Consider the following 71400-nt stretch of genomic DNA (forward strand, 5'->3'; position numbering starts at 1 on the left):
CTGTCATCAGAGGAGGAGGTGATCCTGCCTCCAGCATCACAAGTTTCCTATGTCAGTAGTAGGTGGAAAGAGGATCTAGCGCAGCAGAACATTCGTAGGTGGCTTTAAAAACCTGATAGACCCTCCATGGTTAAAACCTGGCAGGGCTTCATGGTTGGTGCTGGGCACAGAAACCTGATCAAAGGCAAAACAAGTCCTAAATGTCTATATTGCAAAACGAAGTCAAAAAGATGCAAGATGTTATTTTAAACCTGGTTTGGCAGATGAGAAGCTGAGTCCAAACAGAGCAGAGCAACACCTACTCCTTAGTGCTGAAAGCATTGATGTTCATCCATTCATACCTGAAGGGGTTTGAACTCCTCACTGCCTCGGGAAAGGAGATCTTATCCTGTCCTTTCACCTCCTCTAGGGAGCAGAGAGGTGTATATTCCTCAAGTGACTCAGCTCTGGGGTGGGATCATGGGTTCTGGAAGCCACCTCCCCTCCAGCCACAGACCTAGCCACTCTACAGTGATTTCCTCCTCCAGCTGGGAGTGATGCCTGCGTCCTCAATGAAGGCTCTTCCAGCAACAGGAACACAGATTTTGAAGCAAAGATGACTTGTTTGAATGGTTTCCTTTTTTATTCAGGAGTAAAGCCTCTGAGGGATTCAGTCTGAGCTCCGTTCCCCACCTCTTCCTTTACTTCCATGAAATAACTCATGTGACAAAGCCACCAGTTCCCCCTGTAGCATGCTGCAGATGGCTCAGCACGGGCTGTTGGATTGATTTGGATGCTTAAGATTGCTTTGCCGTGGATCAGTTCACACTAGGGCCAAACCACCTCTCCCAGTTCCAGATTCAGACAAAACTGACCCATTCACCAACCCAATTTGTCACCCAACTAGTGTGCCCAATTCACTTACAACTGGCAAAAATACACATCACAAAGCGCTTTCAAACCAGTGCTTTTTAATCCATAAAAGGTGAGAGTCCATGTACAAGTTAAAAAACGACGACAAAAACAAAAACCCCTTAACTGGCGTTAAGAAAAATATCCAACTTGCACAAAATGCAACCCCTCCAGCAACGCCGACAGAAGGGTTGGGTGATGCGGGAGGAACCGCGATGCCCACGCTCCTTATAAATAAATACATCTCTAGCTCCAAGACATTTAGGTGTTCAGGATGCGTTAAGGGCAAGGCAGCCATTTTCTGCATATCTCACCACTCCCGCGCCGAGCAGCTGGCAAGATTATGCAGAAAATCTGACTGCAGCAGATGGCCTCGTGGTGGCAGCCAGACCCATAATCCTGTCTGACAAGGTCTAGGTCTCGCATCGCGCAAACGGAGAGGATTCTCAAGAAGGAAGGCAGAGCTGGAAGCTCTCCCTCCAGTTCTCCTCAAATAAAATTAGAGCTGAAAGCTTGGCACATGGGCACGGGGCCGCAGAGGGGAAATGGAGGTCAAATCCTGGGGGATGCCACTGCAGCGATGTCTCTCTGCCAACCCGCTCTTGGTTTCCACGAATCTCCCGCTACGAATTTATCACGACTTAAAAAGTACAAAAATACAATTGCATCTCTGAAGGGTATTTTATACCTACCAAGATCATCCAAGCACTCAGGACCAGACAGCTCTTTAGCTTTCAGAAAACTAATGCATGAGGCAGAAATGAGATTGAAAAAATTTTGCCAATATATCTATGTGAATTCCGAGTCTCCCTGCATTTCCAGTACAATTACCAAGATGCATGTATCCATCAGGCCAGCTCTGGTACGAATGCTGACAGCACAGTGTTAGGGTATTAGCAACGTGTGCAAGATCCAATACTAGCACAAATTTAGTAGTTTAATAATCTGGAGGAGCTATCTTCCTGGAATTTTAATCTCATACCAAGTAAGAAACAAGGCTCTTAGCTATTAATCTACTCACATATTTAGGGCAATCCACCTCTACTGATTAAAAAAATGAGACAACAAATGCACGTTAAGTCTTTCCCTTTTCTTCCCAAGAAGCAGGTTGTACAGCCAGGCTGTTTGCTGGGCAAGCCTGAGTTCCCATTAAAAAAAAAAAAAAAAAAAAAAAACCTGCACAAGTGCCCCAATTCAGCACAGCACTAACTCATGTTCTTATTTCTATTTGAGCTGGCCTAGATGCGACCAACCCTACGCTATTTGCAAAACTCAAGGGAATGTGTAGCCCAAACTCTGCCCTTCTGCTGATTATCTGATGGAAGACCTGATACATTGCCAGCTGATGATAAGGACATGGTTAATGCCATCCTAGATTGCTGGGATGCCCCTAAGTTGTATCACAGCAGGGATTGAATCATGGAATTGTTTGAGTTGAAAGGGACCTTTAAAGGTCATCTAGTCCAGCTCCCCTGCAAAGAATAGGGATATCTACAGCTCGACCAGATTGCTCAGAGCCCTGCTCAGCCTGACCCATACCTGCAGCTCAGTGCTGCCTAACAAGAGGCAGGTCTGAGCTGGACCCCAAAACATACACAGTGCACATCACTGGTGCCTGAGCAAAACCCTCTCCCAAAAATAGAGGAGTCAAACATCACCTCCATTTGCCCTGAAGGGTTTTGTTAACATGGGGCTTGCAAAACTGAAACCCTCTCCGTCTTCTGAACAACTTGGCTCCACTGGCAGTGAGTGGTACGGCAATGGTGCTGCCTTCTACCTTGCACAGAAAGCCTGAGAGATGCTAGAGAAGGTTATAGCTTTTGCTTTAATGGCTGGGTTTGGTTTGGCTGCTCCTCGTGCTGAGCGTAAGACACAAACCAGTCTCTGCTTTATCTTGAAGCACAGTTTCCCCCGACCCCTTAAGAGCAAAAAAAAAAAAATAAATCAGTGTTTCCCCATAGAGTTTAACACAGGGGGAGGAGTCCAGCAATCAGCAGCAACAGTGGCTGTGCATTCCTCACCTCTTTGGAGAGGATTTGACCAGCAGTGCATCCCCAAGGAGGGGGTGTCCCAACATCCTCTGGACCGGGGATGCTCCATGCGGCCACGACACCAGCACAGCCCATAGAAGCAATCAGAGCTCCTGAGGATCAATAGGCAACCAGCCCCAGAGCTCACGGGACACAACCTAGCCTCAGTACATGGCCTCGTTGTCTCCCACAGAAGTGAAAGGGATGCTGTAAGTGCTGTTCTTGCTCCGCTTGCTCTTCTTGTTCCAGACAAGCAGTGTGCTGGCACTTTTGCTGTTCATCAGGCTCTTCCGGCTGTTCTCCTTGTTGCTTTTCAGCAGCCCGCTGCCAGAGGACATTGCTGCTGCTTTCTTCTCCGCCTGTTTGGGGAGCAGAGATGAGTAAAGGCAGGGCAGCACTGAGCTGGGGGTATAAACACAATGCTTGGGTCTCAGCCCTGCCCCAGGGCACTGGGAAACCTCTGTGTGCTGCAGAGCAGCTTGGTTTTCTTGAGGTTAAGAGCAAAATGGAGAAGTTTTCCATCTTTGCAAGCTGCTACCTGCTTTGTATTTGCCAAGCTGGCTGCAAACCAGTGTGCTGCACACTGGAGACAAAGCCGAGCCTTAAGCAGATCATAGCCCACTTCACTCCCCAAAGCTTCAGCTTCCCATCTGAGGCTCAGAATGTGACTTACAGCTTTTGGCCCCTCCGAGCCCTGCAGGGTTATCACTCCAATCTCCACGCCCTCTTCCCCAGTGCTCTTCAGCAGCTGGACCACCTCGGCATGCTTGGACCACCTGCAATCCTTGCCATTCACCAAGATGATGTAGTCACCCTCCTTCAATCCAGCTTCCTGCAGGTGAAAAGAAAAGAATCACCCATTTTCGATCAAAGATAATGCAGCATGAGGCCTGACTGCTTTCCTCCCCATCCAGCAGATCCCAATTTTGCAGAAACACAGGGTGTGGGAAGGGTAGGGTATGGCCTGCAGTATGAAATACTCAAAGCCATCATACTAATGATTTTTTACAGCTGCTTTGCAGCTCACAAACGTGGTGATGGCTACACTCAGTATCCACCATGCCGTGAACTCTGAAGCTCTCCAATAAGAACATACCCAGCTTCAACTTAGGTTAAATGCTATAGGTCTACAAAATAAAAAAAAAATAATGCCTGCAAGCTTTGACCCTTAGGAAAACAGAGCAAGCTTAGCAAGGTTCTATGCACTCATTCCATGTGTCAGGAATCAATAAAGCACTAGAAGTGCTTAAAGCAAAGCATGTGCCGCTCTGCAGCTGTGGGACATTACAGACAGGAGTAACCCAGAGCAAGGACATGCTAGCCTAGATACAATAGAGGTTTAGTAACTTATCCACATGGGAACACCCACATTTTGGTGTCTATCTGGAGTGCAATCCCACCCCAGATCAGTGCAACGAGTGTTGGTAGCACAGGGTACACACTGTGTTTTGAATCTGCTTTAAAAAGCTTTCCATCTCCCTCAAAGGGGTGAAATCCTGCTGCTAAGGAGCCTGTTATTAAGGAGATTCTAGGATCTGGGTGGCACAGAGGATGCAGCACAGTGATGGGGGGGGGGGGGGAGGTCCACCCAATCATCCCACCAGGATGCTTCAAGAAAGGTTCTGCCAGAAAACATCCTGATCCACTGCAAAGCTCACACGGTGAGTCTGCACAGCACTGATTTGTGTTTGACATCACGTTCCATCCCACGTCACATCCCTCAGTGGGGGGATCCCCCCACCTCAAGCACCCCCTGTGATGACAGCAGAGCTTAGAGTACTCACAGCAGCACAGCCTCCAGGGATGACACCAGCAATGAGGACTGGGGAATCTCCTCGCAGTGTGAACCCAAAGCCATTCTCTCCTCTCATAAGATGGACTCTCCGCATTGGGTACCACTTGTTTTTGGCCGAGAAAACTGAGAGGGGCCCCTGGGATAAGGCAGAAATGAGAAAAGCACCTTTCAATGCAAGAGCAACTCAAAGGGAACATACAACTTTTGACGGAAAAGAGGCAGAACAAGATAGCCTGTCCTTTGCACTTCTTTGATAATGCAGTTATGAGCCTGCCCAGGGCTTTACCATGCCTGCATATCCAAAAAACCAGGACATTTATGGCCAATAAAGCTAGAGGAGCTAAAGTATCTTACAAGTGCCTTTGTGAGCAGCAGTCCAGACTAGTGCATGTTGGAAAGGACCTCAGTCCTCCTTTCCTATTCTCTTATAAGCAGCCTAGGTCACAGTTCTATGACATCCTCCCTGCAAGGCAGGAGAAGGTCTCATCAAGGTCAGGGAGTTGGCATCGTTTCAGACACTGAAATCCTCGAAGAAATGAAACAGAAAGCTTCGATGCAAAGCTGGCTCCTTAACTCCCCACTTCTGGAACTAAAGGGAGGGATGAGACGGAAGATGTCTTCACCTTAGCATTGCTCTGGGAAACAGAGCCAGACTGGAGTGGTCAACTGTAGGGCACAAGGCATTGGGATGGGTCACACTTTCAGGGTCAGACCACTCCAAAAATCCTTCCTGTTCTCCCAGAAGCAGGATTTACCTGCCTGCCTTCCACTCAGGTTGCCCGAAGGCAGAAGTGCTGGTTATATCCCAATCAACTCATCCTCTCCTCAAGGTGCTACGTAGGCTTCAGATGCCTGGGGGACAGGGACAGTGCAGTCACTGCAGCCTCCAAGGCAGCCCCAAAGCTCAGCCCTTCCCCCCAGGACCCTATTAGCCCACCACGGCAGAAACAAAGGACCTGCTGGGATTTTCTTATGGGTCCCTAGCTCGTCAACATCATGTATGTAGAATAGAGCAGTGTTGCCCCTAGGGATAACACTACCCTCAACTTGCTCTGCTCCCCTAAATAGCCCAAGACCCACTCAAAACACCCATGCCTGCTTCCCCATGCATCGGAGGAGCTTCACAATAAAATTCAGGGTGGATTTTGGAATCTGGCTCAACCCATTCAGCTCTTGTGGGGATGGACCCATGCTCTCCCATCCTTTCTCCTGCCTAGATCCTTTCTACAAGGAATTGACTTGTCCTTCTCAGAGAGCAGCTGCGCCAGGAAGAAGGAAAGCAGGAAAACAGAGCATGCAGGGGAGGAGGTGACATTTGCTCCCGTGGGGCCACCCCACCTCAGAGCTATACATACCAGCCTGTGGAAGAGATCTGTCACCTTCACCTGAGAGAAGCTGGGTGACTTGATCTCCGGCTTCTGGTGCGTTTTGGCTAACGGAAGGGGGAGAAAAGCACATTCACCAGGTCAGGAAAGAGCCAAAGTGGCAGCTGCCACCTCTGCATCCTGCTGCCCACATAGCAAAGGTGCAACCCACAAAAACCCACAGGACACTGAAAACCACTTACGGTGAATATCCGGGGCATCTCCAGTTTCAAAAAAATCCTCCTCGTGGTCAATTTCTGAGTATTTGCTCAGCGAGCGTTTGTGGGCAAAAGAGAGGACCTCCTGGAGGATGTCCATCTTCCGTAGGATCTTGCACAAGCCGTGGATCCTCATGGCTTCCTCGTGCTTCATGATGGCTTTCTTTAGGTGAGCTTTGCCTGCGGAAAGCGCAGAGATGGCAGCCCAAGAGCTCAGCACCGTTCCGAGCCCAGGCTCTGTCGCTCGCTCGGCTGCCCACGGATTAAAGCAGCCTCCGCGGCTGTGTCACCCGACGTGACTCAGGGACGGCCCCGTCACGTTCGCAGCCTGCCAACGGGCTCTAAATGGAGTAGGTCCCAGCCGTCAGCACAAGCCCCCAATGGAGGGCTGGGAAGGGACCTTGAAGGGTGACCTACTTCATTCCTCTGAGTGAATCTGGAGATGGGCTGGCAGATGTTCCCAAAAAAAATTACCGATGATGCTGCCGTCACCCGGAGAGGGAGGCTGGCACCACCGCCCCCAAAGTTCCTCCTATTGCTTAACCTACATCTCTGCATATTAACTTCTCTCCGTTGCCTCGTGTCCCTAGTGGGTACAAAGGACAATTGAGCCCTGTCCTCCTGGTGACAGCTTTGGGGAGATCTGCTGCAGATGCCTCTTTTCTAGGCTAAGCACAGCCTTCACCATGCCCCGAAGATCCCTTTTGGTGCCTTTTCTCACTTTCTGCTTCTCAATTGATCATGCAAGTATTTTCAACTTTGTGAAAACAAATTGTGAAGAGAGCAGCCAAAGAAATCCCAACAACCTGCAAATAAATGCCCTATGAATATCCTGCAAACAACTCCTTTGCAAGAGACTGTGACAACGGTACACATATCCAATGTAAGCTAAAGAAGACATAGATATACATATAGAGAGAGGGATGTATCATAGATACATGTGCGCCTGCAGCATTTCCACCTTTAGGACACACGGTGGCAACATAAGCCAGGGAGACGATGGAGTTCACTCAGTGAGGAATCAAGGAAGGATTTTGAGACTGGATGAAAAAAAAGAGGGAGGAATGGACTGTCCAAAATAATCTTATCGAATGCATCAAACATATTCTATGCAAGCACCTACAACCAGCTTCATTCCTGGGCAAGAAAGTGCTATATTAAGTAGGTTTTAATGACTTATCACTAACTTCTGCATTTACACTGATGAAATAGATAAAAGCATGGAGGATACAGGTCAGGAATAGAAGTTGTGCAAGCTTTTGGCTCCGGTTTATTGAAACTGGTGGAATAAAACACAATGTTCTAAGACCATGAGACAGCAGAAGGAGAAAAAATATCATTCTAGGGAGATGGTTATAATGCTGCGAGTTTCTTCCCTTCCTACAGACCAAAATTAGAGCTGAAGTTGGTGTCTGCGCATGAATTTTTCACAAGGCAACACTGAATGGAGACTGTTTGGAAAAAGAAGACCAAAAGGCAGCTTGTGGAGGAGGCAAGCAGAAGGCGACACCCCAGAAGCAGGGCACTGAGCTTGCTCTCACTCCTGCCTCTTTGCTAAAACATGACTTCAGCTGAATAAGCAACGTTGTGTCTCTTCCCTGAAGCCGAAAATTTGCGTGGGAGGAAAGCTCTCATCTCCCAAACCTTTTGATGCAGCAGCAAAAAAAAAAAAAAAGAAGCCACCCCCAGCCTTCACTGCTTCTCCTTGTCAAGCTGCAAGCTTGAGCCAAGCTCCTTTGCAAAAGCTCCAGATCCCCATTGGATTTCTCTGAGCTGCATTGCGTGATGTTACCTGTCTCAAATGCCTGGGGTTTTACTGTTAAACTTGGCGAAATGTGTCAATACAAGTACCTTGAGTTGTCCTCAACTTCTTAATAGCGAACACCATAATGCTTCCCTGCCTTTCCAGGGGAGGTTCTTTTCAACAAAAGGTGTTTTTGCATAGAGAGGTCCTGCAGAAGTTCATCACTAGAAGCTCAGGGATGTTGATAGTGGACAACCTTTGAGGTCCCTTCCAACCCGAGCCATTTTATAATTCCATGAATCCCATTCCCACGAGGATTCAGGGTTTCATTTCCCAAACCAGGCAGTTTGCCCCCAATGGATGCACTCACCCAGCTTCCTTCTCTCCTCAGAATCCTGCAGTAGAACACGAAGTGATGGTCCCTCAGGCATGGTGATGTGGAACTGGAGAAAAGCCTTTTCATGCTCTGGCAGCTCAGCATCAGATGCCGCTAACAGAAAAAAAAAAGAAAAAAAAAGGGATGCAGAGAAAAGTCAGGACATTGTTCCAAGCATCACAGCAGGCTTGATTTCTACACCATTATTCTCATCCAGAGCTGTTCCCTGTTTCCTTGGCTTACACAGCAACCTCCTCTTCTGGGCACAAGCAAGTAAGAGAGCCCTGTGGACTTGCTGGTCCAAACTGTAGGAGATGCCAAAGCTCTGTCAGCATCCCTGGCATTGGTACTGAGCATCTCCAAGGCTGGCCTGTCCTATTCCTGTACCCACAGAAGCATAAGGAGCTTATTGCCAGCCATCTGGAGGAGCAAAGGATTCACTACTCTTGACCAGAGTTCATACTTGGAGATACAGAGAGTGGGAACATGAGATCTCTGCAGGGTGCTGGTACAAAACAAACCCCCTGACTCAGGGATTTCCTGTGGATTTGTGCTCCCACCAGTGTCTCATGTTATTTGGATAGGCAAAGGGTTTCAGAATTTCAGGGAAGAGCTTGGCTCCATCCCTTGTAACCTCATGCAAACCTGGTTCCATCACATCCTTCTGCCATTTCCGTCCTCATCCCCATGACATCCCACTCTCTTCCATCTCCACCCCAGCAGCTGTCCTTGCTCAATCCTGTTTCTGCAATGCACAAGCCCAGCAGCTTGGTAATCTCAAGCCCTGCAATACTTCCAGGCTCACAGCAGAGCTGTGAATGCTGCTTTTGGCCAAAAAGATGAATCTACTCTAGAAGACGACCTTCAGGAGCCCTCCAGTTCTGTCCTTAGCACATAGCGGCTCAACACCACAGGTTCCTGTGTGCATCATCTGCCCGCCTCCAAACCCTCAGCCTGACACAAAATTGATTGTACGGGACCATGGTGACAGCACAGATGGAAACTATAGGTCACATCCTGCTTCCACATTCCAGCTGGCTCCCCATAGCCACGTCACCTAGCTCTGGTAAAGCCACACCGCACACAGAATACTCAAGGCAGCCATCCATAAGGCTGACAAATAAATTCAAGTAACCCAGGGATTTCTTGGTTTGAGAGAGTTTATTGCTGTTTCTTTTTTTTTTTTCAGGAAGTCTTTTGCTGGTCCAACATATAGTTAAGTGTGTCTGAAAGCTGCTTGGCTGGGAACACACACCCAGAACCAAGGGGGACAGCAAGTGACAACTGTATAGATTTTTTTTTTTGCTGGCCATCTTGGAAGGACTTTCTTTGCAAGCACCGTGCAAGTCATGAACAGAAATATGGGGTACATTTGCATTGTGTACAAATTAGTGAATCCATCAATGTGATCAGCAGCTCAGAGCATCCCAAAAAATCTAGGCATGGGATCCTACGCAAGATTCTTTTCAATTCTGTCGCACAATGCCCCCCCAACACCAGGCTGCTACACAGAATCAGAGAATTACTTAGGTTACAAAACACCTCTACGATCAAGACATGAAGACAGCACTCAGCTAAGCAGCTGTTTCTGTGCCACAGCACTCACCTGGGCAGTCACAGAGAGCAATGGCAGCAAAGTAGTGGGACAAGGCTTTGAAATGCTCTGACTTGACATGGACCATGGTGGTCCATGAGAAGGGAACATAATCCTTCACGTGAGCCTGGGTCATTGTCTGGTGCACCAGTGAGTAGACATCTTCTACCTGTGGGTGTCAATGCACAGATAGGTGATGTATGGGTTGGAATCTAGCATGTTCATTGGGTGGAAGTGACAGCATGTTGTCATTCCTCTTAGGGACTGTGGGGATCTTTTTGGGGTGCTCTTACCCTGGCTGCCTCCTGAGCGAGCTGCAGCCACGTGAGGAAGTCCTTCTGGGCATGCAGTAAAGTCATCTTCTCAAAAACACACTCCTGGACTTGGGCGACCATCAGCCTCACCAGCATGTTGAGGGAAGCAGTGCTCATGTCCAGGCTGGGAGCATTGGAGAAGTTTTCCTTCAAGTAGTTAAAGGCACCTGTACAAGGGAGAAGATGGTGGGAGCTGCTAGGCTTACAGGTGAGGAGGGTTTGGAACAAGGTTTTTCCATGCCTGAGCACAAGTTCCAAGAAAGGTTGTGGAGTTTCCTCTTTGGAGATATTCAGAAGTTACCTGGATATCGTCCTAGGCAATCTACTCTAGGTGGTCTTGCTCAATTCAAAGGGGTTGGACCAGATGGACCAAGAGGTCCCCTCCAACCTCAACCATTTTGGGATTTTGTGAGGATACAGGAGAAAAATCAGCCACCAAGAACAGCCCAGGATGCTCACCCAGATGGGCTGTGCATTTCAAATATCTTACCATAACACGCAATGCTACTGCAGCAAATAATCTCTAGGGGTGCTACCTTGCTTCTTAACCCATTCTTGTCCCTGCAGCTTTTTTCTCAGAGCTTTGGATGACATCAATCCCTTAGAGACTCTTCTAACTCACTTTGCACAACTGATTCCCCTCCTTCACATCATCCCTGCCATAAGGATTTATTAGCCCTGCTCTGACCACTACCCAGAGGTGAGGAAGGAGACAGAGAAGGAAAACGTACATACCAGCTGCCTTCTGAAAGGCATCAATAGCCTGGTTGAGCCCTGGCAGGGAGGCACGGTCCTGCCGTGCCCCTATCTGGGTGTGCAAGGCTCCGATGTTGAAGAGGACACTGCCTTTCTCAAAGGCCAGTGCCCGCTGGTGGGATGGAACCCCAGTCAGTGAGTCGTACCTGGAAAAGGGAAGAGCCAGAAGGGATGAGAATATCAAGGCCATCAGCCATTGCTCCCACCTAATCACAGGATTTTGAGTTGGTAGGAACCTTTATGGTTCAGCTAGTCCAAGATGACCAAGAACGGACCTTCAGAACTTTCTGTATTTTGTACAGACTCTCTTCCCACCACCATGTATCCTCAGAGCCTCAATTCCCCCTATACCCTTCAATAGATCCATTGAAGGCAACATCCTCAAACCAAAAGCAAGATTGAAACCCAGCTCTTGACTCTATGATGGAGCTCAGAGGAAGGATGAACCCCAAAGAAAACCCAGCACAGTGAAGGAAGCCCAGCCCCGCTTCCCTCCCCACTCCCCATTAGTAATGATGCATGGATGGAAAAAGCTGCACCAACCAGTGGAAGAAGACACCCAGGCTTTTGCTGGGAGGGAAGAAGCGGCTGTCGAGAAAGTAGAGTTGGTTATAATACTCCATGAGGAGCTCCAGTCCAGCCTCATTCCGGCTGGGGGTACGCATCGCCTGCAGGGATGGAAGAGAGGGAAGAAAAACATTGGGAGAAAGAGAGAGGAGAATGGGAGGGAAAGATGAGATTTATGGAGCTGCACATGCTGGTCAACCCTATGGGCTACAGCCTAGGTGGGAGAAATCCCACCCAAAAGGCTTTGTGAGCAGGACTGCAGGGGATGAGGGGAATGGCACGGAGCTGAGCTCCTCTGGACCACCCTAACACATGCAGGCAAGGGACAGGGTTGTATTAATGCTGAAAAAGAAGCTTTATTTCTGTGGCTTCTCTGCTTTTCAGAAGGTTGAAAGGAGGCAAACCCTCATGCAACTGATGGTTTGGCTGGGGAGACACGTTGGAGCACCCAGATCAGAGGCAGCAGCCTGGGAGCAATGGAATGCTGGTGGCAACACTCATCTAAACCAAGCTGGGATTTGACTTTTTTATTTATTTATTTATTTTAAAGAGAAAAAGTCATGCAAAATCTGATGGAATTAATGCTAGGGAAGAAATAAGACTTTTTTCTCAAAACAGATAAATCCTTGGGCTTTTGACTCGAGACAGGGAGGAGTGCCAGAGCTCTCCTAGTTTCAGTCACGAGTCTTTTCCCAGCCTGTGGCTTTTCAGGGCACCACTCCCACAGCCCAAAGAACAGGATCAGGACCTTCATAAAGCCTGAGAAAGCCTTTTCTTTCCGCTCTTAAGATCAAAGCTTCATGGCAAGGCAAAACTGAGGTTACTTATGAGAGCTGCTATGTAGGAGAGAATACCTTCACAGGATTGCTCTACACTTCCTCTTCTCCAAGCACTACGCTGCGTGTTAGCTGGAGAGAGAGCAGTCATTTAGCCTTGCCAGGGGTGAACTATTCATAAAACAACAATAATGGACGGCATGGTATTTTTATTGCTGTTCATTCTAGGTTATCAGGTCATTAAAGGACTCCATTAGAGTCAGAAAACATCTGTCTCCATAGAGACAGAAAACAATTACCAAAAGGTCTGTAATATTTTTGTAATCTCTGAACTGAAGCCAGGGATGCAGCACCCTGAGACACAAGGACAAGGGTGCAGTTTACAGTGAGCACTGAGGTACCCAGAGCAAAATACAGCACCTCCAATGGGTATTTCTTGGCAAATCAAAGGGACACCGACCTGCCGCAGCTCCATGAACTCTTTGATTTCTTTTTCAAACATGACACCCTCCTCTCCATAGTGCTCACTGATGAAATCCTGGATGGGGAAAGAAAAGAAAAATCTGAATAAACATTGGAAATAAGTACTCAAGATTTAAAGGGTGATTTGTCAGCTCTCCCCACAAGAAAACTTGCAGTATGGAAAGTAATCTCCCCACTCAGCTATTCTTCTCCACTTCAACAGAAAATACATTCCCTTCCCCATTGCTTCAGACCCCCATTTCCTTTTTCCCCCCGTTTTCTCCACCTAAATATATGTTATAATTGTTTCAAAACTGAACTGATGTGCCATCTTCTCTACAGCTCCCAACCATGACCAAGTGAAGAAACATCCCCAAAGTGCAGACGCACTCCTCCATCCATCTTCATTGCATCTCAGGTGCAAACTCTCTTCACTCACCTTCAGTGGCACCAGCAAATCCAGCTCCTTGGTCTCTTTCAGGCCCAAAGGAATCATGGGGACACTGATGGAATCACTGGAAGAAGACAACAAACCCTTTGATGGATATTTTTTTTTGAAGAGTACAACTAGAAGAGAACTCAATTTTGCCCAGCAGAGGGACACGCTTTGCAGAGATTATGCACAGAAGACATGCTGATAACCTCAAATCTGCCATATTACTTAAATTTCTGCTTTTATCTCTGACAGATACAACAGCAACCACATCAGGCTGCAGTGATGAAGCTGCTTTAATTAACAACTCTTGAGAAATGGGAGTGATGTGTGCACAGGTCATGGATTCACGAGCTCCTACGTGCTAATCTGGGCTTTGTCGCTGATAAGGACTTGCTGATAAGGACCAGCTCAGGAGTGCAGCTCCACCTGATATTGAAATTTGCTGCCTCTATTAAAAGCAGCTGGCTATAAATAGCACTTATCACACTGCCAGGTCAATACCGTAAAATGCTGAAGATTAGGATGACATTGGTAACACCCAGCTGGGAGTGGTTTGTTTTCCAACACTAAAGCAGAGCATTTGCACAGAACTGAGGAAGGATCATCTTTTGTAGGATTTTATTGCAATTTTGATATTTTCTTTTTTGCTGACAAGAAGTGATGGTCTCCAAAGGCCTTGAGCACGCATAAAATTACCATCTTGTTGCTCTGCAAAAACCTTTCAAATTGGGCCCATCCTCTGCCTCCTGTACACAGATATCAGGTGAGAACCCTTGATGGGTTCCCAACTTGCACCCAGCTCCCCAAAACGCAAGAAGGGAGGCAGGTCAGGCAGGATCAGGCCCTCAACAGACCAGATTTGCACAACAGCAAGGTCTCATTATCTTCAGAAACTGCATGTTAGCAGAAACATGGATTAGCACATCACAGGCCTAGGAGGGTTAAACTGGGGAGCAGGGGTTGCACCCACACTTTAGTCTATTCATACTCACTGAATAAACAGCTTCAAGAGCTATAATTAGAGCAGAAAAGCCATTATTGCTCATTCTCATACATGCTCATTTCTATTTGAATCCAATGCCCAGAGCAAACAAAGGGGCTTTTGTCTGGCTTGGGCACGTTTGGGGGTTGCTGCTGCTGTTGTTTCCTTTTTGAACCAAAACAAACAAACACTTGGGCAGAGCTCAGGGAGGATGCTTGCAATCCTGGCAGTCCAAACTGCAACTTTCCATCACCAGCCCACTGCTGGGGAAGAGAGCAAACATCTAGGGTCATGCAGGGATCAAAGGCCACAGGTAGGATCTCCTTAAGCCTCCTCTTCTCTCTGCAACCCTAATGCATCATTCACACATCCAGATTGTCCTTGCTCTGCATTTAGCAGAAGTGCAGCAAACACGATGGAGTCAGGGATGCTGTCTGCAGCTCTTTCTGTCCACAGAAGCAGAACAATCCTCCAAAAGGAGGACCAGACAATGAGCAAAGCACATGGATGTATGGACACCATCCAGCTGTTTTGAACAGGGGAGGAACACCCATAGCTCCACACTGCTGCAGCATCTCTGGCCTTTTCTGCTTTCATGATTGCTGCTTTTCTCACCTCACTGAAATGGCTCCAGTGAATCAAGCATGAAGTGACTGAGTGAGGATTTCAAAGCAACAGAAACTCTCAATTAGCAAAAGGTCTAACCTCAGAAAGGGGGGAACAAACCTAATACCCTTGTTGGGAGAAGAAACCACCCCAGGATCAACTAGAACAAGACGGCTTACAGTTTTAACTACTTCTGTTAAATATCCCACTGGAAATCATCATGCTCTGGAAGGATGCTCAGGACAAGGAGATTAGGTAAAGGAAGATTCATGGTTGTTTCTGCTCTACTCCTCCTGCTTTGGGATATTAGAATCTAAAGGACACAACCACCCACACAGAAACACCTCCAAAAGGATCTGCTAAGAAAGGTGCTGAGTTTGGTCTCCTTGCAGTCTTGCAGATGAAGCACAGATGGATGCTCATCAGCCTGAAAAACTCGTTCTGGCCAATCTGTCCCATGCCCCAATCTTCTATTCTCTGGCTACCCCTCAAGCAAAAACCCCTACCTGTCATTCTGGTAGACATCCATGCAGCTGTTTAGCTCCTCCAGCTCCTCCTTTAGCAGCTGCAGGTTGGAGTTCACGTAACTCAGCTCCAATGCAACTGTCTCCTTGACCTTGTGGTTACTGGTGGCTCTGAAAGACAGCACTGCACAGATCAAATCTCCCTGTAAAAGCTTGGCTGAGTCAAAGAACAGCAACTAAGTCAGCTGTTGGTGTGATACCATTACATCTTCCCTGCCACGTACATCCATCCAAACCTTCCTGGCTAACTATTTCCATCCAATTCTTCACAAAGCAGAGAAGAATTTTAGTTCTTTGCATTTTGTTGGGGATGTTGACTCTGTTTCTCCCCTAGAGCAACCCATATGACTTGCACTCTCAAGCAGTATCCCTCATGAGCTCCATCCATGCTCCTACCTCCAGCACATCCTTGGATTTGGTTATAAGCACTCAGGTGTTTGCCCACACCAAACAAAAGCTGTGCTTCATGCTTAGACCTCCACTTAAAGCAGAAAAACCTCTTTGAGTGTGCGAATAACCATTCTGCAAGGGCCAGGCTTGCCATTAGCAGCACCCTCCCCACCCTTCCCCCTCATGCATGTCAAGAGATGTAAACACAGAGGATTGATTTCAGCTGCAGCAAGCTGCCTGCTCTCAGCAAAGCAAACTCCCAGGCTGATTATACCCTCTTTATCTGCTCCGAACTAAAGCAGGGAGAGATAACCCAGCAGCCAGGCAAAGCCAATGGTGAGCAATTGTTGGCTGAAAGGGACTGGCTGCTTGCCTTAAATCACACCAAGCCCCACTGGGATGCAGTAAAAATGCCACGTGCATGAGCTCTGCTTGGCCAGGGCAACACTTACCCCCAATTTTTGCAGAGCGCATTGCCTTTGTTTATTACTGACATCATCCTCCAGGGCCCTTGCTCTGACCTAAGGAGCTATGCTGCTTTTCTTTCAAGACGATGGCTCCTTAGTCACCTCCTCTGCACCTCCAGACAGTTTTGCTTGCTACCAGGTTTAGAACAAACATTTTTAACCTGGGGCGCTCCATTTTGCACCCTACAAGCGCTTTTTGCAGCACAGCACCTCTCAGAGAGGTGATCTGGGGAGCAAACAATTGTTTACCAGTAGCACAAGGAGCAAATCTCTGCTGGTAAAGACTTTGGTATCTTCAGGCGTACACACTGATCTATATAACAGCACACAAAGTGGAATTACCAGCTGTTTGCTTAGCTAATGTTGAACAAAGATTTCTGAGCTATTTAAAAAAAAAAAAAAATGGTTTATTGGCAACACCTTTATCTTCTCTGCACCCCAGTATTTGAACAAGGAAAGAGCTTCCACTGCTGATTTATTTATCCAGAAAAAAAAAAAAAAAACCCACAACCCCATAATGCTGAGCAAACACCACATGCATTTTTGCCAATGTGCAGCAATGGCATAACAGCTTCTCCAGGAAAGGGGACTGATATGCTGAACTGAACTGAGCTTAGGAAACTGCATTGAGATTTATGGTGCTTTTTTTTTAAAACCAAGAACAGAAAGAAACTGTGAACTTCACTCTAGGCTGAGCACAGCACTGTTTCTTCTTTGCATCTTGCTAGTTTTGTTAGGTCAGTGCAAGTCAAGTCTAAAGGGTTGTTGCTCAAAACCTATTATGATCTTCCCCTCTCAGGCTTTAATCTAAGGCACAACCTTCACTTTCTTCCCCTCCATGTTTACAAACTCCAAAAGCCCCATCCCTCCCCCAAACCGCTTATCAGCTGCAAACTAGACTGGAGGGAAGGTGGGAGGAAGGAAACATCGCTGCTACCAAAGCACATCCAAACCGCTGATCCAGGCAAAAAAGGGCCCCAACAGTGCATTTTGCCTCTTCCCTGCAGAAAAACAATCCCTCCCTTCCCTGGACCAGTAATTAATATGGCTTTTGCATCATATTTTTGCTCACTCCCTGGTGAGGGAGGAGGCAAAACAGCTCTGATGCATGCACTTCACACCAAAACCACAGCTGGGCACATTTTCTGCTGAGGCTGCACGATTCCAGGGAATTTCTTTTTTTCTTAATAACAAAAGGTGAGGCACATGGAGATCTCATGGACTTTTTAATTAGATGAGTTACGGTCCTTCAGGGCCTCATACCTCACTGTCCCCAGGATCCCATCTTTCAGGGGATCCCTGCTGTTCTAAGCCCCCTGCCAAACTCCATTTCTTGCTGTGGTAGAACATTGATAGCTCCTTTCTTTCAGCTGCACATATCACTGACATCAAATCACCCTGATCCAACAGGAAAAAAAATGTTCATTTTATTGGAGAGGGTGGGAGGAACAACACTAAAAATCACAAGATAACCATGAAAAAAAAGCAGTCTCCATAAAAGAAAATATCTTAACAAGCCTACACACCTGCTCAGATTTATTACAGGAACCTGATACATACACTAAAGTTATAAAGAAGGTCACCTACAGGTTAAAAAGACAGTAGATTTTTTATTTTTAAAAAACATCACGTTATTGCATCATGACTTCATCATGACCCGTCTTTAGGAATGGCAATAATGTGCTGAACCAGCTGTGACCTGAATGCCATACAGAAGCAGCAGTTTTTGCACCATCCCATAAAGGCACCCGCGAAGCAGGATGGAGAGCTGCTGGGCTGTAGCTGTATCCAAAGGAATGCTTGAGTTTTCCAACAGATTTTCCTTGGGTGGAATTACTGGGACAGCTTTTTTCTTTTCTTTTAAATAAAGCTGGATTTGACCCATTTACTGGGGGCTATCATGCAGGATGTCTGCACTCAGAGCTCAATCCCAGTTCAACATTTGTTCCCATAATTGCATCAATTCCCAGCCTGCTTTCTAACAGGCTTGCAGGGCATTAAAACAACCACTTTTCATTAACCCCCGCTGCATCAGCATTGCACTGAACACGGGGCAGGCATTTCCAGGAGGAGTGCTGCAAAGCCCAAGCAAGGTAGAGCCATGGGAGCCCTAAGCAAGCATTACTAGGGCAAAAAGCAGCTGTTCAGTGACTGATACACATTTGCAGACAAGCTCATAGTGGTTTAAACGAAAAGCCTTGTGTAAGCAGGAGATAAAACCGCCTCTTAGGGGAGGGGAAAAGATTGAAAAACATGAAGAAAAAGCAACTGATAATCCAAAGCCATTCCTTTTCTGCAAGCAGCTTGCAGGTGCTTCCTGGACAGTTTTATACCCCCTTCTCTATACAATGAAATCTCATTTCCACTCCCCAGCCAAATCCCTGGACCAGATGGATGCTTTAGAGGCCAGGACTCACCTGAAAAGGTTTTCTGCCCCAGCACGCATCCTCATCTCCTTGTTGATCTGCTGGTTGATCCGTGCCCGCCGGTGCTGCAGCTTGCTGCGTTGGGTCTGGGCAAAGGGATCACAGCCCTGCTGAGAGAAAGGGAGATGATCTCACCATGGCATCTTGGCAACTGACCCCATCCTGCTCCATCCCCTGCTGCTCTCATGTGTGGTCTTGCATCACCCCATCACTGCTATGTATACAGAGGCTTTGGACTTGCTCAGGGCTGATGATCTCCAACAGCCAAAATTCCATTATTAGAGGATAAAAATCACATCAGTGATGCCAGGGGCTGCAGGCTTGCAAGACATTTGCTTGATCTGCAGCAGGGAAAGTTCAGATTTGGTGCGTGCACTCTGGTAAGCCTGGGAATGGACTAGCATTGCAGGAGGCAGCAGTGCCACTCAAAAAAGGTTATTAGATAACACCTGTTGCTTACAGTAAATTTGTTTCCTGAGCTATTCGGAAAAGGTTTCTTAAGTACCGCAGTGAAGGGATACAGGAATTAAGCATCTCCTTACTAAGGACTTGCCATCTGGACATAATATAAGTGAAAAGAGCCATCCTGGGGTGTGCAGACAAGCTCACATAGCATCACATCTGTTCCTGAGCTCAAGGGCTACATCTGTAAGTGCTACCATCTCCTGCTGGCTACAGGGGATCAAGAGGAAGCAAGTCAAAAGTTCATGGGAGATGCAAGCTGCACAAAGCAATAAATTCATTCCATCCCTGCCTCCTACACGAGCTTCAGCTCAGACTTCCTGCAGATGGGGAGCACATTTAATTGCTGGCTTCAGGAAGCAGATGGCAACATCCCTGCATCTCACAGGGACAGGAGGTTACTACACGATGCTCCAGGCAGAAGGGAGGCCACAAAGAGCATCTCTGCATCCATGACCACAAAAACTCTGTCCGAGCAGAGATGATTTTTGTCATGCAAGAAAGATGCCTGGGTAAAAATACTCTCTGGTAAAACTGTTTAAGAGTGGGAATTTTGCCACTCAAGAGGGTCGACTGAGCTCCAACAGTGCCTGCTTTCACCCTGCTGAAAACACAGTTTTGGATCATTTTTCCATCTCTTGGTGGGCCTCCTCAGATCTCAGCCCATCCTTCAGCACTATTTAATCCAAAAAGCACGGACAGTGCTTGGTTACATCCCCAGAGATCCCTCTAGATCCCAGTGTTACTCTGGGAGGACTTCTTTCCAAATTCTTTGTTCAAGTTATTTTTCTGGGGTGCCAAAAAAAGGGAGGAAAAAGGAGGCAAAAGTGATTCAAACTAGTTTTGAATCAGAAGTAGGGAATGAAAAGCTTGCATTTTAATGGATTTCAGCTTTCTGGGAATTCATGTCTCACATGAGATGTCCAATAACAGGTGCTCAGCTTGAAAAAGTTCTGGGACTAACACTGACTTTTTCATTGAAGTAATATGATTTCAGCTCCTAATTAGTACACAGGACACTGAAGAATCAGAGTCACTCCATCTGGACAGTAAGTCTGCAGGATTAGTGCTTTACAGTAATCCACAAATTCATTAAAATCACTAAAGGACCAAGCTGAAAGCACAGAGCTGTGATTATTCTGCAACAGCAATTATGTAGGATGTTAAGGAAAACACCCCAACAACTGCACAAATCCCAAGTCAAGACTCTCAAGAGCAAAGACACAAAAGGGTGCTCTGAGAATGCTACCTCTGGATTCACCATGGGCAAACCCAGCCATCTTGCACAGATCATTGCTTCCTAGCTAGCAAAAATCCAGAAACTGGAGGAAGGAAAAAGATTAGGAATCTCTCACCCCCCCCCCAAAAAAGGCCATAAAACCCCATTCAAAACATGAACAGCCCCAGTAGCAGCTCCCCACACAAGCAGCATCCAGAAATGCTGTAGTCAACACACTGCTGGTGACAAAGCAACAGAGCTGAGCATCCTTTTCCTGCACAAGAGCAGCTTTGATCACCTTTTAGATGCTTTCACCTCCTGGAAAAGCTTAGTTGGAGTTAGTTTTTAAGACATTCCGGGGGGGAGAGAAGAATAAAGACTACCCGGATGTCACGAACAGGAAGCCAGAAGAACTGCAGCTGAGAAAGGATGGAAGAGGTAACTAAGGCACAAAATTCAAGACATTACCACATCAAAGCAATGAACGAGACCTTCTCCATGCATGCAAACACAGCAGCACTGATAATCATCCATCACCTTGGCTTTGCAGATGGGAATAGAGGAGGTGCCTTTCAGGAACTCTTGCAAGCTCTGATGTAAACATGCTCTGACAACACCCAAGAAGTCTTGGCATTTGGATTTGCTTAGGCTTCACCCCAAAAGAGACACTAAGCTATGCAGCTGCAAGGCTTTTTCTGCCTGAACACTGCATGTCTCCTCAATAGCATTTAGCAAGATAGTTATCAATTCCCATACAAGCTTCTACACCAACAGCAAAAACCTGCTGGGAAGTCAGATATTGGAGCATCTGATGCAACACCAAAGCCTAGTAAGGATGACAAAGCAGGATCTTGAGATTTCTTGCTTTTAGAAACTTGATGTGTTCTCCCCATGTCTTGTTTTCAGCCTCCAATGACTCTGCCATTGGTCTTGAAGAACTGTCACTGGCCAACATGGACCAAAGTCATAATTTCAAGGCCACCACAGGGAATATCCATGCCTGGCCTCTACTGCAGATCTATAGAGTCACCGCACCAAGGCCACTGTGCCTAGCATCCAAATAGGAACACTGCTGAAGTTATATTATTTCACAAATATTGCAGTGCAAAGGAAATTCAGCTCTAGGACTAGCCCAGGTCAACTTCCATACAGAAGGAAACACCACCACAAGTTTAAAGAGGTCACAGTTTTTAAAAGGGCATATTTCAATTGCAGACTAGCTTGGGTGGAAAAAGAGAGTCGGGAGCAGAGCATGCCCATCCTCTGACAGCCTGCTTTCAAAGGAACCCAGTATTTTAGCCATGCTCTTCAGACTGCAACCAAGAGCTAAATGCTATAGCACAGAGTTTGTAAAGTAAGCTGTGGTGGATTTAAGCATGCTTTATGTAAGAGCACACACAGAGAGAAACCCAAACCCCACTGCTGGTTATAAAAAGGGATTTTCCTCAATTCTCCTTTGTACAAGCTTTTGAGATCAACCCTTTCAAGGTCAGAAGAAAGATGTGGTATTTCAGCCTCTTGAGTGCACCCAAGGACATTGGTACAAGGATACAGCTGGGTACCTAGCAAGTGGCCAGGTTGAACAGGAGACTTCTCAGGTTTCCTTTGTGAAAGCAAGCATGTAGTTCTTCCAACAGAAGGCTATAAACTGCATAGTAGCCAGGAATGGAACACCATATATGCCCACAGCATGCAGCACACGTTAGGAAAGCCATAAAAATGGATGAGGTAAGGGCCATTAAATTACAGAAGTTGTGTCCAGCTCTGAAGTTCATAGCATCTGACAAAGCAGGATTAGAGACAGCATTATTGTAGCAAGGCCAATTTATGCTTTTGTATGGCACATCTGCCAAATAACATTACCTCCAAGCCTCAACATTCAAAGATGAGAGAAAGTGCTGAACATAAAGATGAGGCCAAGCCAAAAGACATCCCCCTGGAGGGGCATCAAGGTTTGTGTCAACTGAAATCCTATCTTTGTGTTGATATAGAGAGTGATATAATGGTGACTTCTCCCCATTTAAGAGCACCCATATGGAGTGTTAAGGCAATTACACAGTTAGGCTGCCTTGTCCAAGCAAGTCCTTAGGGAGTGTTTGCTTAGAGATGATCATCAAGTTCATGTTGCTCTTTGTGTCTCCAGTAAACACCAGGACATGAAGTCCGGATGTATCCTGGGTGACAAGGCACACCCAGGGTTTTATTTATGGCCTGGGTGCAAAAACAAGGCCATTGCCTTCCAGCTTTCTTCCAGGCAATAACAACAGACAACACTAATCACTTGTGGGAAGAGGTGGAGACCAGAAAGTCCAAAGAACAAAGGCTTGTACAAAAGGACTAATTTCTGCTCTTCCATTTCTGCTGGAAGAACGGGAGCTTGGAAGTGTCCGGAGGAAAGCAAAGCTTAAGTATCTGAAGTCATCAAAGAACAGCATGACACCTGTCAGAAAGGAAAGTACTCCTGGGATGTGCTGGTACAGTTATAAGCAAGAAAAATGGAAACCTAGATCCAGGCATCTCTTTCAACTTGGAATATTGTATGACTGTACTCCTGGGTGGTCCTGTGGAGCCAGGAGTTGGACTCAATGATCCTTACTTGAGATAGTCTATGATTTTGTGTTGCTTGATAGATTCTAGCATCTGCAGATCTTGTTGTTGGAGGAGAAGTTACATTCCTCTGTCTGAAGGGGACTTCACAGTTCAGGAGTATGGTAACAAGGCAGGCATGAATCAATCAAAATGAGAAGTGAAAATGGAGCCTACAGCTGTAAGTTTAATTATAGCCCTAAGAGTACTGCAGCAACTGCTCCTGGTTACCTGGAGAGATTGGCTGGATTACGGGAGGTATTCCACAGCCCACAGAATAACAAAGAAAAGCTGAAAATGTTTAATTCATGCCTAAACCATAGACATTCATAGTACTGCAGTTGTGAATCGGTTGGTGCTGATGTGGGTTGTACACCCAGCAACCCAACCACACTGGCCCACGGAGGTTCAAGGAGAAAGTAGCAGGGTAGCAAGGCATGAACCAGTCCTTATCAATGCATTTGGGTATGTAAACATATAGAAACCTTTGGTGCCAGGAGTACAACACATAGAGGGTGAGCTGCTGCCTTCATAGAAGCCATGGCCCCTTTTTTTTTTTTTTTTTTTTTTTTTCCCCCATCCCCTCCAGTGGGCAAAGTCATCTGGTTTCATGCAAATTGAATTATCTGCCCCCAGATTTGTAGCCCAAGTCATGCATTGCACATGGGCTGGAGCACATTCCCACTGCCAGTGTTACACAACATTGAGTCTTTCAATGGAGAGCAATGCAGTTGATAGGTATATAGCTCAGGACCTTGGATTAACAGCAGGATTAAGCCTATCACAGCATTCAATTTTAAATTAATCCAGAAGATGCTGGATACCAGAATACACAAAGCATAGCCCTGTTGCATTTAACAAAGTGATTTACAATGTGCACCTTATTATATTCCTGCTATTTCAACTGCCTTCAGCATCTTTATTACTCCACATCACTGTACATGTGCCTTACATAACCTAACCTTTGCTTCCCTGGGAATACATAGCTGGTTTTATTTTAAGAGAGGACTTCCCATGGTGATTTCAATCCCTTGACCTCCACAGATCTGCTCTTTGCACCAAAGCTCAAGATTGGCTGCTCCAAGTATACACACAACACATCAGGAGCACAATTGGAGTCTGGTTCCATAACCCACTCTTATCTCATTGCCTTCTACCCAATCTGCTCCCATTAGAGCCAACCCAGGTGCTACTCCTACATGTACCAAAAACTGTAGAGTCTTAATAAACACACTTTTCAGGGTGAAGAGACAAGCAAGGCTGCCAAATGAGACTGACATCTGATAGCCAAGAGAGGCACACTCCAGATAGAGCCTTCACGAGCAAGCCACCCTCTTGTCTAAACCGGAAGTCCTTTTGGTGGGACCAGGATTTACAGGCAATGCCAAAGCCGTGCTGATGCTGGCCTCTGATTACTGCTATTCCTAAAGGTCTTTGTCCTCCATAGCTGTTCTGGGAGTCCTGGGTATCGAGCTCCTGCAGTGCTGGGCCGGTCAGTGGTTTGCTTGGTGGTGTTGGGTACTGTAAGCTTGTAGTTTCCATGCAAAACAACATGCAAAAGAGCACAAAGGTACACGGAAAACCCAACTACTTTCACCCAGGAAGTGCTCCCAGAGAAAAATCCAAGAGTAATGCAGGCAGAGGTGAGCAACCCCATGCAAAGTTCACAGAGACCAAAGACAACCCCAACCTTCTACACTGGGCATGGACGCAGTCTCACCCCACTCCAAGTCTTCTCCAGCAATTGATGACCATAGCTCCAACTCATAAATAAGATAGGTACTTCTTTCCATCCACTCTCTGGTGTAACATTGTCTCCTAACAGTCATGCACAAGGGTTTGTCCCCAAAAGGGACAAACTTTTTTTTTTTTTTTTTTTTTTTTTTTTTTTTTTACATGCTCAGGTGGTCCAGCAGCAGCAAAGCTTGTCCTAGCAATAGGACAACAGGCTCTCCACACCTTCTTCACAGAACAACTCTGGTGTAAAAGCCCTGCTATTGCAGTGCAGCCAGAGCTGTCACCCAGTATTATTATTCCCCCACTGCAACCCATGAGTTGTAGATTAGGTCAGCACAGGATAAGTGGCCAAGTGACCCTGGTTTAGCCATGGGACAGGGGAAAACAAAACCCAGAGAGCTGTTCCAAGCGCTGAAGAAGCCTTTAAAAGTCTTCTTTTTAGAGAATCATCAATATTTTCTCAATTTCCCCATTTCAGATTGGAGTGTGAGCTGCTACAGCAAGGCAACAGGTCAGTCACGGTGCAAGCTACTGCTCCTTTCATGTCTATTTATATAGAAAAGTCCTTATCACAGAACTAATCTCACGGAGCACTCTGGCTGAAAGCTGTTTTTCCTGTGGGAGACATTACCAGCTAAAACCCTCTAAAACCTTTATTGAGAATATGGTTACATCATACAGCCCTTTAACAAATGGGCTGAGGATTAAGGTTTTAAACTTCCCAAAGTGCCCACAGGGGAGAAGGAAAAAAAAAAAAAAAAAAAAAAAAAAAAAAAAAAAAAAAAGGCAAGGGGGAGGGAAATGGGGCAGTGGGCATTTAAATCTCAACTCAGAGCTTGCATTTTTGGAAAGATGCAGTTGCTGCAGTGCTCTGTGTGTGTCATGGGAGCCAGGGCATGGAGCCAGCAGGAAACAGATGCATCAAATCCATGGCCCCACAAAACTAACCCGGGGGGGAAGCAACACCATAGCATTTGTGATTGCCCTATGAGAGGATGAACATGTGAGGCTACACCCACAGTCTGAGTGAACGAAAAAAATGCTGGTTATATTGAGAGTGTACTTCAAAATTGATAGCACTAATAGGAAATGCCGTTAGATTGTTTCTTTAGAAGGGAAAATCATGTTAGGAGAGATGCTGCATGTCCTCTGATAGGTTTTACCCCTTCAAAGCTTGGCAGTTATTAGCTGTGTTATCCTCTTCCAACACTTTAAAACAGAATAAACTGAAAGAAGGAAAAGTCACATGGGTAAATGTGAAAGAAGGGGACCATCTAATCTCCCTTTGCAAATTGGCACCTGCTATCAAGAAACAGCCCTGAGTGAACTCAGCCTGGTTTAAGGTTGCAGCTTTCAGAGCTGCAGTGGCTTGAGTGATTCAGGGTCAGATTAATCCACAGATTGCACTTTCAATCCATGCTCTTTTTTTTTTTTTTTTTTCTTATTTATTTTTTGGCTAAAGGGCTGCAGAATGGCAGAAACACCCTGAAAAAAAAAAAAAAAAAAAAAAACAAAAAAAAAAAAACCACAGTTTCCTGGAAAACTATTTTTGCAAAAGGGATGGGATAAGAGTGAAGGTTTTTCCAGCTGCTAACAGAATAGGTGCATGAAAAACCCCACTAATAGTCATCTGGAGCAACTTTTATGGCTGTCATGCTCTTTAAAGAGCAATGCCAGGAGGGTGCAAGCTTATCTTGGCACTCAACATAGGGTTGGTGGCACCCAAGGACAGAGCTCATCCTACTGTTACTAATTAATCAAGCGGCACCAGCTGGGTAATTGCTGAAATAAGGGGACAAATCACACTGGGATAAAGGGGCAAGGCTGACAGCACCTCCAGAAGTAGGGTGGGCTTCTAGAAAAGAGGGAAAAGAAATGAAACGGGGAAGAATTGAGCTTAGGAGAAGCATAGCAGGTATTCAGGTGATGACTTGGGTTTAGGGGTGACTTCATCTCCCAGCTCACCCCCCAAAGGGCACCCAGATACAGTAGGGGGGGAACCTCACATCCCCCCTCCCCACCCTAAACAACACCTTAAGATAACACTGAAAGTTCAGACTGAGCTGCCGCCCCCCTCCCTCCAAACTTTAAGCCTAAATAACGCTATTATGAAAGGAAAATAAGGAAAGAGGTGTTAAACCCCATCCCACCCCAGGTCTCACCTTCCGGGCACTGCTGTTTTTCAAGGCTCGCAAAAGGGCGAAGCCCCCAACCCCTTCTCCTCCTTCAACCGTACTCTGCTCGTCCTCTGCAGGAGGCATCATTTCCGAGGGGAGGGTGCAGCCCCAAATCTCCCACCGGGAGCTTCCCCCCAGGGGCCCTTTTCCCCTTGTACCCCTCACCCCCCCCCCCCTTCTTTTCTCAACACTGAGGGCAACGCCGGGCGGCGCGGAGCATAAGCAAGGCAGCGGGGCGGGGCGAACGGAGGAAGTAGCCAATAGAAAAAGGGAACGGAGCGGATGGGCGGCGCCGCCGTCCAATGGATGGCGGCGAGGAGAACGGAGGGGAGGGGGGAAAGGGGAGCCCGTCGCCCGTAGCAACGGTGGGAATTAGAACGCTGTGACGTCACGCGAGGGAGGCGAGGCCTCGCTGAGCGCTTCGTCCCGCCCCCCTGTGCGCATCTGGGAGCCCCTGGGCACATCTGGATGGGGGAACAGCTGCATCATGCAGGGCTTTCGTCCTACACCAGCAAAAAGTACCATTGAAATAGACAACAAGAAGTAAAACTGAAATAGAATACTTTTTTTTTTTTTTTTTTTTAATGGCTAGAATCTATTATTTTTACAGCAAAAATTAAAAATAATTTTAAAAAGAAAGAAAATATTTTTAAAAAATTTTTATGGCAAAAGAACTTAAAAATGAAATAAAATCTTTTTTTTTTTTTTTTTTTTTTTTTAAATAATAATTTTCACAAGCAAATTCTGCCCTGCTTTCACCTCTGTGAGCCGCGTGGTTAACAAATGTCAGCGTTTTGCTTTCCACAGTATACGAGCTGGATGAAAAGTAGCAAAATGTCATGGAAAATACCCAGAGGTTGGAAAATGATAATTCCCAGTCGCACTTAGGATCCTTAAATATGTGGCATCCATCACAACGATGCGTGTGTCATCCCAAAAGGTCCCTTATACTCCTGGTTTTGTTTCTATAATGAAGTTAATGAGAGTGCACTTGTGTACAATGAGTCCTATGCACGTCAACTCCACTCAGCTGTTTAATGAAGGGAAATGTTAGCCTAGTGTGTATTAGATCATTGCATAACAGCCAAAGTAAACTAAACCCTATCCGCCTTTCCTGTAAGATTTTCCCTTGTCGAGGCTATGAGTGTTTCATGCTGTCTTGAGGAAAGCAATGGGTTATAATGGGGTTTTCTCATTTGGCTTCCCAATCCAAAAAGAGCTTCTGGAACAGAATGATGAAAACAGCATTTAATCTGGAATGGCAGCAATGCCTTTTCTGCGGAATATCACAGCAGAGTCGAATGCTTTAATCCTCATGCACAAGCCAAGGAGCGTGTGGGAAAAGGAATTCCCTGCACTCATGCACTGTCTCCATTGGGATTTTCTCCCTCTGTTCCATGTTTTGCTGATGAGGAAGTTAGCTAGGATTGAAACTTCATGAGGACATTGCCACCAACAGGGTGACAGCACCGTGGCATCACCAAACCATGCAGAGATTCCACTGAAAAGTCCCACATGATGCTATCCTGCTCCCATTTCAAAGAATGCAATGGGAAACCATATAATAATAAGTAATATATATCCAGTTTTAACACGGATTTTGTTTCGGAGAGGAGAGATATGCTAATTAGAGCACTTATGGCTTGGAAAAGGTTTTTTCCTCAGCTTATCTACCCTACAAACCCCATCCTTTCCCATCACAGAAAACACAACCAGCACTGAGATCTCAAGAGAAATCCTCATCGAGGTTAAATAAATCCATATAGGCACAAAAAAAAACCAACAACCTGAATGTACACCGGTCCCCAGCTTACAGAAGGCTTCCAAGAGCAAACAAGCCATAGCATGCCACTGTCTCCTGCTCCCTGCCCTGGGGCAGGCTCCCACCCCTTGATGACTTTTACTCATCCAGCAAGAAAGGTGGCTTGGGTGCTTCTTCTCTATGTGGCGCAATGGGATCAAAGAGGATTCTCCTGGAGCCAGCCCTGCCTTGGGGTGTTTCCGCTTCGGCATCTTCCCAAGGGAACACAGGGCCCCGCTATTTACCCATATATGGGGTGATGCTGAAATGTTTCCTTAAAAACCAAACCTACCATTGGTAGGCAATGGTCACGTATCTTGCTATGCAAAATTCCCATTTAGTAACATGGATTGGAAAAAGACTCTTAAAAGCATCATGTCCAGCCATCAATCTACCATGACCAAAACCACCACATCCCTTTTAGCACCAGATTTATGGTGGAAGAGCTACTAGCCCAAATCATAGAATATGGGACAGTGGGTAAAAATTTCCTTAAAAAACAAACTTTGGAGCAAAGGTCATTTTTTGTGCCATGCAAAGTGCTCGTAGGATCATTCAGGTTGGAAAGGAATCAATATCATCAAGTCCAACCATCAACCTACAACTACAGAGATCACGTCCATGAGCACCACAACTGAAATGGAAGTGTTCTGAGTCACCTGTAGTCCCTCTCCAGCAAGCCCATGTGCTGCTGATGAGGGGACCTCTTTGCAAAGGAGGAGATCCTCAGCTGCAAAGAGGTATTGGATGGGAATGAGTGCAGGTGCAATCAATAGTTTCACCTGTTTGAATAGGGCTGGAGAGGGAGCAGCGTGGGTGAATGCTTCAAGGTGAAAGTTATGGACAGAAGTACCTATGAGACTTCAAGCTCTGCACCCAGTGCCTGGGTTTAAACACTCTCTGCATTCAACCATGGGGCTCTGATGGGTAAGAAGTAAGTGAGAAAGACTGTGTTTAGACTTTTAATTATCTGATAGCAGGGGTGAAATCCTCTGGAAGAGAAAAAGTTGCATAAGGTTGTTTTTTTTCTGAAGTAATACCAAGTCCTTTTGACCCCTTGCTGAAAGCATTCTTGCTAGGTTTCTCCTTAAACTCCTTTTGGGGGCTGAAAGCTTCGTTTCCCCAGGTGCATTTTAGGTTGGCAGCGCCCAATCAGGACCAAGAAAGTCTTAAAATAAACTGACTTCATTAGGGGTATTTTCTTTTGGGGAGTAGTGTGGGAGGAGGTTGAGGCTTTCTCTAGCTTGAGTGGTTTTGAGCATGTTACCCTGTGCTGGATGAAAATAGTCCTACCAGCAATGTAAGCCCTCACAGTTCTAGAAGAGCTGGTGAAACAGAAGAAGTCTTCAAAGTGTTTCTTATTTCTTAGAGAGTTTTTAGGGTATGTTGTGGTTCTTTACAGCTTGCTCTTCAGTCTTTAGAAAATTCACTATTTTCCTTGATGGGAAGGATCTTCATGGTTGAGGGTCACCTTAATGTTGCTGAAATCAGAACTTTATTTCTTGCACCTTGAAGAACTTCATTCTTTTACACCTTGAGCTTCAAGGGGGAGGCAGTAATTTTTAGGGAGATTTTGCCTGCTCCAGCAGTGGAAAGGAGGGGAGATGGTATCATAACTGTAAAGTCAAATTTTAAACTGTGCACTTGCATGTTTGCTATATTTTATTATATTTTGGCTCTGATCATTTTTTTGGGTATATTCAATGCTATGGGTAAGTTCTGTTGCATCTTTTGGGTGCAAATCCAGCCCAGCACACAGTCCCTGTCTACTTTTATGAAGCTATTAATGTTACGTGGGGATTTATTTTGGGACAGAGCATTGAAAATGAAGCTATCAGCATTTTAGGAGCTAAGCTTAATGCTTTGCTGCTTGATGGTCCTTTTGGAAGTTGAGCTACAGAGCAAGCACTCAGTGGGGTTTCCCCTGAGAGCATTGCTGGGGTGTTGTCACTCATCTCCATCTTGTTGCAGTGTACATCTTTGGGAATGCTGCCTTAACTCTGTGTCCCATCCTGAAGAGCCAGACATCAATGAAGCCATGGGGGTCTCAAGGACCAAGAAGACAAAGGACAGCAGCAGTCGGTGGGCACCTTGGTGGGGCTTGGGTTTTTATGTTATTGTAACTAGTTCTAGTGGGCAGCTCATTAACTGTCCTTTTGGGGAGTGTTTTTGTTTTTATTTCCTTTCTAGTAAGGTTATGCAATGCAGCTGTATGGTGGGTTATTGTCACCAAAGCATTTGTAGAGGTTGGCCTCTATGGGATAAACTTGCTATCATCCTCAGAAAACAAAAGAGCAAGTTGGAGAAGGGGCAGGGAATGCCGAAGACAACTCAGGTGAAGGAGCAACCAGAAGAAATACCATGTATGGGGCAGGTACTTAACAGCCTTTTCTATACTTGGGCAGTGGAGATGATTCTTGTGTGTGCCTTGGTGTTTCACAGGCACTAAACTCATTGCATTAACCTCTCTCTTCTTTTCTTCTGGTATGTAGGCTGCTGTACTGAAAGGGAAGAAGAAAGTCAAGGAGAAGCCACTGCAGGAGAACACCATCAGTAGGTAACTCCTTAGCTGGATGGAAGGGTTGAAGGCATTTATGGGGAAGGGATGGGAGCTGTGGGGCTTTGCCTATTCCAGGTTGGAATCATTATTATTATTAAAATAGGTTTTTATATTAATTGGAAAAAGCATGTCTTCTCTTTTCTTTCTGTACAAGAAGCTCTCTAAGGCATGAGGTTGCAGAAGAAAAAGATCTCGGCTCAATCTGGCAGGATGGGATTCAAGTGAAGGAGGCAGCTTCATCCTTGTTGGTATGTGGTGGTCTCTGTGCTGAGAGATTCAGAAACACACTTAGTTTACTTTCAAGGGAGCTGTGGGGATAGTGTCCTGTAGCTTGGTTTGAGCCCACAAAAAGGATCTTTTGAGCAACTCCAATTAAATAAAAGAACTGAAGCTTGTGTGCTCTACAAGTAGATGTGGGTGGCATTGAGGTTGCATCCAATGCATTTAGTGTTGGATCAAGAGTGTGAGCTTGCCCTAATGGGAAGCACCATGATGGCTCACCCAAGCATAAGACTGGGATAGGTCTCATCCTAACAACATTCCTTTGAGTTATTTAGACTTTACTAATAGTTTTCCCTACTCTATGACTTGCTGCTGTTCTTGGGATAATGCTAGGAAGCATGTATCCAAGGCAATTCTCTGTATATCTTGCATTACCCACGTTAATATATCTCACTTGGGTAGGAGTAGCTGGAGCCCCATCTCCATGTAGATCTCAGGAAAAGTTGCAGTACTTTGTATTGACATCCAGGACTGGTGATAAATCCATGGAGCTTTTTCCCATAGCAGAGGTTTTTTTTTGTTTTTGTTTGTTTTGTTTTGCTGCTTTAGGGGTACTTAGTATATGCTTTTACTCTCCCATGATGAGTCTCCATCCTTGCAAATGGTGTTGAAAATGTTGACCTTTCCCAATTGGAGCTGTGTTGCAGCCTTGAAACCTAGAAGCGTCATGGTTGATGTCCTGTTATTGCCACCATTCTCAACAGCATTTGCACGTAGGATTTCTGTGGAAAAGCCTGGCTCCTGAATTGACCACCTAATTTCTGATGGCGGCTGGATGATTGTGAATCTGAGAGCAGGCATATTCCCAGAGAACAGAAGTGCATATTGCCATAACCAACCTATAATTAACTCAGCTTTCTTACCCCTTAATGAGTTAACCCAGCTGCTTCTCATGAGCAGCTTTCAAGAAAAATCCCTGTGTGGTTTTGGCCTCCCTTGAAAGCTTTTGGAAAGAGAAACTCAGGGAGTCAGAATTTCTTAACAAGATCCCCAGCGCTTGGCAAATACTGATTGAAGCTGGCATGGGCTTCAGGGCAGCGCATCGTTGGACATAGCTTTGCATGCTGGTTGGCAGATTTTGGGGCTCTGAGTCCAACCTGAGAGCATTTGCTTCCAGATCCTGTCCTCATTTTTTTTTCCTGTGGTTTTGCTTTTTTCCTTCACTTCCTTCCCTGCTGTTCCCTCTTGTTGTATTTCCCACCTATGGCTTTGCCCCTTGCATCTCTTTTCCTTCTGCCATCTGCTACAATGGCCGTTTAACCTTGTAAGGAATAAGCTGGCCTGAATGCACATAAGCTGTGATTAGAAGCATCTTTTCTTTTTCCCATCTTTCTGGCATCCTGGCCCATTGTCCCCAGTAACAGCAATACATCTAATAAGCATATGGATAAAGCAGGTGATGATTTTTTTTTTGTGGCTGTGCTCTACAAAAATACCTTTTTAGCAGTGAAGTTAAGATATGGTTTTCCAAACCTGATAAAACGTCAAAAGTGCCTCCACGTTTGGAGAAATCAGGCTAATTTATGCCCACTGTTTTGGGGTGTGGGTTTCTAGAAGAGGTGGCTGAGGAAGAGGATATTAGTGGGATGCAGGGACCATGGCCTGGGTGGCTGCTGTCAAAGGAGCTGGATGACTGCTTGGGGGCAGTGCTGCTGTTGGGATACCCATGCAAACTCTGCCTTTTTAACCTCTTGCTGCATCAATGCTGTTAATCCCTTCCAGGAGGAAACTGATTCCACCCTCCACCAAGGGTCATCAGTGGGACTGAAGGACTCCTCCAGGTAAATCAGGATGTTTTCTTGATTTTTTTTTTTTTTAATTTTTTCTTTTTTGTGCAGAGAAATGGAAACTTACCCTTTATCTCCTTTATCATTGAGACTATCCGACTATTTATGCCTTTGTGGGGCTTGGATGTGTATTAGTGCCTCTGGTGGCCCCCAGAGATGGCCAGAAAACATTGCAAGTAGAATTTGGGTGTGTATCCTGGGCTTTGAGTGGATGTGGGAGGCTCCTGGCCTGATCTGACCTCTCAAAGTATAGAAGGATGCTCAAGTCAGCAAGACACAACTGCTTGGCTGCACATACCTACATAAATGTGGAAGGTAGGCGGTGAGGAAACACTAGGGGGGACAAGCAGTCTCACAATGCCTGGGAAAAGGGTGTTTCTATCCCTCTCCCTATGCTAGATCTGGGTAGAGATAGGAACCTGCATTCATAATGCTGGCCTTCAGCAGGCTGATCCTCTCCACCTTATGGAGGCAAGGGCTTTCATGTCCAGTGAGAAGCCTCTAATAAGACCTTCTGGGGAAGGATCTCCTCTGAAAAGGCTGTGGGACTTTGCCCTCTGAGTCACAAATCAACTGGCTCCTAATAATATTGAAGTGTGTTTTGCCTAGCTATTTGCACTAATGAGTTTAGTGAAAATTGTGCAATACTCCAAAAATGCATCCAGACTGGGCCATCTCCCTGGTGTTATTTCCCCGGAGTTGCTTTGGGGCTTGGGCTGTGGGAAAACAAGTTCTTCTCCAGGGATTTGACTGCAAAGCCATACTTCAGCTTGGCCGCAGGCCGTGCGTTCTCCATGGGGCAGCCTAGTGGGGCATGGGAGAGCTATTTAGGGTCTTGAGTTTGATATGTCAGGGAAACATGAGGTACTGCTGGTGAAGAGTGGGAATGCTGACTCTTCGTAGGGATCTGAAGACAGGGTGGGAAGACCCAATCCAATGGCTTGCTGTGATGAAGTGTTGATGCCAGCAACTAGGATTATTCCTCCCTGATGCAGAATAGGCTGTCAGTGCTGATCCTCAAGCTGTTGCCTTTCTGGGGCATTTTCTCCTCCACCCTGAGCAGCCTTGAAGGTTTTCTGGAAGCCTGGTTTGCTCTGGAGTCCTGCAGTCCAGTAACTTAGCACTGCTCTCCTAGAAATTAGTGGAACGTCTCCCTCCTATTGTTGAAACTGATTTTGCTTGGTGGATGCTCTGGCATTCTTTATATAGGAAAGTTGGTTCTTTATGGTGTTGGCACATACCACAGAGCTTCCAAAAATTCACCTGATGTCTTTGACTGATAAAATGTTTTTGTTTCCCCCACCCGTGTTGCTGCCAGTGGAGATCACGGATCTGGATGCTCCTTGTCATCCTGCAGCGTATTTTGATTAAGGGGGTTGTGTACTTCCTCATCGTGCTGACCCTCTGTTCCCCTTGTTAAGATGGATATGAGGGTGTCTGTCTGCAAATCCTCAGAGTCTTCAGCAAGACAGCTGTCTTCAGTCTGTCTTACCCAAAGGCCACCACTTCCTCCACTGTTTCCATGGTGTTCAGATGCCACCTCCATGTGCTTCTTTATTCACTAAACCCTGCAGAACTGTCCTGTTCACTAGGCAGTGTTCTTGGAGATGTCTGTGGGCATGATGCGTCTATGCTTGATCAGGAGTTCTCGTGGTCCTGCTCATTTGAGCTTTGTCATAAAATCGTTTGAGTTGGAAGGGCCTCTTAAAGGTCATCTAGTCCAACTCCCCCTACGGTGAACAGAGACATCTACAGTTCAGGCAGGTGCTCAGAGCCTTGTCCAGCCTGACCTTGAATGTTTCCAAGGATGAGACATCCACTACCTCACTGGGTAACCTGTTCCAGTGCTTCACTACCCTTACTGTAAAAGAGAAAGCAAACAAAACCTTCTTCCTTACATTCAGTCTAAATGTCCCCTCTTTTAGTTTGAAAACATTTCCTCTTGTCCTATCAGGGGGAGTGTCATGCTGTAAGCTGCAAACAGGCCATCCTATTCCTATGAAGGCTGCTTTCTGCTGCTTTGGGTTATCTTCGTCTGCTGCAGCATGGGGTGCTGCTGTGCTGGAGAAGATGTGAACACGTTCAGGAGCAATCCCTTTTTTTTTCTTCCCTATGTAAGATGCAGAGGCTGCATCTTGATAAATTTTGTGCTCCCCAGTACAAGAGAGACCTGAATATATTTGATAGGGTCTAATGAAGAGCCTCAAAGATGCTTCTTGACCTGGAGCAGCTCTGCTGAGTGGAGAAGCTGAGAATCACAGAATGTTGCAAGTTGGAAGGGACCCATAGAGATCATAGAGACCAATTCCTGGCTCCATGCAGGACCACTCAAAATCCAAATCCTATTATTTGAGAGCATTGTCACAACACTCCTTAAACTGTGACAGTTTGGGGCTGTGACCGTTGCCCTTGGGAGCCTATTTCATGCCCACCACTCTGGTGAAGATCCTAACATTCCCTTGACCCTCTCCATAGGGTCACAGCTTCATGCCGTTCCCTCTGGTTCTGTCACTGTCACCAGAGAACAGAGCTCAGCACTGTCCCTCTGAGGAGTTGTAGGCTGCTATGAGGTCTCCCTCAGCCTCCTCTGCTCTGGGCTGAACAAACACAGTGATTTTGGCTGCTTTTTTTATGTATTGCCCTTTAGATCCTTCCTGATCTTCATGGTCTTCCTTTGAATGCTTTTTAATAGTTCTATGTCCTTCCTATTTTGCCTAAAATTTTGTTTCTGGGCAACTTGCTCTTACTTGAGCAGGGCTTGGACCAGATGGACAAAGAGGTCCATTCCTCAGCCATTCTGCTATGAGAAGAGGCTGTGTGTCTGTTACAGGTCAAAGAGTAAATCCCAGAGAGAGGGACCTGCAGTGGGACAGCAGCTCTCAGAGGCAGAGGACGAAGTTGGGGTAGGAAAGCTGTGGGATGACCATGGTTCCCCAAACCCAATCTTGTGTGGTATGCTCCTCCTCTACGCATCTGTTTGCTTTGTCTCCTTTCCCAATGTCGACCTTTTTTTCCCCTGTTTTTTGCTTCCTGCAGCTCCTCAAGCCAAGTAGAGGTGATAATGGTGTAGCTGAATTCCTCTCTGGAGAGCCTGGGGCTTCAAGGTTGGCTGTGGAGGTCACTGCTTTGATGGAGAGTGTGGAAAATGAGCTAGACCCTCACGTTCCAATGCAGAAAGGGGATGCCAGAGGCATGAAAAGAAAAAAACAAACAGAGAAGAAGCAAAAGCCAAAGAAGCAGAGGGAGAATTTGTTGAGAAATGGAGGGACCAAAAAGGATAAGTTAGAGGAAAGCCTTGGGAATGTGATGGAGGACATCAGGGAAGAAGATGGTGCTGATGGGGACAGGAATTGTGGAGTCAGACAGGATAAAGCCAAGCAAGGGAGCAGCAGCACACGGGGAAGGGCTGATGAGAGGGAAAAGCAGAAAGGGAGAGGGGAGAAGCGCAAGAAGGTAAAAGTGGAGGAGGAGGAGGAGCAGGGGAGGAAGAAAATAAAAAAGGAAAAAAAGGTGGAAGAGAAACAAGAGCTGGAAAGCTTGGGTGAGGAATTAGGAGTGAGAGACGAAGAAAAGGAAAGTGAAGATGGAAAAGGAATAAAGGAGGAGGAGGTGGATGAACAGGGAGAAAAGGGATGGGGGCAGATTCAGAGCATGGAGACTGAGGATAAGGAGGTGGGGAATGGAGATGTGCTGGGGAAAAAGCAGAAAGATAAGGAGAAAAAGCCAAAAGAGAAAAAGAAAGACAAAGAGAAGAGCAAAGAGGAAGAGACCCCAAAGAAAACCCAGAAAAGAAAATCTAAGGATGAAGGAGAGGAGAATAACAACAAAAGGGTTAAAAAGGAGAGAAAAGAAAAAGAGAAGAAAGAAGGAACAGAAAACAAGTGGAAATGGTAAACATACTGCATGTGTTTGGCCTCTGAGCAAATTTAACTTGAGTATAATGAGGCTTTTAGTTTTATTTCTTAGGATAAAACTGAAGCTTTTCTATTTTTTATTAATATTTTTATTAATTGCTTGGCTGTATTTTCTGAAGTCCTGAACTTGATGCTTTGGGCAAGAGGAAGGGTGTGAGAGATGACAGGAGGTTGTGACAACATATTAGTATTCATATGATATTTTTATGGTACATGCTACTATAAGAATTCCTCCTGAACTGGCTTTGCTGATGTACAACCAAGCAAGGTAGGTGCTCATGGCTGGTGAAAGGAGGTGACCAACAAACCCCTTTCCAGCCTGTCACAAACCCTGGGCTGTATGGAGCTGCTGGGCATTATCCCAGTTATCCCAGACAGGGATGCTCGTGGGTATCATCCAAATCATACAATGATAGTACGACTTTGGTTGGAAAGGGTGTCTTAAGATCATTAAGTTCCAACAACCCCAGACCTCAGGAAACGATTTTGTAGGGCACAGTGTGTTTTGAAAATAGATTATTATTATTATTATTATTTTTTTTAAAGAAAAACCTGTTTCATAAGAAGCAGTGCTGCTACATTGTATAAGTCGTGTGTTAGGCTGAATTGCCTCAAAGCATGCACACGAACACACAGAACTACATTTCCCACAAGGCTCCATTGCTCCGACACGTGGGGGGGAAGTGCCACAACCCCAACCAACAGCGGGTGTTTTCTTCTCATGGCAATGCTTTGGGTAATGCCAGCGTGCCCCAGCGGGTAGCAGAGTGCTTGGGACATGATGCTGGGGATGACCACCTCTGTGGGCTGTGGGTGGGATGTATCGGTGTTTGGCCACCTCGCTGCTTGGCCGAGGGGTCCCTCGCCCTCCGTTCATCCCCACTGCCTTTCGTGCAGGGTCAGGGGGCTACAGCAGGTGAGTACAGGGATTTGCTTTGCTTGGCCGGCGGGTTGCATGGGTCTGGGGGGAGAGGTGGAGGCATTACAGCGCTCTGCAAATCACTGCTAGCCTCTCAGAGGCGCTTTCAGCCACGTTTTCTGCAGCCTGTTGATTTAATGTGTATATCTTTATATTTTCCTAAATATCTTTATATATTTTTCCCATATATTTTTATTTTCCTGTCACAACACGCTTTTTGATGCAATCTATCTAGCTTTTGATGCAATCTCCTCCTGTGGAACACTCCTCCTCTGAAACACTTCCGGGGTACCGCCGAGCAACACGACTCCATTCTTAGTCTTTGTTTTCCACTTTTCTTTTTGCTTGCTCGTTTCCAGTGGTAAAATTTTGCTATTCTTTTTTTCCTGCTGGTTCCATTTTCCCAGAGATGTTGGGTGTTCTGTATGTACAGAGCCATGGGGTGCAGATCCCCTGCTTGTCTCCGTGCATTGCCTGCTGCTTCTTCCTCTTTACTCAAACCTCAGTTAGCTTATTTAATATACTGTTTAAAATATTTATAAATGTTTTGTGTTTTTTTTTCTTTTTTTTTCCCAGGGTGGGTGTTTCTTAATCTATCTAACTCGCATCCTTATTTTACAGCTGCAACTTGCAGTCATTTTAAAATCCTATTTGCCATGCAGGGGTGGGGGAGTGGTGCGTTAAGACCCTATTTGCATTAAGGTAACACCATAGGCAGTATGGGATGGTGGGATGACCATGATCCCTTTTGTTTTTGTGCTTTTTAATGGGCAGGACTGGGTGTCCTGTCCATTTTAACCCTTGCATCTTTGGTGCAAAATGAGAATCTTTTGTAGCTCTTGGTGGCATGTTGGTGGCTGTCCCCAGGGGTTTGGTTGATGGTTCTGTCTTTTTGCTCTCCCTCAGTTCCTTCACATCCCACTGAACATGTCTCATTGGGTCATTATTTTCTGCCTCCTCCAGGATGTTTTTCCCTTGGTTGGATCATTGTTTTGCATGTTTGGAAGAATGACGAAACTGAGGCAGTGTCTAGAGTGATGGAATCTCACTTATATGTTGTGGTACTGCTCAGGAGAAGGTCCCAGACGCTGAGGTAGGGTTGATCTCATGGATCTATGTGCTTCTATCCCAGGTGGGAAGAAGAGAAGACAAACGATGGGGTGAAGTGGAAACAGCTGGAACACAAAGGACCCTACTTTGTCCCTCTCTATGAGCCTCTGCCTGATGATGTGCAATTTTATTATGATGGTAGGTTCAGCCTGGGAGGGGGCACGTGGTGTTGTTTTCTGCATGGCCAAGGAGCTGGTATCTCCTCTTAGACAGGAGAGGCAAGCTGCAGAGCACTTACTAAAAGGGCCATAATATGCCCTTGGAGTAAACCTCACTTGGGACCTGGTCCTCTGCTTACAGCCTTTTTTTTTTTTTTTTTTGGCTGTGGGATGCTCAGGGCTGGCTGGACCCTGAGTATCTCAAAGTGATGCAATGCATATCAATGCCAATACCTTAAGATTCTGTTTAACTTTGTGAAGGTGGACCAGGAGGGGATGGATGCAGCCTTCTACAGTCCTCCTTTGGTTTATTCTGTGTTTGCTGAACTCTCTTTTTCCCCATTGTCCAGCCCTGAACCCCACCCTCCTAGGGGTGGAAGCAAGAATCATAGAGTCATTAAGGCTGAAAAAGACTTCTAAGAACATTAAGTCTGTCAACCTATCACCAATTTTTCCTACTAACTGTGTCCCTCAGTGCCCCCTGTCCATGTTTCTTGAACACCTCTGGAGACAGCGATTCTACCACCACCCTGAGCAGTCTGTTACAATTAAGGGATAATTGAGTTGGGAGGAGATCAGTCCCATGGAACCTTGGTCCTCGGCCTCTCACTGAGGCTTCCTGTTCCTTGTAGTTCTTTGTAACAGGAGGAAATAAAAAGCCAATTCGAGAAAATGTGATATGTGGCAGTTCAGTCAGTAGAGGGCATGCTAGGACATTGATGGGATTGCCAGTGACTTTTTTTTTGTTTTTTTTTTTTTGCTATGTGAGGCAGCTATTTGTGGTTCTGCATAGGGTTTGGATCCCCGCTGTGCTCCTGCAGACCCATCTGTGTGGTGTGCATCAGGGCTGGTTCTTTAGTTTGGGATCTGGGGAGGTGCTGTCATTACTGCTGCAGTTCAGGTGGCAGTCAACACTCCAAAATCAGCGTCTAGTGCAGAATTGAACCATCCCTGGGACTCTGAAGGGTGCTTTTTTAGTGGCTTGTCTAGAAAAGCTGTTTTTAAAGTGTTTGCTTTCGAGCAGGAACCAAGATGTTTCCTGAGCTCATTGATTCAAGTGAGGCTGGTGGTTTTGCCACCTCCGCAAAATGACTTGTAGAATTTCCACATTGATTGTTTCATCCCACATCTTGTGGGATGTGATTTGATGTGAAACTTCTGAGTGGTATCTTGGCTATTCAGCATGCACCTGGAACTGACCGTAGTTGGGAAAACAAACCTTTCTATGTTGTCCTGTTAAGCCAAGAGTCTGGGACTGAGGGACAATGTTGAGGGATGTGATTTGGTGGTCACGGTGTTGATGGATTTATGGTTGGACTTGATGATTTTAGAGGTCTTTTTTTTAACTGTAGTGATTCTACAATTCATTGCACAGAGTCTGCTGCGGCTCAGTGAGCTCGGTGTAATTCAGGATCTCTGTTCTCCTGGAGAAGAACATGTAGCGTGTGATTTCAAATTGGTTGTGGCAGCATCCTGCTGTGCTGAGTGCTCAGTGTTGATCCACAGGCAAAGCTGTGTGTGGGCTGCCAGTGTCCATTTTCAGCCTTTGTCCTTGCTCTGGGTACTGTGCTGAACATGAGGACCAACCAAGCAGCCTCGTAGGACTGCTGGATTGAGATGTCCCTGTAACTAATGCTAATGCTTTTCTCCTTTCTAGGTAAACCCCTGAAGCTGAGCCTGGCCACAGAGGAAATTGCCACTTTCTATGCAAAAATGCTTGATCATGAGTACACAACTAAAGAGATCTTCCAGAACAACTTTTTTAATGACTGGAGGAAGGTACCTTGCATATTGTGGTTTCCTTGCTGTCAATCCTCTGCATTAAGACCCAGTGTTAAGACTGTCATCCTTGGGCTGTTGTGTGGGAAGGAAGGGATGCTTTTGGAGATGTATCTTCTTATTTCCATATTTATTTGGGGATGGGTCGTGGTTTGCTGTCTACAGCATCCCTGAGTTCCTCAAGGTAGCACTTCTGAGTTTTAGTGATACTATCTCAAGATGGACCCTAGGTTTTCTCTGGGATATTCATCCCTCTCAAAGATAAAACCTTCTGGTCCTGCAGCACTATGGCAAATTCCTTATGCACAAATGAGACACTTCCTAGTGCACATCCCACCCTTCAGTGTCACTTCTGTAGGTTGTGCCATCTGCGTATGCTCTTGGAGCCCCTTCTTTCTGTAGCAGAGCTCTAAGTCTGCTCCATTCCACAGCTGGTTGTGTTTTGCTTCTTTGTGGGTCCAGAGCAGCCTGGCCACTTGCTGGTACAGCTTTATCTACCCTTGGGTGGATGTAGCTAAGATATCTGGGTTGGCTGTATCTTTCTGCTTTTTTTTTTTTTTTTTTTTTTTTTTATATGAACTGGTGTGAGTATCTTTACTTTCTTTTCTCCAGAGGTGAAACACAGCCAAAAAGCACTACAGAGTTGTTTTTGCCACTTAAATTAATTATTTTATGTCTGGAAAAGACCACTAAGATCATCTAGTTCAATTGCTAACTCATCACCACCACAACCACCACAACCATGCTCACTACACCATGTCCCTCTGTGCCATACTCAGCTCTCTTCATTTCTTCCACAGGAGATGACACCTCAGGAACAAGAGATAATCAAGCAGTTGGACAAGTGTGACTTCAGGGAGATTCATAAGTACTTTGTGGACAAAAATGAGGCACGGAAAGCACTCTCCAAAGAGGAGAAGCAGGTGAGAACCTGGAGTTTCCTATGGTACCTGGAACTGACTTGATATGTTTTGGGGGCAGCTTGGGGTGTTTTAGATCATTCTTGCCTCCCATCCTTGGGGGTTATGCCCTGATTTGGGACCTCTTTGGCATTTGGACCACATCCATCACATCTTTCATTAAGGTTTTCTACAAATAGTGCACATTTCCTGGCTTTGAAAGGTACCAGTCATCCTCAGCCCATGGTTTGAGGTTCTGCTCTGTCCAGAAGATGGTGGACCTTTGCTTCATTAGCATCATGCTGGGACTGCATTGCCATATGGGTTTGCAAGGTGCATGAGGATAATGTGTATGAAGAAAACTTGGACCTTTGATCAATTTTCTCAACCTTTTGAGCTCTCTTTACTGCCTTGTGCTTTCTTACCTTTTTCCACTAGTGGAAAGAAATCACGGAGATTCAGCTTTGTCTTATGGGTTGACACGGTGCTTGTTTCAGAAACTGAAGGAGGAGGCAGATAAGATCCAGGAGGAGTATGGATACTGCATCCTTGATGGGCATAGGGAGAAGATAGGCAATTTCAAAACTGAGCCTCCAGGGCTGTTCCGTGGACGTGGTGATCACCCCAAAATGGGCATGCTGAAGAAGAGGATTATGCCGGAAGATGTGATCATCAACTGTAGCAAGTGAGTTGCTGAGATAAGAGATGAATTCTTGGGGATGGGGTAAACAACACATTTCCTCTAAGTGGAAATATGTTAGTTCTCCTGTTATCCCTTGCATCTGGAGGATAAAGACTGATAGCATTTGGAGTAATTGTGAGCAGGCTGAGCAGGCAATGATGCAACTTTTTGGGCATCATCCTTAGCTTGATGTGAAGAAATTACTGAGGTGCTAACCTGTTTCTTCTCCTTTGTGATCTCTCAAATCATAGAATCATGTTGAAAAACACCGCTAAGATATCTGGTATAACCAATGATTGCATCCTTTTTCTATCTACAGGGACTCCAAGATCCCTGAGCCACCAGTGGGGCACAAATGGAAGGAAGTACGCTTTGACAACACAGTCACCTGGCTGGCCTCGTGGACTGAAAACATCCAGAACTCCTTAAAGTACATCATGCTGAACCCGAGCTCCAAGCTGAAGGTCAGTGAGATGCTGCTCTTTGTGAGGAGCTCTATGGTCACTCCTCTCTTTCCAGGAAGAAAGGTCATAGGGGAGAAGATCATAGAATGATGTTGTGTGCCTGCAAAAAACGTACTTTTTGAGGAAAAAAAGCAGAAAACTAGATTGATTGGGATGCCCTTGGTTGTGGTTGGGTGAGAGGGGAAAAAGGTGTTTATGTTGAGCTTTGAGTCTGTTTTTAGGAACAGATTGCTACTTGTAGAGCTGTCCCTGTGCTGTGCTGCTCACGTGCATCCTGGTAAGGCTGCTGAGAGCTGGGCTTGCACTGAGAAGATCCACGGGGAGCTGGAGTCCGTGGGGTTTGGTTCATTTGTGTCAGCAAATGGAGGACAGGAGGAGGTGGGATGGCCATCTGTAGTACTGTAGGAGGGAGGGAAATGAACAGGGGAGAGAAAGGTGATTTAAAGCTATTTCCATTCTTCAAAGCAAATAAGGAAAGTGCATGCAAGTTGAGCACAGCCGAGTACATGCATTGCGTGTCATTCCACACTAATGGTGTGTGAAAATCGGTGGCTGTAGCTGTGCAGTGCTGTAACAGTTGACTCCATGCTTGTCTTATTCTGGCCACAAGTTGGCAGAAGATGCATCCAGACAATGAGCAGCTCACATTTTGTGAAGATCCTGAGTCCAGTGCAGCCAGCAGAGGGCATGGAGACCCCAGTTGAGTTGTTTCTGCTTGTTGTTGTTTTTTTTCCCTGCATTTCATGGGTTGTTATTATTATTTTTTTCCTCAAGAAGGCACTGTATTCTGAGTATTTAGACCCTGGAAGTTGTGTTTCCAAAACTGTCTGGCTGGAGGGGATGGAAGTAAGATGGGGTGCTGAGTGACAATGCATTGGCTTCTTTTTCCAGGGGGAAAAGGACTGGCAGAAGTTTGAGGTAGCCCGGAGACTAAAGGATGTTGTCCACAAAATCCGTGCTCAGTACCAGGCTGACTGGAAGTCCAAGGAGATGAGGAAGCGACAAAGAGCAGTGGCTCTCTACTTCATTGATAAGGTACCTGTTGCCTCACCTTGGCACCTTGCTTCTTTGCTACTTTTGAGGCTGGCATTATCTTACCTGATCCACTTTTCATTGACTGATGGGCATTATTAGCTCCACGTTTTTCTTTTTCCTGGTGTTCATGTCTACTTCACCTTTTCAAGAAGAATTCTGGTGGGCTGGAGTGGTTGATTTATGGCTTTGTGTGTCCTTTCAGCTGGCCCTGAGAGCTGGTAATGAGAAAGAAGAAGGGGAGACTGCAGACACAGTTGGCTGCTGTTCCTTACGTGTGGAGCACATCAAGCTGCACTCTAAGCTGGATGGGCAGGAGCATGTGGTGGAGTTTGACTTCCTTGGGAAAGACTCTATCCGCTATTACAACAAAGTATCAGTGGAAAAGCCAGTAAGTGTGGCAGAGATGGACATCATGGCCAGTGTGGCGATGTGGCACAAGGTTCACTGGGTGGCTTGGCTCATTTAATAGTTATTAGTCCCCAGTCTGAATCTGAAAACTGTTTTGACCCCATTATTGACAGTATGTGCAAGAGACAGTCTGTTTCAACCTTAATGATTCTGTGATTCCATTTAAGATTGTCTAGACCAGCTGTCCCCTTACCACTACTATAAGGGTGCAGTGTAGTAAGGATGTATACGTGTTTACTCCTGGCCTGCAAAAAGGGGGGGGAGGAGAACTTTTGGGTTAGGGCTTTCAAGGCTGTTTTAGCCCATGAACTATGAGAGAAGTAACACCTGCTGAAGCATCTCCCCAGTTGACTACTGGGAATTAAGACTTGCAAGCAGGCCCCATTGTTTGTTAGTGTGCCCATGGGATAGGTGATGCTGTTTGTGTGGGATGATGGAATGCTAGTGGTAGGGGTGATGGAGAAAACAGCTTGTGGTGCTAATGTTGTCTTGAAGTCCCAATGAATGTCCTTGAAATTTGGTGAGTGATTTGGTAGGATGTATATTCTGCAAGTCCAAATCAGAGTGTTGCTGGTTGGGAAGACTGATGGAGATAAGGGAATTGTCTGGGGCCAATTTGCTCTTTGTCCTTGACCAGGGCCGTCCTTTCTTCCCCCTCTAGGTGTTTAAGAACCTGCAGCTGTTCATGAAGAACAAAGACCCGGGTGATGACCTCTTTGATAGGCTCTCTGTAAGTTTTTGCATCTCTACTTTTGAACCCTTTGTTGAACCATAAAATTTCAGCATCTCAGTCATGATTCTGTTTTTTTTCCCATTCTTCCTTCACTGGTGATATCTCTAATTTCCCAAATGCAGGCCTAGCTGTCTGTATGCACCCATAAGTAATGCATGTCCCTGCTAAGGAGGTGGTTTTCTGCTCCTTCCCTCCTCTAACTGACCTGTCTGGGAGGAACTGCTCATCCAAATGCTGCCCAGAGCATTGCTGGAGGTGTCAAACCTCACCCATTTGGCACTTCCACACCTAACTGGGGCTCAGTGGAAGTGTGAGAGCATGCTGGAGTGATGTGCTGCAGCCTTCTTCCAAGCTATCCCCTTGGTAAAACCTCTTGCCTCCTCTTCAGCATTTGATATGGACTGCTGTCCCCCACACTCCCCTTCTGCCCACATGCCTTAGAAAGCCCCTTGCCCAACTTTATAGAGGTAAGAAGTTGCCTGGATCAACTTTCTCTGATAGGCCTTTTGTATCTTCTGGTCTGATTGTAGCTCCATGTGCTCTTTAGAACAAAGATATCTAATGCAATTAATGTGAGAGATACTCAATGTGAGATGTGGCTTCTTGGATATATGTGGGCAGAAGCTATTGAATTTGAGAGGTGCTCTGAATTTCAGTGATGTTTCTTCTGGTCTTCATTAGGGTGTGAGCCAACAGGTAAATGTGCAAGATACAGCTTGTCTGTTTAATTGGTTTGTTTAAGCATAAGATAATGGACTGGGGAAAAAAAAAAGGTTTATTGTTTTGACATCTGCTTGTTCTTTCTTCCTTTTTCCTCTCTGTGTTATCCTGCACTCGCCTTCCAGACAACCGTCTTGAACAAACACCTTCAGAAGCTGATGAATGGTTTGACTGCCAAAGTGTTCAGGACCTACAATGCTTCCATCACCTTGCAGGAGCAGCTCAAGGCCCTCACTAACCGTTAGTTCTTAATCATGTTTGTGGCAACTCCAGCTGTGTTGTAGGGGCAGTGGGCTCAGATATCCATCCATTGGCTTGGCGTCCCCATTGTCCACTGTTCCTTGGCTGGTCATGCATCATGTTGTAGAGTGGTATGTAGCTTATGGGTATGTGCAGCAGGTTGGGAGTCATGCAAAGTGGCAAAATCAAATCACCTGCTCAGTGGTAGTCTGACAGTCAAGATGGGAGTAGATTTTTCCTCCTCTTTACATTGTTGGCTGGTTGTGTTATTTCTGTCCTGCCTTCAAGTGATGAGACACGATCACTTGGTTGTAGAAATTGGTAAAGGACCACCATTATTGCTCTCTTATGCCAAAGGCCAGCAACTTGATGTTCTGGTCTGTTCTTTGCCTTCCCCAATTCCCAGAAAGGAAACAAATAGTGATGCTGCACTTCATTTCCAGCTGAAGACAGTGTTGCTGAAAAGCTTCTCTCCTACAACCGTGCAAACCGAGCTGTGGCCATCCTGTGCAACCATCAGAGATCCACGCCGAAAACCTTTGAGAAGTCAATGCAAAATCTGCAAACTAAGGTGAGGCAGACCAAACTAAGAGTCCTCAGATTTGCTCCCATCTTACTGATATCCCTTGAATGGGGAAAAAAAAGGGGGATAAACACGGTGCTTGAAGAGACTGCATAGAGCAAGCACGGCAAGGGATTTTGTGGCATTGAGTGATGAAGTGGTTTAGTGGACATTGATGGTGATGGGTTGATAGTTGGACTGGGTAATCTTTTTTAAAGTGTTAATGATTCTATGAAGGAATGAATCAGAAATAGCAGCTTTTTTTAATTAGTGCAGAGATACTAGCAATCTAGGGGGATAGGGATGTGGTAAATACAAATGGCATGAATATGTTTGGGTTTTTTTAATCATTTCTTGTCTTCAGACCAAGCTGAGTGCATGGCTTAGGGCCATGGAAATAAGTTTTACAATTTGGTGGCTTGCAGGAGAACCAGCTGAAATTTTAATGGGTCTGCTATAGAAATGCTACAAACTATGATTTTTGTAGTTGTCCTCAGCTCTTTTGTTCACAGTCTACCAGTGATCTTGGGCCTTTGTGATTGTGGCTCAACACTGTTGTGAGCCAGACAGCTTTGGTCAGTTGCATAAGATGAGTAAGTGCTGCAAGTGTTTCTGAGATCAGTAATGTGAGCTCTAGCATGAGTCTCAGGGCTGTTTCTGGGGGCTGCAGTGGGGCTGATGAGAAATTGAGGAGCAATGTGGTGTGGTAAGGGTAGCTGAAATCTCTATGGAGGGACATGAGCTGGGACTCACTCTATTTACTTCAGATTGATGCCAAGAAGGAACAGCTGGAAAAAGCCCAACAAGAGCTGGAAGAAGCTGAAGATGAGTTAAAAGACAAAAAAGATGCCAAAGCAGAGGCGTGAGTGATTCTTTTCAATTCTTGTTAGCAGAGGGACCTGTGCCCAGATCTGTGGGTGGGAATGTTGTGGTCCAATACCCTATATGCAGCTAATTGGAACTGAAATCATTTCTGGGTGCCTCCTTTCCTATGGGAGCCTGGCAGATGGATGAAGGTCTTTGTGAGTGGTTCTCTGCAGCAGTAGGACTGCCAAATAACTGCTTGTAGAGATTCATTTCTTTTATAGTAGGGCACATCTCTATGAATATTTAGACTTCAATGCAAACTGCTGGGTCCTCCTACAAATGCTGTGGTGCATAGAGAGCTTAAATTGGGGTTGAAGCTGAGTATGCACAGTCCTGATATATGTTTTCCTGTGGACTGTGGCATATCAAATCTATGCAGCAGTCATAGCATGGATCTTGTCTGAATTTACTCCTCCTCCTGGAGCCCAAGTGTGGCTGTCTGAGATTGTGTTTGCACATGGAGTCTGGCTGCTACGTGCCCAAACTTTGTACAAAAATGCTTTAAAAAGAAAAAAATCTTATTTCTCAAGTAATTAATCTATGAGTGGGCATGGTGGTGGTGGTTGGACTTGATGACCTTGGAGGTATTTTCCAATCTTAGTGATTCTACTTTTCTCTCATAGTCTGGTACTAAATCTTCCACTTTGCCATTCTAGAGCTATTTCTAGACTCAGTTGGTGTAGAGATCACTGAGATGAAGCTCACTGGCTTCCTGTCATTTTCCTAAAAAGCATAAAAACAGGAGAACTACTCTGTATTTCACTTCTGCTGCTTTTCCCCTTTTAACCTGCTCCTTGTGTTGCTCTTTCTCTATCCTCAGCAATGTGCAAAAGAAAAAGAAGCTGTTGGAACGTCTGAAGGAGCAGCTGGCCAAGCTGAATGTCCAGGCCACAGACAAGGAGGAGAACAAACAGATAGCTCTGGGCACGTCCAAGCTGAATTACCTGGATCCCAGGATTAGTATAGCCTGGTAAGCTTTGAACATGCTCTGGGGAAGATGTTTCTCTAGAGATGTGCAGATTGCCTGCTTTTGGGGAACAAGCACATGCTTGAGCCTTTGGGGAAAAACTTGGTGTTTGGCCAGAGAAACCTGTCCAAGCTCTGGAGTTGATCACAGAATCATTAAGGTTGGGAAAAACCTCCTAAGATCATCTAGTCCAACCATCAACAAAGCTCAAAACTGCAACTTCCCTTGTTTGCAAGGCACTGATTGCAAGGTAAGATGATGCTTCTTACCTTAAAACCAGAAGGGACAATTTGCCTCTGTTGATAAATGTGCAAGGTACAAAAGTGATTTCCTCTGGGGGCTGAAGGAAATTGCACAAGTAAACGTGGAGGACTATGGTGGGAGCCAATTGGGATGGGTAGTGTATCCCTTGGAATGTCTCCCCATTGTGTTGTGATCTCCGTAGGTGTAAGAAGTTTGGTGTGCCCATTGAGAAGATCTTCAACAAGACACAGAGGGAGAAGTTTGCCTGGGCAATTGACATGACTGATGAGGATTTTGAGTTCTGAGGAAGCACCTTTCCTGTTAGCCTCATGCTCATCTGGTGCTGATAAATAACTTTTTTTATGTGCTGCTGCAGTTGTTGCAGAGGTGGGATGGTTGTCTAACACAAGTTTGTAGGCGGTTCATTCTGGTTTTTGTATTTAAAAAAAAAAAAAAAAATAGAAACCAAGTGTTAAAAGCAAATACTACTGACTTGTGACACTCATTCTGAGTGCAAATTAAATGTGAACTTTTAATTCCTCTCTAGAGCTGCCAGGTGTTTCGGATATCTTCTTCCTTCCTCCTCGTCCAGAATCTTGGAAGAAGATTGAGAGCCTTAACTGTGCCAATAAATAAGATTACACAGTTAATCCTATCTCCTTATGGAGAAGTGCTGTGCTTCTTAGATGCTCTGAATTATCCTGATGTGGAAACATGAGGCAGTGATGTACTGAAACAGGCAGCTGCAGTGTAAGACCTGGACTTGGGTCAGGGGATGCACTGGAGTAAAGGGAAAAAAATCTCAGGGTATTTTATGCCATTCCATCCTTGGGATTTGACAAAACTGCAATTGCACAAATATAATCAAAATGGAAACACTCTGGGAGGGAGCCAATATCACTGAAGGAGCAGCTGCATCCTTGAGAAGGAGGGGTGGGAAATGCTGGGTCAGAAAGTGAGTTTAATGGTAGAATGCTGAAAATGAGCGATATATACTCTGTTCCACCCCTGCATGATCAAACCTTTGGTGTGTGAGAGGAGATCTCATCTTGGTCCAGAAATAAGCTCTCCAGCTACTGACTTCACGCTGGGAAAGTGTAATGCTGGCTGTGAGATTATGGTGGGAGGCAGATGTACTGGGGAGTGGTAGCAGTCGGCAGTCTGCATCCTTCCAGTGGACATGGAGAAGGCACAGACCAATTGCACACAATGCAGGTGCTTGCTCAGTTGGCTGCTTTGCAGAGAAAGGAAAAAAGTGATATTTGCACGTACAGGTAGCCTAGTTGTCAGTGAACCTCAAGTGTAAGCAAGCTGTTGCATCAACAGCAAAACCTTATAGCTCAGTGCTGACATTGAAGCTGCTGTAGTTGGTGCATATAACGTGTTTGTTTACAGCCACTTGTTCTTGTGTTTAAATTGCTATTTCACTTGGAAGCTATTACAACTGCAAGTGATTTTTCTGAATATGTGATTGGAAGCCAGGGGCCTTTTTGCAGCTCAAACAGGATGTGGTTCGGCTGAGAGCTGATGCTCCAGCTTTGTGTTTGGGCTCTACAATGGGTGCATATATGTGCTTAGTTGCCTGCAGAAATTGATATGAAATCCTTTGCCTTCAAGTGAAGAACCTCCTGGAAATCTCAAACCATTGGTGGTTGGTTCCTAAGGGCCTCTATGCCTCAGGTATGAGGAGAAATACATGAGCAAACCCAATGCAGTTTTGTCTTGCATCTGTACTGGTGTGGGATAATGTGTATAATAATGCTCCGTGACATAGCTGGGATGTAACAGTACTGTCTCTCTAAGCCATGGGAGCTTATATAGAGCTTAACTGAGGCAACTGAATTCTAAAGCAGGGATCTGAATGGTGGCAAAAGCGAGAGGGGCTTTATTTACCTGGCAAAGCTAGACCAGCTATCGGTGAAGCTGCAAATGACCCCATGTTGAATTTGTACCTGCAAACACAAAAGACCCAGTTTGGCTCCAATGCACTGAGTTATTTACCTTCTAAAAAATATTTCCTGGCTTTTAAAAGAGTGTTGTTGTTTTTTTGTTTTTTTGTTTTTTTTTTTTTTAAAGGGATTTATTGGGAGTTTGTTCCACCCCAAATAAGGGGGTAACTCCAGAGAAACCCCGAGGGCTGAGAGGGGTGGGGAATATTCTTTTTATTGCAGAATAAAGGAACAAGATGCAAATGGGTAAGCACAGTGAATGTTTCTCACAAGGAACTGTTTTAATAAGAGCAGCTGCATGTGGGCTATGGCCATGCTCAGATGCTCTGGAAATCAGGACTGTGAAGAGCTGCCAGTGTCAGCGAAATGGTTACTGGTTGTAATGTAGGAGCTTAGATAAAGCATCTACATTTTTTTTTTTTTTCCCAGGAGGGTGTTAACCTGTGTTGCATTTACAAGTAGGGCTTGTCAAGTTCTGTTTAAAAAAAAAAAAAAAAAACAAAACAAAACAAAACCCTCATTGGGGAAAAAAAAGAGTGGAGATTCAATAGAGCAAAAGCAAGGTGGGGAAATCATGTGTTTGGCTAGGTATCAACTGCTGGGTTGAGCAGTGCAATACCTTGGAACTAGCTGAGCTTTAAGGAGAGAAGGTGACAAGTCTGAGGAGTGTCCTCTTGGCCTGTGGCCATAAGCAACCCAGAGATTGGGGAAGGTGGGTTTCATAGAATCATTCATAGAATGGCTTGTGTTGGAAGGAATCTCAAAGACCAAGTTCCAGCCCCCTGCTCTGGGCACTGTTGCCATGCACTTGATTATATTGCCCATGGCCCCATTCAATCTGGCCATGAATACTTCTAGGTGTGTGCCAGCACCTCACCACCCTTTCAGTGATAAATTTCCTTCTGAAATGATTTCTCACCATTGATATCATAGTGGCAAAGTACAGTGTTCTGGCCTAATTTCTAATTTGCAAGGGATTTTCCACTGCTCCTGTAGAGCAGGAATGTGCCTCCATCACAGACATCCTTACGAGCAGTCACCATTGGCTGACTCATGCTCAGCTGAACATTACCTTCCTTGGCCCTTTCAGGGGTGCTTTCAGTTCAGTTTTTCCAATTGAGATGACTTTTCTGTAGGCACCTAAAACCTGTAGCTGGTGACTAAGGTGCTTGGTGTAGCCCAAAGGAAAAATACTAGCTAATAACTTCATTTTTCTTTGTAATCACTTTTTTTTTTTTTCCTGCCCTAAAAAAAAAAAAGTGGGAGAGGAAAATCTGGTTTTCAGCAACAACTAGAAGTGATACTCTCCCATGTAAATTTCTGGGTTGCTAATGTGCTTTTCACAGAAGCCTTGCTCTTGATACTGGTTGGGAGGAGACCTCAAGGTAAATTTACCAGGAACAATGCTGCCTGCTCGTGCTGGTACAGGTACAGGCTCAAGACTGCTCTTGTTACATAATGTAAAAGCCTCTGGTGGCTTGACAATGAGAGCCTCATTGTCTGGAGGCTTGGTATATCCTATGTGATGCTGAAGGACAGCACCAATGCTGTAGCTACTCATTGAGATTAAACCTATGGGAAGGAGGTAGCAAGAAGTTCCTCTTGACTTGCATTGGCATCTGCCTCTTCTGAGAAATGCTGAGGATGGGAGGGTCTCTGAGGGCTCTGTTACCATCTCCTGCTCCAATGAGGGCAAGCTTTCTTTGAGTTGCTCTGGCCCTTCTACAGCAAGATCTTTCAGAAATCTTTCTCTGCTATTTCTCCAAGTGCTTAAGTGTTGCTGTGCTAAAGGTTTTGGTTTGTTTTCTCTCAGGTCTGGTAGGAATTTCCCTTCTTGCATTTTATGACCCGATGCTGGGCCCTTCTCAGTGTGCCTTAGCCGAGTGTTTTGCTTTGACCTTCTCTGATATTTACTCTGTATTAAATAGCTGAAGGCAGGACCTTGATCCCCCTTAACCTGCTTCTTTCCAGCCTGCCTGTTGCATGGGGTCATTCAAACCTAAGTTTGGGACTGCTGAACTTGATGAGCTTGAATACGCTTGGTTGCCCAGAGGGGTGGTGGATGAGGTGGGATATTGTGGCTGGAGGTGGTAAGAACACTTCAACATATAGCTTTGAGGAATAAGAGCAGTGCTTCTCCTGCTACGTAGGGGAAGTAATTTCATAGAATCACATAGTGTCCCACATTAGAAGGGACCTACAAGGATTGTTGAATCCAACCCCTGGCTCCATCCAGGACCATACAAAATTCAAACCCCATGTCTGAAAGCACTGTCCACACAATCCCTGAACTTTGGCAGGTCTGGGGTTATGACCACTGCCCTGGGGCCCTGTTCCATGCCCACCACCTTCTGGTGAATAGTCTTTTCCTAGCATGCAGCCTGACCCTCCACTCATGCAGATCCATGCTGTTCCTTTGTGCAGTTGGAGGCTCTAATGGGGCTGATTTTTGGTTAGTCCTATGTAGAACCAGGCATTGCACCTGATGGTCTTTATGAGTCCCTTCCACCTTGGGCTATTCTTTGATGCAGAATTGTAGAATAGAATCAACAGCCTGAAAAGATAGGAACAGAAAGCCAGTGTGTTGACACCCTTTGCAGCAACTGGTCCTAGCTGCTGCTTATCAGCAACCTTCCCACATAGTGCTTTCTCCTGGGCATGAGTCAAACTCTTGAGGCACAGCCAACAGGTTATTGATGCTTATTGACAAAAAGCATGCATCAGCCTTTCATTCATTTCTTGGAGCTGCTTCTTGCTTTCTGCTGGGGCTGGCAGCTAGGGTAGGTAGTGTTGGGAGAAGGGACTTATTGTGTGACTTGAGAAGAGCAGCCATAGAATTGTTTGAGTTGGAAGGGACCTTTAAAAGCCATCTAGCCCAATTCCTCTGCAATGATTAGGGATGCACACACAGTTAAATCGGGTTCCTCAGAGCCCTGTCTAGCCTAACCTTGAATGTCTTCAGTGACCAAGTCTCTATCATAAGCTGCTCTTTCATCTGCTTAATGGCATGGACTTTGCTCACCTGTAGGCTCTTCAAAGAGACAGCCTTTGGGCTGATCCATCATAATCGGTGCAGAGAAGGAAGTGGGTGTGATAAGAGCTCCTTAGCAAGGAGTATTTTCTGTTGGGCTGCTTCTTACACTCTGTGTCTGCTCCCTGGTGAGCCATCAGATTAAGGAGGAAATAAAACAGCTGTAGGCTGGCAGGCTGGTGAGAGGTGGGAAATTCCTGCAGGCATGTGAGGAAGAGAAACAAGAAAGGTTGCCAGAGGGTTCTGCTCTCTCCCCCACCTTCTTCCCATGAGACCGGATGTTGCAAAACCAGAGGAGAAAAAAAAAAAAGGGAAAAATGGAACAGAAACTTTAAAGGGGAATTTTTTGTCAGTATGATAGGAAAATATTTAAGCGAGACCATCATTGCTGGGCTTCAGGCATTCTTCCTCAGAATGCAGTAAATGGAATACCTTCTTATCCAGCCCCCTTTAGTAAAAGGAAATCACAGCTGTGTTTTGGCATTAATGAAATACGTGCTTCAGGAGCTCTGTGTTGTACTCTGTGTCCATAAACAGTTGGCCGAGTTCAGATGGCTGTAAAATAAGCTCTGCTGGGCCATGGCATTAGCCCATGTCATGTGTTTGTAAATGTGGTACTGCTGTGCCAAGGTGAGCGGCTGCAAAGGAAAGGGAATGATTGACCTACAAGAAACTGGATCCTTGTGACAAAATGAAGGGCAGTCTAATGAGGGGAAGAGGAACGGCTGCCAAGGCAAAGATAAAACTCTAGGATATCGAGCTTGTGCAGTAGGAAGGAGAGCTTGTGGCACTGTGCCCGGCTTTGGAAGGAAGGGGATAGCTACCCATCACTAGCATCCCACAGGGAGTGAGTAGATGACATGCTGACTGGTTTGCCCTATGGCTTCTTTTTAAAAATAATTGCCATATTCTTGGCCGGCCAAGCACATGCATTATTTAAAAGAACAACACAGGCTCAGGAATATCTCAGTCTAACTGTGCCCATCCCGAGTGCTGAGAACAGCTTCTCCCAATCTTAATCCTGCTGCAAGCTGGAGCATGAGGAATTCCAATAAATTGCTTAATTACAATTCTATTGCTTAATTACAATTCTTAATCCAAACCTGGATTAGGCTGCAATTACAAGTGATCCGTTTGCCTCAGAAATAAGCCTTTAAATAACTGCAGGGGGGTCATAAATTCCTCCTGCTGCCATGAGCCTGAGAAGAGCATGATGTAATATCTCTGCAAGCCAAGGCAGATTCTAGCTAGCCTGTAGTGCATCAGGCTTGTAAAGGAGGAATAGGGAGGTGGGTAGCTGATATCTTCTAAAAAAATTTCTAGCTCAGTGGATTGTGTACAACTCTCCCTTCTCTTGCACATAGGACATTTACCTGCTAAGGTGAGTCAGGGGAGGAATTCTCTAATTCCTTCCGAGAAGTTGCCTCTATGTGAATGAGCTCTTTGTTTTGTATAGGTATTCTCTGTAATTTCTTCTGTCTATTTCTTAAGCTGGACTCTTGAGTTAGGTGGGAATTATTGCAATCAGTTTTAAGTAAGGCTTATGTCTCCTTCTTGGAAGCTTGCTCTCAGGCAGAAGGAGTCCCTGCAGTTCATTCCTGGTGCTGCAAACACTACTTATATCAGAGGAAGAACATGGGAGGGTTAAATCTCTACTGCTTCCTCTTCCTGTGTATTTCTGGACATAAGAGAATGGATTCTGGGGATCCTGGTCTCCTATTTCGACATAGGATTCCCCACTCTGGCTCCCTGTGGAAGCAAATCCTGTTTGTTGCCCTTTTAGAGGTGAGACTTGAAAGTGGGGATGAGAGGTGAAGAATAAGGCCCTGTAGGTCTGGCTTCATTTCCTAGCTTCTCCTAACCCAGGCACATGGCAGAATGCTATTTTTCTGTTTTGTACTCATTTTTTCTCCCTTTTTCATTGATATTCTATATTGGACAGATGCAGTTTCACTTCTTATCCAGCTTTCTGAAGTCCCTTTCTGTATACTGGAAAAGAATAGAAAAAACTAAACAGGATACATAATACAATAAATAAAGCCAAATTGCTCAGACTATTTTTTCGCTCATTAGCTTCTAAAACAAGAGGGTTTGGTATCCTTTAGCACCTTAATTTGGTGATGCTTTTGCTGGTAATGGGCTATAAGCTTTTAAATGAGCTTGTGAGACCTCAGGATTTAGGTTTGCAAGGTTTTCTCTGACTGAGTTTGTCTTGACCTGCCTGAGGCTTTGTTTCACTTGGCTGAGCTGTAAGAGCAATTTTTCTAATTGACCAGGTGGCTTTGGCTAATTTGTTCTACTTTTATCTATCTTTGTATGATGCAGCTGTAGGCTTTTATAGATAGCAATAACAATCCATTATTCTGTATACAGTGAGATATTTATGGCACAGGCACAAAGATATAATGTGGAGAAAAACAGGTCTGGTATAACAGTAGAGACCTGGAGAAGTGGAGATGTGAATAAGAAAACATGGGGCTGAGACTGGCACTGGAGGGTTCTTGGTTATTAACAGCTCACCACTGGCCAGCTGAAGAAATGCAGACCTGTAGATCATGGAATCATTAAGGTTGGAAAAGACCTCTAAGATCATCTAGTCCAGCTGTCAACCCCTCACCACACTGCCTGCTAAACCATGTCACTCATTGCCACATCTATCCTGAACATCTCCAGGGATTGTGACTCTTCCACGGGCAGGCTGTTCCAGTAGCTCACCAAGATGGACCAGGCATGGTTTAGGGGTAACAGGAAAACAAAAAAAGTGTCTCAATTGCACAATGGGTTGCAATTTTTGACAAAATGTTGATGTTGTAGCAAAAAGCACATCTTTCTGTAGTTCCCTTGTGCTCTTCTGATCTTGCTGATACCATGCTGATCTCAGAGCCATGGTAATGGAGCTAGTAGAGTAACTCTTGGACCAAGTCACCAAAGGGAAATCCATGTGGCCTCAGAAGTTATGAGCTTTTCTAGTGGCCTAGCTCTAATCTGAGGCTTCAACTTAGATTGGGCAATTAAAGATGGAAGGGGAAGCAGAATTACAGAATGGGTGAGAATGGAAAGGACCTCTGGAGGTCACCAGCTCAGACCCCTGCTCAAACAGGAACACCCAGAGCTGCTTACCCAAGACCACAGAATCACTAAGGTTGGAAAAGACCCCCGAGATCATCTAGTCCAACTGCTGACCCATCCTCACCTTGCCTACTAAGCCCAGTCCTTAAGTGCCACATCTTCCCTGTCCTTGAAAACCTTCAGGAATGGTGACTCCATCACTTCTCCCTACCGTGTCCAGGTGGTTTCTGAAGATGTCTAAGCAGGGAGACTTCATCATCTCACTGGGCAGCTTGTACCAGTGCTCCAACAAAACTGTACAGCCAGTGGGTTAGATGCAGCATTAGTCCACAGAGCGTTTGCACACATTTCCCCTTCAGTTCTAATCTACTTTGTATAGTGCGCGAGTCTGAGAGTCCTCATCCACTTTCAGGAGGCCTGAATTTCTCCTAGGCTGGTCAGCACTTCCTAATCTCCTGTCTTTTTTCAAAGAGGAACTGCTTATGTTAGTGGCATTTGCTTTCCTTCGGGTTTATTTTCAGGCCCCAATATCACACAAGGTGAGGGAGACTGGATTCTCATCTCTGCTAAGAGCAGATGGAGACATCTTTCTCCTACCCCCATAGTGCCCTTGAGCAATAGATATGTAGTGGAAACCAGAGATGAGTGGTGTCCTCCAGCAGTCTGTTTTGGGGCTGATGCTCTTCAACATCTTTATCAAGGACGTAGACAGAGGGCTTGAGAGGGATCCTCAGCAAGTTTGTGGATGACACCAAGCTGAGCGGTGCAGTTGATACAACAGAAGGAAGGGATGCTATCCAATGGGACCTGAACAATCTTGAAAGGTCTGCCCATGTGAACCTAACAAGGTTCATCAAAGCCAAGTGCAAGATGTTGCCCTTGGGTTGGGGCAATCTTAGTTATGCATACAGACTGGGAAAAGGCAAAGCACTGGCTGCAAAGTTCCCCAAGAAACCTTTGTCCAGGCTTTGCATGGTGTGCAAATGTATCAGTAGCACAGGTGATCTGTGCCAGCCAGGAACCAGCCTTCATATTGGCCATCATCCCTGCCAGCACTTCACAGGGAGTTGGGAGCTGCTGCCTCTGAGACCATGCAGGCTGAGAAGAGCAAACTGAGATGAATGCTCTTCTGATGGTGTTTCTGTGTGCTGTCCTCTGTATGGACTTAGGTGAGTTGTTCAGGGTTAATGCATTCCCCCCTGAGGCTGGGGGAATGAGAGCTATTGTTTTTTTTTCCCTGGAGAAGACATATTCTTAAATTCTAAACCCGTTGGTCTTTAAGAAGACAACAGGCTACTTGAACAAAGAGCAGCTGTGCAAGATCAGCTTTGCCTCTCCTTCACACTTCTGCAGCAGGGCCCTGTTCTTAGACACCCTACATCATTTAGCTGCCCACAGAGGAAACCAAAATTTGTCACCTTCTGTGTTTCTCACAAGAAAGGGCCCTTTTTGGTTTTGCTGCAAATCCAATCCCAGCTTTGGATGGAGCTAATGCTGCACTTTTTGTGGGGAGTACAGCTGAACTTTGAGCTAAAAATTGAGTGCAGCCTTTACTGCTGTTCTGGCCCAGTGACCATTTGGGGAAATTCTTTACCCAGAGAATGGTGAGGTACTGGAACAGGCTGCCAAGAGAGGTTGTGGATGCCCCGTCCTCGGAGGTGTACAAGGCCAGGTTGGATGGGGCCCTGGGCAGCCTGGTTTAGCATTAAATGTGGAGGTTGGTGGCCCTGCATGTAGCAGAGGGGTTGAAGATTCATGATCCTTGAGGTCCCTTCCAACCCTGGCCATTCTGTGATTCTGTGGTTCTGTGAAATACTGTAATGTGATAGTTGAATGTCAGGATCTGCTGAGAGCCTGATGCCCTGAGATCTCACCTGTAAAGTTTTTTTCTACTGGGAAGTGGGTGTTTAGCAATTTTGGGTGTAGGTAGGGCAGTAGAAGGGCTGGATCTACACAACCACACTGTCTGTCTTAATGTCCCGTGGCCTGCAGAAGGATGAGAATGAGTCCAACTGGGAAGGAGATTCTTTCTTTGACCTCATACAAATAGTCTGTGTTTCCCTCCCAAAGCCAACTTGCTGATGTGCTATGTCTACACCAACCAGGCCAGCAAAGATCAGTGCCTGGAGCCTTCCAGATGTGTCAGAAATGAGACAGTCTGCATGAATCCTATTCTGAAGATCAGTGTTGGTGAGTCCCATGGCCATGACCTAGCTGGTTGTGGCCTCCTAGCCCTGCTGCCCAACGTTCCTGTGTGCTTCAGATCTACTTTCAGTGAGGCTGTTTCTGTTCTGGTGGATTTGGGTCTGAAATGTTCCCCATTGCTGGTGATTTGGGAAAACCAAATATTGCAGGTCAAGCACAATTTGCTTGAGCAGACAAACAAAGGGTAATTAAATAAACCATAAGTCATACAACTTGGGTGATCTCTACACGGTAAAGATAGGATTTGCCCTTATGACAAAGGTTCATGGGTTGTTTTTGTTTGTCTCTTGATCTATTGGAAGGTGATCAACAAATCTGCAAACTTGCAGTCTGCTTTTCATGAATTCTGCAGCTACTGCAATTGCACTTATAGAATTGTACAATCATTAAGGTTGGAAAGGACCACCAGGATCATCAAGTCCAAAAGCTGACCCATTACCACCATACCCTACACTAAACCATGTCCCTAAGCACCACATCTACCCTTTTCTTGAAAACCTCCAGGGATGCTGACCCCACCACCTCCCTAGGCAGCCTGTTTCAATGCATTGCCACTCTTTCAGAGAATAAATTTTTCCTAATATCCAATCTGAACCTCCCCTGGAACAACTTAAGGCCATTAACACTCATCCTAGATACAATGAGGCATCCAGGACAATATGTCCTTTCCTGTTGCTGAGAACTGCAGTTCAGTGTCAGCAGGTCCATTCTCTGAACTGAACTGTGATGCCCTAGAAGACTGGGTTCCTGTTGAATAACCCATGCCAGTCTCTTAGCCCATTCTGGTCTCCCAGTTCTTCCCATTGTTTTACTCATCTGTCTCCTGAAAACATGGACAGGCCAGTCTGAACCTGACTTGATCCTTCCTTTAATCTTCTAGTTTTTCATGCAACGGGGCTCTGTGGCCACTGTGAAATAAAAGAGAATAAATAAATAACACCCATCTTGGAAATGTCTGTTGATAGCTGACTCACAGCAGGGCTGTAGTTTTGCAAGCAGCATGGTCTGGTTGTTCCTGCAATTAGAGAGAGCTAAACAAATGGAGATGAGTAGGAGGAGGATATTATCCTCATCAGCACAACCCTGGAGCAAAGTGTGTCTCCTACTGCTTCAGCCAGGCAGAAATTTCTGAGGGTGCATAGAAAGGCATCTAGAAAATCATTAATTTACATATTCAGTGGTATTTTACCATCTACTCTCTGGTCCTGACAAGAGTTGGGACACTGCAGGGAAGGCATATAAGCAAATGAAAGCTCCTGGATCTGTTCCTGGCCCTGAGGTTAGCTGGTACCCATCTGTATCCCTCCAAAATAAAGTGGCTGAGTCCAAAATGCCAATTGGAAAGTATGTCTAAGTTGTGATAAGTCCTGCACCTTATCCAGGAATTGTCAGAGATGGTCTTTGTCATTTAGGAAAAAACTGTGCTAATAATTAAACAACATGGACAACTGTTCCCATCCTGTAGGACAGCCCTTGAAACTGTGACTGAACTCTTCATGTATGTCATGGTTCTGTGTTTTTTGTTTTTGGGTTTCAGTATTCCACATCAAAAAAATTATTGGGATAGATATAGCTGTTTCTGTGACAGCTCTTCTTCAATGTGGTTCTAGCCTCAGGGAAGCTGGAAGGTTGGTGACTTCCTCTGTAGCACAACTGGATTCCCCTATTACAAGCAAATTAGGTAATATGGTACTGGAAAGCCCCTGAGGCACCATTTTCCTTCCTTGAGCCAAAGGGCAACTTCTCCAAAGGATTCCAACACCTCTGTGTAACCTGGCCCCCCGGCTGCCCATGCTGTATTGTTGAATTTAAATATCTCTGTGCCATGGTGGGACTCCCATGGTGAGCACCCAGATATCTTCAGAGCACTCACGAAAAGTGTGAGCACATGGGATATGGGGTCAGAGCCAAAGCATTAAAGTCCTTCAGCAATTTGGAACATGAAGAGTTTAAGCCCATGTTGACTTTCAGCAAGCCCTGTAGATTCAATAATGCACCATGTTAATCATGTTGTTATTTTTCACTTCTTCCTCAGAAATAAGAGTCAAGTCAGATTAAAGCAAACTGCTTCCTTGCCTATGCAGAGCTTTGTCCTTTAGCTGCAGGACACTCAGCCTTGGCTTCCCGCGCTGATTTCCAGATCCTTACAAAGAGTCATCCCTGTAGGAGGACATCATCTTGTGAATCACACTGGGCAATCCTTGTTCTCTGCAGTGGGTCTGGCTCTTTGGTTGCTGCCTCGTGACATCGAGGAGGACTGACACACCTCCTTCAGCATCCACAATGGCAAGCAATCCCTATGCCTGGCAGAACTTCATCTGTTGGGCAAGAGATGTGGCTTACCCTCTCCACGCCCAGAAGCTGTATGTCCATTGCTGAGGAATGATGAATGCTCATGAGGTTATCGGGGCTGACTTAACCATCCTGTTAATCCTGCTTCATGTCAACAGTAGCCCCAGTGGTTTGAAGCCAATGTCAGAAACCTCAAAAGTACCTGAAAATTGCTACCCCCAACACCAGTACCCCCCCTCACCATTTATTATTATTTTTTTTTCATCGAAAAGGATGATATCATGGGTTTTGGTGTCCCTCTGAACTTCCTCTGGCCATGCCTTCACTGTGGTGAGCAATGAGTAGTCGTATCAAGTGCCTTAAATGTGCAAGATGCTCATGACTTCTGCTTCAAGGCTGCTCACACATCTGGCTGATCTGTTCAGGACCTAAAGTTCACCCAGATATTTTTGCCTTCCCTTTCTCCATCTAAACTCTTCTACATGTTCTCTGAGTCTCTGCCGATTCTTATTCTGCATCTCCATCTCCTAAATCCCAGGTTGTATCCAGGTCCCTGTTCCTTCTTCAATCCCATTTTCTTTCCTCAGCCAAGTCTTGCAAGGTGGAGGAGTTGAGCAGAGCAAGCAGCTGTAATCTGGCGGAGAATCTGTTCCTGCTTTGTCCTCTCTGCTGTTTGGTGGCTGGGTCTATGATGATTCATGGAGAAGTCTGCAGATTTCGTGCACCAATTTTCCTGGTAGCTCTTTCCTTAGAAGCAGAAGTGTGACAAGCAGTCAAACAGAGGCTCCAGATGGTCTTAAATTATCAGCTTCAGCTCCACCCAAATAGATAAACATACAGAGAAGTCATACGGGTGGGGAACCTTACATTTGAATGCTATCTAGCAGCACTTTGCACTGGATACTCTGTGTAGAAGGGGCACAACAGTGTTTTTACACTTTTCTCAGGTGTAGCAAAGCTGGAAACTAACTTCCAATATGCTAGCTCCTTTGTTTGAACACCAAAGCCATTGTTCTCTTGCTGCAGCTCCTTTCAAAAGTAGGATGCGAAGCATTTAGGACTTTATAGGTAACCAGCAGCTTTTACAGGCTACAGGAAATCATAAAACGTTTCCTGTTTATATTGTCAACCATGAATACAAAGCTCCATCTACCCTGACTGTAGACGTAAGGGAGTTCTCCAGGTCTGATCCTGGAAAGGCACTTGGCAGTCATCCACACAATGAAGGCATTAATTTATGCTACTTATTGCCATTTTGCTTTGAGTAGATGCCTTTGCTGAACTATCTGGCCATAGATGTGGTGCAGTAGTGCTACACTGATAGTACTACTAGCCTGACCATAGAGACATTAAAGCATTAAAAGCAATAAATAGGATGAATTGCCCTGGTGGTGCTTTCACTCATCTTCAGACCCATCAGACCAGCCCGAAGGCAATGCCGAGGTGAGAAAACAACCAACGTGCATTCCTATCCTGTCAAATAATACATGATCCCTGCCCATCTTTTAAAATTGTTGTCTTCATCATCACTCAGTCCAAACGCAGGCGAGATATATATCCTGTCCCCAGATGAGGGTGCTTTTCTTGAGTTGTGAAGACGACTGAGAGAAGATGAAAGCTTCCCTCCTTGTCCTTCTGGCTTTGGTCCTATGTGCACATGAAGGTAAGAGCATGGTTTCTACTACACAAAGAATTGTTGAATGTTGGAAAATCAGAGAAGACTTGTGGGAAGAGATGTCTTAGTGCTTGTAGTGCCTCAGTGCTTGCAATGGAGCTACTGAAGGACATGGAATTCCTCTTTGATTTCTCAGCTTGAATGTATGAAGGCTTGCTTTTTTTTTGGAGTATATTTCTCTATAAACTCACATACTACTGGATTTTTATGAAAGCAAGACCAACAAAAAAGTAGGAAGCAGTTGCCACTTTTCGGTCTTTGATAAAAGACTTTCCAGTGAGTTTGTTTGTTCAGATGTTGTAAGACTGCGGTTATTTCTATATCTTGATGAAATGCTCCAGCCTACAATCACACAATGCATCCATATCTTTGTGCTCCTATCTCCTCCTGCAGCTATTGACACGATTTCTAGTGGGATAAGGCCAGATCTGCATCTTCCTTTGTGCAGCTTCCTGCTGAATGCCCCTACTGTCTGCCCTTCTCAGAGACCCTACCCAAGTGATTTCTGGGTCTTTGGAGTGAAGCTGGGGAATTAGGGAGAAGTTTGGTAGTGAGCTATATGGTATAAGTGTCTTTATGCTGGGATATTGGGTGGAGAGGAATATTTGCTTCTTATTTGCATTATGGATTGTATTGTTTATTTTACTGAGATTGAAATCTGAGCCCCCTGAAAGTATATGGTCCTATATCCGCTATTGACAAAATACATAAGCAACCAGGAGAGTAAATGTCATCCTTGATTTGTAGAGCGAAATAAGGTTTTCCAGCTCCTGGAAATTTGCCACATTTTCTGCTGGAGAAAAATAATTTATTGGAATAGTTATTTCTGTCTCATTGAGGCCTAAGAATACCTTTCTGCTATTTACCTTGGTTCACTTTCTAGAATAGTGATTTTTGCAAATTTCCAAGTGTTAACAAGGCCCAGGGGACAGAGAGATTCTCTTCAGCACCAAAACCAAGAGCACCTTAACTTAAGTTAGATAACTTAGGCAGTAAAAAACAAGGTTTTGGGCTGTACATGTCTTATGGCTGAATTCACACAGCTAAGAGTTAAATGTAATATTCTTCATTGGTGTTTTAACACAGATTTGAAGGCATTGAAGTTCCACCCATAGACCCTAAGTGTGAGGACTGACAACTTCAGGCCATGGAGGTCCCAATTAATGGGGCAAACAACTGCCAGCACTTATGAACCAGTTTGGCTGTACTCTTATTTATAGTGTCCCTAGCAGCTAGAAAAAGTGAATCCAAGCCTTGGGACATCCCTGTAGACTCCTACAGCAAATCCTGACCTTCCCTGCTCTTTGCATCATATCGAACCCAGTGTCTTCGGCTCACTGTGCTGTATTTAGAGTGCAGGGCAGGATCTTCTACACACAGATGCCTGCACCTGGGTGCATGTGTTGGGTTTAAATGTGCAAAGTGTGCAGAGAGAAGAGTGAGATGAGTCTGAGTCTTGCAAATCCATAGTTTTCAGCAAACTTGCATGTTGTGCACTTGAGGGGCAATGGAAAGAAAGTGGTAATTTTTGCTAGTGGGAGTAATAGCATTTTGTCATCATCTTTCATATTCCATCTTCTCATGTCTCATCCTGCAGCAAAAGCCCTATATTGCTACACCTGTGAGTGGGAGCAAAGCAACTGGAGCTGTCTGAAGGCTAAGAAGTGCTCAGACAAGGATGAGTACTGTGTGACGAACGTTGCCGCTGTAGGAATAGGTATGTGCTGTCAGTGCACAGGGACTCAGGAATGGAATGTGGGGTTTTGGCTAGGTTGCCCTTTGTGAATGGATGAGTTGAGGAATCATGGGGAAGGACATATGGAAGATGGAGATTTTGATAGCCCAATCTGGCAGTGCTGAAGTTAGCAGAGTTTGAAAAATTCCTCCCCAGCACAGCTTGGGATCTTCTTTCTTGTTTTATGCCTGCATGTAAAAGGATGCTGAAAAAGGTCTAGAGAGACAGGGAAATAAAACCTGGCAATGTGCTTTCAATCCAGGCAAGAACATTCCTTCATGGATCTTCATGGAGCTGGATTCAATATTCCTTGTGAATCCCTTCTACCTCAGGATATTAAATGATTCTATGTATGCCATCTTTGTACATCTAATAAAGACTCAGCATGAGGATCTATGCTGGGAAGTGCTGGATGCCCTTCAGAGATATTAAATGGTCTTGGCAATCACTGAGTGGGTGAGATTGGGAGGGGTCTTATTGACCGAGCTGTTCTCATGACAGGAAGACATATTAGTTCCTCTTCTAGAAGACTGAAGAGCTCTTGGGAAGTCCACATTACTAATACTGCTCTCCCCTTTCTCCTTTGATCAAGGTTCTTTGTCTTTCTGGAAGAGGATCACTAAGAAGTGCTCCAAGACCTGTCCATACCACAACTTCAGCCTGGGCCTGGCTACCTACACCTCGTTCTGCTGCCAGACCTTCTTGTGCAACCTACCTGCCTGCCCAGGACCCAGGCTTGCTCGACCATAAGATATAGGGGCTCCTGAATCAGCGCCCTTCACTTGCTCAGAGAAAAGGGCTCCTGAAGGCCTGAAGGACATGGTCAGATTTCCCCAGAAGGGTATGTCGGGGGGAAGTCTTTCAGTGAGAGTGTGGTGTAGTCTTGGAACAGGTTGCCCAGAGAGGTTGTGGTGCCCTGACTATGGATGTGATTGAGACCAGGTTGGATGGGGACCTGGGCAACTTATCTAATGGTTGACAACCTTGCCTGCGGCAGCGGGATTGGAACTTGATGATCCTTGAGGTCTCTTCCAACCCAAGCCACTCTACAGTTCTGACTCTATGATTCCATGATTATGTGATTCTATGACTCTATGATTCTACAATCCTATGGTATGGACACCATGCATGCATGCTAAGTAGATAAAATATTATGGTTGCCACCTCCTGCCCTGTGTTGCCTCTTCATCTGGAGCTTCTTACTTGCTTCTTATGCCTGAGTTCTGTCACCCCAGTACTTTGATGGAGAAGTGGCCATGCTATGTCCTCTGCAGCTTGGAGGAGGGAGATGCTGCTTCTGCATGGCCTGTGCCTCTCTGGAGGGATTTCTCCTGCAGTCTTGCCTTGTCTTGGGTGCAGGTGGGAGCGACACAGCAAAGAGCAGCTTTCCAGCCTTGGGATAGAGGGTAGACCAGAAATAAGTACTTCTTGGTGCCAATTCAAAGTAAACTGTACAAACTCACATCATGTCTGATGGGGAAGGGAAACAGTGTAAAAACCTAAGTTTGTAATGGATCCCAACCACAGATTTTCTCCCTTGCCTCCTGCTGTACAGCCTCTTGCTCCTGGTCTTCAGCTAGTGCCAGTGACATTCCTGTGCTACCATGCCATTAGCAGTTGACATTCTTGTTGCTTTTGGCTCTGTCCATGATGCCACACTTTTATAAAAAACAAACTGCTTATCTGCAGTCTTTGTTCCCACCTCCATTTCCAGGGGCTCTCATTGGCCACCCCCTTCATGTTGCCTTGCTTGCTTGCAGCTGCTGTTTGAGCCAAGTGAACCAGTTCCCCTGTATCTAGCTCTTGGCAATGCATCATCCTGATGACAATGAGTCATTCATTTACCCATCCCTCGGACATCCCTCAGAGCAACTGCAGGGTAATGAAAAGTACTTGCAGCCTTTGGGTCCATCTGGGGAGGAACATCTGGAGAGGTTTATGAGAGAAGAATACAGATTTTTGAGTATTTCATGTAGATGTTTCCAGACGCTGCAGAGAATGGAGGGTAAAAGGAAGCTGAAAAAATGAATGATGACAATGAGAGCTCAGGGACTCTCCATTGCCAGAGGTGTTGCTGAGTGCCTTTCCCTCTTCCCCAGAAGCACTTTTTGAAGGAGAATGGAAATGCACGAACTTGGATAAGCTGGGAGGGTGGAGGAGCTCTTCTCAGGTCTGGGGCCATGATTTGGATGCTGAACTTTTACACCACACTCCCATGAGCAAAACAGAGCACATCTGCAGCCCAGGACTCGCTTCACAATCAACTCTCTCTGAGCTTTCAAATCTGCAAAGTGCTGCTCAGCCAAAGGATGACGCTCCGTGCTGTGTGGTGCTTCCAACCCAACGCTGGTAAACAAGGGGACAAAAGGGGCTTTGAGCCCTGCAGAGTGCATCTCCCTGGGGCCAGTGCCACGGCTTCTCCGGATGAATGCCTCCTTCTGAAATGCTGCATAACGGCAGCCTTCAGAGATGCATGCTCTCTTTTATTAATCGGCTTCAGCTTTTCCTTTACCCCTACATCAAGCTGCAAGGGAAGCTCTCTGAGCTGAAGAAGCTGTGCTGACCAATGCACCTCTCTTCACCTCTTAGACCACGATCGTTTTCATGCCCTAATTAGGAATCTGCTTCTTCTTTTCGCCTTGAAGCAATCACAGCACCCCCCTGTCTCTAAGCTTGAGTGCTCAAAAGCTCTAATTTACTCCAGACACAATTTTTTAATGTAAAAAAACCCGACTTTGTGTGTGTGCGTATTTTTGGTTGTTGTTTTTTGTTTTTTTTCTTTTCAGTGCACCAGAATTATTCAGCTCTCTGAAAGGAATCCCAGTTGGACAGACTCTAATAATTAATATTTCATTGCATTGGATTTACACATCCTGCAGCAGCAGAGACAGTCCCCTGCAGCCTGCAGGAAAAGACAGGATTGTTTTCTTCCCTTTTTTTTTTTTTTTTTGCCATTTTCAAGCGGAACTGTCTTATTTTGCTTGGTTTGCTGGCTTGGTTTGCTCTATCCTTGCTGCAGAAAAGCCTTCTTGTACCCCATGGTAAATATAAAGAAACATAAATGTAAAGAGCAAAAGGCACTGCAGCTCTAAAGGCATTAAAATGTGACCTCCTCCCATGGCACAAAACCATCCTGGAGGAGCAAAACCTCTTATCTGAGATGTGTGGGTAGAAAAAAAACTTAGATGCCATGTCTAACCACTGATTCTTCCCAGCAGTCAGAGTTGATGGGGACCACAGACAGATAGCAATCATTAACACAAGGATGAGGCTGTACAGAGAATTACCCCGTGGATCCCAAGAACTTGAATCAGACTTTTGGAATGGGTACTGCACCAGTCCCTGCTTGTCCTAGCACATGGCATAAAGTGGAAGAGCACTTTGAGTGTCTTTTGTCTTCCAAAGTGATGGTAGACACTGGAGAGAAGCACATGGAGGAAGAAGTGCCTGAGCATGGCAGGAGGCAAACACTGCATCCTTTCAGTGGCTGGAGCTGGCATGTGCATGCAGCATAAAGGTGAAGAAACACACAATTACAGATGACATAGTAAGTGCTTGATTGCAGATAATAAATAGCAGTTTAAATACCTAAGTGATGAGTCAAATGGAAGGAAGGGGAAGCTGTGACGTAGCTGCTTTTTGGCCAGATGGTTGTATGGTCAGATCTGCTGTGTCTGGTTATAACCCTCCTCCTCAAGCATCACAGCTATAAACTTGAAGCCTCCAACAGCCAAACCCATGCAATAAATTTAGCCCAAGCTGTGAGTGTGTGAACAAAGATGAAAGAGTGCTGGAAGCCAACTGGAGCCATCAAGCCTTGCAAAGATTAGGGCAAATGGCAAATACAGGTAGTCAAGCCTTTCTATGGCCGCCATCCACCCAAACCAACAAGATGAGTGTTAAGGCAAGCAGGAAAACCTCAAACCACCTTTCTGAAGAGTGGTTCCACCAAAATGTTGCCCAACTCTCTGTAGGGTTTGGCGTGTAGGGTCATATCCTTGTTTTCTTTGTGGGATTGTGAGCATCACTAGGATGTTGGTGAGACCCTGCAGACAACCCTGCCTATGGCAGGGGGCTGGAGCTAGATGAACACAGATCCATAGAATCATTGGAGTTGGAAGGTCATCTTGAGTTGGAAGGTCATCTAGTCCAACTCCCCTGCAACAAACAGAGACATCTACAGCTCATTATTGTTATGTTATTCAGGGACTGGACCTTGAATGTCACCCAGCACATCTCTGGGCAACCTGTTCCAGTGCATCACTACCCTTATAGCAAATAAAAATAAAAATAAAAATAAAAATAAAAATAAAAATAAAAATAAAAATAAAAATAAAAAAAAATTGTCCTTATATTCAGTCTAAATCTTCCCTCTTTTAGTTTGAAACCATTTCTCCTTGTCCTATCACAACAGATCCTGCTAAAGTCTCTACCCTCTTCTTTCTTACAGACCCCCTTTTAGACACTGACAGGCTGCTCCAATCTCCCTGAAACCTTCTTTTCTCCAGGCTGAACAGCCCCAGCTCTCAGCTTGTCCTCACAGGGGAGATGTTCTATCCCTTGGATCATTTTTGTGGTCTTACATCTCCATGGACTAATGTCACTTCCCTGCTGCGGCCTGGGGTGGGATCTCAACTTTGAGGGAAAAGTTGACTCCCAGCAATTTGGGGAGTTTTTCAAAACAGAAATTAGTATTTCCAAGGTCCTGTATGGACTCAAGTCACATTTTTATTTATTGCACAGATTGAAACCAGCTGTTTTAATTTTTATTTTCATTTTGTTTCTTCACTTTTGACTTCACAGAAAATAGAACCGTAGAATCATTAAGAAAAGACCTTCAAGACCACCTAGTCCCACTGCCAATCAATTACCAAAATCACTAACCCATGTTCCCCAGTGCCACATCTTCACATTTCATGAACATGTACAGGAACAGTGAATCCACCACCTCTCAACCAGTAGAAAGTGAAATAACCTTTAGGAAGCTACACCATGGCCTTCATTGGCGTATCTCAGCTCTGAATGCATCAACGTTGAGTTAGTAGAAAACTGGACACTTTTGGGGTGATTCCCCAAATTAGTTGCTTTGAATCACTGACAAAATAAAAATAATGACAGCAAAAATATGGGAAGAAATGAGACTCCTTATACTTACTGAAAGGAAACTTGACAGAAGTCAACACATTCCCACAAAACTTCAATTTTGCGTTAGTGAATATTCAGAGTGACAGGTGTCAAAAAAAAAAGAAAAGAAAAGAAAGAAAAGAAAAAAAGAAAAAAGAAAAGAAAGAAAAAAAAAAGATAATAACTTTCCTGGGAAATCCTGGATGTATTCCAACAATGAGAGCTGATCTAAGCCCACAAGAGGGAGCTGATGCCTCTGTACGGCACTGGAGTGGCTACAGAATGCCAGAGCAATTTTCAAGGGAACAGAAACCAGCAGCCATGCAAGGGATGCAAGGGCTCTGCTGGAAACCAACCAGACTGTGTGAGCAGCCCTGGCGAGCCTCCAGCGTCTGCTTACTCCCACGCTGTCGGCAGCAGGGGATGTGCCTCTGTTTGTTGGCATAGGGTTTTCTTGTTTGTCTCATATCAGCTCCTGGGGAGCTTGTTCTTGCTCTAGCATAGACTCATAGAATCATGGAACCACAGAACCATAGAATAATTTGGGTTGTAAGGGACTTTAAAGGTCATGAAGTTCCAAGCCCCTGGCAGGGTTGCCAGTCACTAGACCAGGTTGTCCATAGTCCCATCCAACAAAATATCCAAAGCCCAAAGCTGGTACCAAGCTCTGCAAGGTTTCAGCCCACAGTGTATGGCTGTGGGATACTTGGAAGTAAGATGCAAACCTCCCTTTCTTCCTGTGGTGCTCTTGGGAGTCCTGCCAAGTGCTGGGCTTTATGCAGGGAACATTCTTTTCTTGGCATCTGCAAAGTCCCCTGGCCTAGGGAGTGAAGAGAGAATCAAACTGGAGGGATCTGTGCTGTTACAGAATCATAGAATCATTAAGGTTGGAAAAGACCACTACAATCATCTAGTCCAGTTGTCAACCCATCAACACCATGCTCACTAAACTATGTCCCTCAGTGCCACAGCTACACATTTCTTCAACATCTCCCAGGACAGTGACTCCATTACCTCCCTGTGCAACCTGTTTCAATCCCTCACCACTCTTCTTGAGAATAAATTTCTCATAATATCCATTCTGAATTATGGATGACTCTGTCCCCTCCTTCCGATTTTCCTGCACATTCCCTCTTTGCAATGACTCCTGTAACATCTTCTCCCCTTTCTAATACTAAATTCCACTAACTCTTTCCATTCCTCCTTATCCATGGGGTGTAGCCCCCTCCTTAACCTTTAAAACCTGCCCTCCTGGTGCCATGCAAAGCTCAGATCCTGCAGTGCTATTCTG

General features: G+C 45.5%; 2 protein-coding genes across 2 annotated transcripts; one reads left to right on the top strand and one right to left on the bottom strand.

Moving 5' to 3' along the window:
* Positions 1–3085: 3085 nt before the first annotated feature.
* RHPN1 (rhophilin Rho GTPase binding protein 1) lies at positions 3086–26986 on the bottom strand (the record flags this gene model as incomplete). Its single annotated transcript, XM_079533650.1, has 15 exons — positions 3086–3280; positions 3595–3753; positions 4706–4852; positions 6072–6148; positions 6284–6478; positions 8413–8532; positions 10025–10181; positions 10306–10493; positions 11062–11228; positions 11626–11750; positions 12886–12963; positions 13327–13402; positions 15418–15546; positions 18710–18828; positions 26885–26986. The coding sequence occupies 15 exons, from the start codon at positions 26984–26986 to the stop codon at positions 3086–3088; spliced, it is 2034 nt and encodes a 677-aa protein (XP_079389776.1).
* Positions 26987–41128: 14142 nt separating this feature from the next.
* On the top strand, positions 41129–49334 carry TOP1MT (DNA topoisomerase I mitochondrial; the record flags this gene model as incomplete). Its single annotated transcript, XM_079533243.1, has 12 exons — positions 41129–41209; positions 42010–42132; positions 42606–42793; positions 43110–43254; positions 44146–44289; positions 44492–44677; positions 45359–45427; positions 46276–46390; positions 46834–46961; positions 47720–47814; positions 48640–48789; positions 49232–49334. Exons 1-12 carry the CDS (start codon positions 41144–41146, stop codon positions 49332–49334), a joined length of 1512 nt encoding a protein of 503 aa, XP_079389369.1. The 5' UTR covers positions 41129–41143.
* Between the last annotated feature and the right edge of the window lie 22066 nt (positions 49335–71400).

The sequence above is a fragment of the Tetrao urogallus genome (genome assembly GCF_951394365.1).
Source record: "Tetrao urogallus genome assembly, chromosome: 3".
In the NCBI taxonomy this organism is placed as follows: Eukaryota; Metazoa; Chordata; class Aves; order Galliformes; family Phasianidae; genus Tetrao; species Tetrao urogallus.